This window comes from Salmo trutta, chromosome 35, assembly GCF_901001165.1.
Source record: "Salmo trutta chromosome 35, fSalTru1.1, whole genome shotgun sequence".
NCBI lineage: Eukaryota > Metazoa > Chordata > Actinopteri > Salmoniformes > Salmonidae > Salmo > Salmo trutta.
Genome location: NC_042991.1, coordinates 35,033,491 through 35,105,579, shown reverse-complemented (window position 1 = coordinate 35,105,579; position 72,089 = coordinate 35,033,491). Strand labels below are relative to the sequence as shown.

The window sequence follows — 72,089 nt, the reverse complement described above, 5'->3', positions numbered from 1 at the left end:
TGGCTTTGGCATGTACTGAACCACAGTAATGACAGGGTAAGTCGTTTGGCAGTCTATTTTTGTTAGTGTTCCCTGTAAACTTCCCTGTAAAGTCCCTGATTGTGACTGTCTCTTACGGTAGGTATAACGTCTCTGGTTCCTCAACCAATTTTTCCAGATTTCTGCATTTGTGCTGGTTCACTTGTAACGACACATGTCTATGGCTTTGTTCAGGTTCTCTGAGCGTGCACGTTCAAGCAGCTTTGTCTTTTGATGCCCGTCACGGACTAGTTCCTCTCGTAATTCACGCGTCTGCTAACTTGCTCGGATGTTACACATTGACTTTGTTGACAAGTATTAAACATGTACCTTTTTTTAGTAGAGCACATACTGGAATGGCTGAGTGTTTCTGTAGCGCCTCTATAATTTTTACCAGGTCCGTTCTCTCTGCTTCAGGCATATACAGATTCCACTGTAAGATGTGACATTCCTCTCCCATCACGGTTAGCAGAGTTATTATACGGACTTCTGCTTCCAGACCTGTCGCTATCTCATAGTTTCCCCGTTGTGCTGTAAACATTGTCCAGTTGTATTTATCGCCCTTCATGACCAGACACTGTGTGCACAATTATTAGGCAAGTTGTATGTTTGAGGATTCATTTTATTATTGAACAACTACAGCGCTCTCGGTCAATCCAAAATGTTAATAAACCTCAAACCTGAATATTTAAGAAAGTAAAAGTGAGGTTTTGGCTTTCTTCTGAGAATATCTATGTGTGCACAATTATTGGGCAACTATTAGTGTGCAGAATTATTATGCAACTAAATGAAAAAACGAAAAGTTCCCCATCTCACTTGTTTATTTTCATCTGTTAAAGTGAGAATAATAAACAAACAACTCAAAATGTATAAATAAACATTCCTGACATTTCAACAACAACAAAAAATCAGTGACCAATATAGCCACCCTTCTTTTCAATAACAGTCATAAGCCTTCCATCCATGGAGTCTGTCAGTTTCTTGATCTGTTGACCATCAACGTTTTTGTGCAGCAGCAACCACAGCCTCCCAGACACTGGTCGGAGAGGTGTACTGTTTTCCTTCACCGTAAAGCATCTGTTTAACAAGGGACCACAAGTTCTCAATAGGGTTTAGGTCAGGTGAGGAAGGGGGCCATGTCATTATTCTTTCATCTTTAAGGACTTTACTGGCTAGCCACGCAGTGGAGTACTTCGATGCATGCGATGGAGCATTGTCCTGCATAAAAAAAAATCATGGTCTTCTTGAAAGATGCAGACTTTTTCCTGTACCACTGCTTGAAGAAAGTGTGTTCTAAAACCTGGCAGTAGGTTTAGGTGTTGAATTTGAGTCCATCTTCAACCCGAAAAGGTCCAACTAGCTCATCTTTAATAATACCACCCCATACCAGTACCCCACCTCCACCTTGCTGGCGTCTGAGTCGAAGTGGAGCTTCGTGCCCGTTACTGATCCAGCCACGGGCCCATCCATCTGGTCCGTCAAGAGTCACTCATCTCATCAGTCCATAAAACCTTTGAAAAATCTGTCTTCAGATATTTCTTGGCCCAGTCTTAACGTTTCAACTTATGTGTCTTGTTCAGTGGTGGTCGGGTTTCAGCCTTCCTTACCTTGGCCATGTCTCTGAGCACTGAACACCTTGTACTTCTGGGCACTCCAGGTAGGTTGCAGTTCTGGAATATGAGAGCGCTGGAGGATAATGGCTTCCTGGTAGCTTCACGTTAGATTCTTCTAAAATCTTTGGCAGTTAATTTGCGTCTTTTTTTCTCAACACGGTTCTTGCGACCCTGTTGACTATTTGCAACAAAACGTTTGATGGTTCTGTGATCACGCCCCAATATCTTAGCAATTTCAAGAGTGCTGCATTCCTCTGAAATACTTTTTAACATTTTTGACTTTTCAGAGTTAGTTAAATCTATTTTTTGGCCCATTTTGCCTGAGGAAAAGAAGCTACCTAATAATTATACACACCTTGATATAGGGTGTTGATCTCCTTAGGCCACACCCTCCCTCATTACACAAATACACATCACCTGATATGCTTAGATCCAATAAGCATGCCAGTTTATACAGCTTGGAGTTGGGAAATATGCATAATAATGATGATGATATGGTCAAAATACTGACTTGCCTAATAATTGTGCACACAGTGTAGGCTCTGGTATAGGAATTACAAGGTAAACCATTGTTGTGGGCTTTTATTTATTTGTATTATTTATTTTGTAGCTGGTTAGCAAGTTGGCACGTTGCTTCCTCCTGTGCATTTCTCTGTGTCGTTTTTGATATTTTGATTCGTCAAGGATAATTTATTTTTGGTTTAGACTTCTGACATGTTTTGTATGCTGATTTTACCTTGGTCTTGTACTGAATAATGTTGATTTAGAAGGTCTTTACTTCACTATCAGTGTAGCATATGTACAGCTCCATTCAGTGCATAGTAATGCCTAACTTGGCTCACTAGTACTATAGAGTATCACACTAAGATACACAACAGCAGCACCATCTATTGGCTTGACGACATCTCGTAACAATGTCAAAGGACATTTTTTTTTTTTAAATGTTTACCAGTTAAATTAGAAATGAGTATTAATTATTTAATTATTGAATATTAATTATTTAATTATTGAATATTAATTATTTAATTATTGAATATTAATTATTTAATTATTGAATATTAATTATTTAATTATTGAATATTAATTATTATTCAACCCCTTTTTTGTTATGGCTTAAATAAGTTCAGGCAGGCGGACCAACCGACAAACAGAGGCAGGCAGGCAGGCGGACCAACCGACAAACAGAGGCAGGCAGGCAGGCGGACCAACCGACAAACAGAGGCAGGCAGGCAGGCGGACCAACCGACAAACAGAGGCAGGCAGGCAGGCGGACCAACCGACAAACAGAGGCAGGCAGGCAGGCGGACCAACCGACAAACAGAGGCAGGCAGGCAGGCGGACCAACCGACAAACAGAGGCAGGCAGGCAGGCGGACCAACCGACAAACAGAGGCAGGCAGGCAGGCGGACCAACCGACAAACAGAGGCAGGCAGGCAGGCGGACCAACCGACAAACAGAGGCAGGCAGGCAGGCGGACCAACCGACAAACAGAGGCAGGCAGGCAGGCGGACCAACCGACAAACAGAGGCAGGCAGGCAGGCGGACCAACCGACAAACAGAGGCAGGCAGGCAGGCGGACCAACCGACAAACAGAGGCAGGCAGGCAGGCGGACCAACCGACAAACAGAGGCAGGCAGGCAGGCGGACCAACCGACAAACAGAGGCAGGCAGGCAGGCGGACCAACCGACAAACAGAGGCAGGCAGGCAGGCGGACCAACCGACAAACAGAGGCAGGCAGGCAGGCGGACCAACCGACAAACAGAGGCAGGCAGGCAGGCGGACCAACCGACAAACAGAGGCAGGCAGGCGGACCAACCGACAAACAGAGGCAGGCAGGCGGACCAACCGACAAACAGACAGACAGAGAGGCAGGAAGGCAGGCAGGCGGACCAACCGACACACAGACAGAGAGGCAGGCAGGCAGGCGGACCAACCGACACACAGACAGAGAGGCAGGAAGGCAGGCGGACCAACCGACAAACAGAGGCAGGCAGGCGGACCAACCGACAAACAGAGGCAGGCAGGCGGACCAACCGACAAACAGAGGCAGGCAGGCGGACCCAACCGACAAACAGAGGCAGGCAGGCGGACCAACCGACAAACAGAGGCAGGCAGGCGGACCAACCGACAAACAGACAGACAGAGAGGCAGGAAGGCAGGCAGGCGGACCAACCGACACACAGAGGCAGGCAGGCGGACCAACCGACAAACAGAGGCAGGCAGGCGGACCAACCGACAAACAGAGGCAGGCAGGCGGACCAACTGACACACAGACAGAGAGGCAGGAAGGCAGGCAGACCAACCGACAAACAGAGGCAGGCAGGCGGACCAACTGACACACAGACAGAGAGGCAGGAAGGCAGGCAGGCAGACCAACCGACAAACAGAGGCAGGCAGGCGGACCAACCGACAAACAGAGGCAGGCAGGCGGACCAACCGACAAACAGAGGCAGGCAGGCGGACCAACCGACAAACAGAGGCAGGCAGGCGGACCAACCGACAAACAGAGGCAGGCAGGCGGACCAACCGACAAACAGAGGCAGGCAGGCGGACCAACCGACAAACAGACAGACAGAGAGGCAGGAAGGCAGGCAGGCGGACCAACCGACACACAGAGGCAGGCAGGCGGAACAACCGACAAACAGAGGCAGGCAGGCGGACCAACCGACAAACAGAGGCAGGCAGGCGGACCAACTGACACACAGACAGAGAGGCAGGAAGGCAGGCAGACCAACCGACAAACAGAGGCAGGCAGGCGGACCAACTGACACACAGACAGAGAGGCAGGAAGGCAGGCAGGCAGACCAACCGACAAACAGAGGCAGGCAGGCGGACCAACTGACACACAGACAGAGAGGCAGGAAGGCAGGCAGACCAACCGACAGACGGAGAGGCAGGCAGGCAGACAGACTGACTGGCCTAATTTGGCACATTTTCTAATACCCCGGTCTGAAAAGTACTAGCCTCTGGCTACCTTCATCTCATATAACTGGTTTTGGAATTTTTGTCAATTTTTTTTTTGTTGACCAAAAGGGGACTCTACATTGAGCCTGCAGAAGTGGATGTTTGAGCAGCAGGCGTTGCAGGAGTACATCCTCCTCTGCTGTCAGAACCCTGCTGGTGGGCTGCTGGACAAGCCTGGCAAGTATGTACCCCCCACACACACACACACACTACGTACACACTACATATGCATACAGTGCCTTGCAAAGGTATTCATCCCCCTTGGCGTTTCTCCTATTTTGTTGCATTACAACCTGTAATTTAAATGGATTTTTATTTGGATTTCATGTAATGGACATACAAAAAATAGTCCAAATTGGTGAAGTGGAAAAAAGAACTTGTTTAAAAAAATTCTACAAAAACATTAAACTGAAAAGTGATGCGTGTATGTGTATTCACCCCCTTTGCTATGAAGCCCCTAAAATAAGATCTGGTGCATCCAATTACCTTCAGAAGTCACATAATTAGTTAGATTGCACACAGGTAAACTTTAAGTGTCACATGATCTCAGTGTGTATATATACACCTGCTCTGAAATGCCCCAGAGTCTGCAACACCACTAAGCAAGGGGAACCACCAAGCAAGCTGCACCATGAAGACCAAGGAGCTCTCCAAACAGCTCAGGGACATAGTTGTGGAGAAGTACAGATCAGGGTTGGGTTATAAAAAGATATCAGAAACTTTGAACATCCCACAGAGCACCATTAAATCCATTATTAAAAAATGGAAAGAATATGGCACCAAAACAAATCTGCCAAGAGAGGGCCGCCCACCAAAACTCACAGACCAGGCAAGGAGGGCATTAATCAGAGAGGCAACAAAGATACCAAAGATAACTCTGAAGGAGCTGCAAAGCTCCACAGCGGAGAAGGGAGTATCTGTCCATAGGATCACTTTAAGCCGTACACTCCACAGAGCTGGGCTTTATGGAAGAGCCATTGATTAAAGAAAAAATAAGCAAACACGTTTGGCGTTCGCCAAACGGCATCCCCAAACATATGGAAGAAGGTACTCTGGTCAGATGAGACTAAAATTGAGCTTTTTGTCCATCAAGGAAAGCGCTATGTCTGGCGCAAACCCAACACCTCTCATCACCCCGAGAACACCATCCCCACAGTGACGCATGGTGGTGGCAGCATCATGCTGTTGGGATGTTTTTCATCAGCAGGGACTGGTCAGAATTGAAGGAATGATGGATGGCGCTAAATACAGGGAAATTCTTGAGGGAAACCTGTTTCTGTCTTCCAGAGATTTGAGACTGGAATGGAGGTTCACCTTCCAGCAGGACAATGAACCTAAGCATACTGCTAAAGCAGTACTCGAGTGGTTTAAGGGGAAACATTTAAATGTCTTGGAATGGCTTAGTCAAAGCCCAGACCTCAATCCAATTGAGAATCTGTGGTATGACTTAAAGATTGCTGTACACCAGCGGAACCCATCCAACTTGAAGGAGCAGGAGCAGTTTTGCCTTGAAGAATAGGCAAAAGTCCCAGTGGCTAGATGTGCCAAGCTTATAGAGACATACCCCAAGATACTTGCAGTTGTAATTGCTGCAAAAGGTGGCTCTAAAAAAGTATTGACTTTGGGGGGGTGAATAGTTATGCACGCTCAAGATTAGTTTTTTTTGTATTTTGCATCTTCAAAGTGGGAGGCATGTTGTGTAAATCCAATGATACAAATTAGAGGTCGACCGATTTTATGATTTTTCAACGCCGATACCAATTATTGGAGGACCAAAAAAAGCCGATACTGATTAATCGGCTTTTTTTTTTTATTGTTATTTTATATATATATATATATATATACACATACACACACACACACACACACACACACACACACACACAATTAAAACAGTACTGAATGAACACTTATTTTAATATTATACATTAATAAAATCAATTTAGTGTCAAATCAATAATGAAACATGTTCAATTTGGTTTAAATAATGCAAAAACAGTGTTGGAGAAGAAAGTAAAAGTGTGTTATGTGACATTTAAAAAAGCTAACGTTTAAGTTCCTTGCTCAGAACATGAGAACATATGAAAGCTGGTGGTTCCTTTTAACATGAGTCTTCAGTATTCCCAGGTAAGAAGTTTTAGGTTGTAGTTATTATAGGAATTATGACGCGTTGGCTATTTCTCCCTATACCATTTGTATTTCATATACCTTTGACTATTGGATGTTCTTATAGGCGCTATAGTATTGCCAGCCTAATCTCGGGAGTTGATAAGCTTGATAAACAGCGCTGTGCTTCAAGCATTGTGAAGAGCTGCTGGCAAACGCAGGAAAGTGCTGTTTGATTGAATGCTTACGAGCCTGTTGCTGCCTACCACCACTCAGTCAGACTGCTCTATCAAATATCAAATCGTAGACTTAATTATAATATAATAAACACACAAATGCGAGCCTTAGTTTCCGGATTTGACCATATTAATGACCTATCATTTCGAAAAACAAAACGTTTATTCTTTCAGTGAAATACGTAACTGTTCCGTATTTTATCTAATGGGTGGCATCCCTAAGTCTAAATATTGCTGTTACATTGCACAACCTTCAATGTTATGTCATAATTATGTACAATTCTGGCAAAATAATTTTTGTCTTTGTTAGGAAGAAATGGTCTTCACACAGTTCACAACGAGCCAGGCGGCCCAAACTGCTGCATATACCCCGACTCTGTTGCACAGAACACAAGAGAAATGACACAATTTCCCAAGTTAAAATAAATTTATGTTAGCAGGCAATATTAACTAAATATGCAGGTTTAAAAATATATACTTGTGTATTGATTTTAAAGGCATTGATGTTTATGGTTAGGTACATATTGTTGCAACGACAGTGCTTTATTTGCAAATGTGCTTGTTAAATCATCCCGTTTGGCGAAGTAGGCTGTGATTCGATGATAAATTAACAGGCACCGCATTGATTATATGCAAAGCAGGACAAGCTAGTTAACCTAGTAATACCATCAACCATGTGTAGTTAACTAGTGATTATGTTAAGATTGATTGTTTTTTATAAGATAAGTTTAATGCTAGCTAGCAACTTACCTAGGCTCCTTGCTGCACTTGCGTAACAGGTGGTCAGCCTGCCATGCAGCCTCCTCGTGGAATGCAATGTAATCGGCCATAATCTGCGTCCAAAAATGCTGATTACCGATTGTTATGAAAACTTGAAATCGGCCCTAGTTAATCGGCCATGCCGATTTAATCGGTCGACCTCTAATACAAACCCCCCAAAAATCCATGTTAATTCCAAGTTGTAAGGCAACAAAATAGGTAAAATGCCAAGTGGGGTGAATACACACACACACACACACACATATATATATATATATATATATATATATATATATATATATATATATATATATATATATATATATATATATATATATATATATATATATATATATATTACTCACACACACTTCATACATACACTACATACAAGTACCTGCCAAAATAAAGCAAACCCTTGAGTAAATAAGTAATACAAAGTACACTGAGTGAACACCTTTCTAAAATGGAGTTATCCCTCCATTTGGTCTAAGAACCGCCTCAATATGTTGGAGGTGTTGAAGGCGTTCCACAGGGATGCTGGCCCATGTTGACCCCAATGCTTCCCACAGTTGTCAAGTTGGCTGGATGTCCTTTGGGTGGTGGACCATTCTTGATACACACGGGAAACTGTTGAGCATGAAAAACCCAGCAGTGTTTTCAAAGGCACTTGAGTATGTCTAGCCCATTCACCCTCTGAATGGGACACATACACAATTCATGACTCGGTTGTCTCAAGGCTTAAAAATCCTTCTTTAACCTGTCTTATACACTGATTTTGAAGTGGATTTAACAAGTGACATCAATAAGGGATCATATATTTCACCTGGATTCACCTGGTCAGTCTGTCATGGAAAGAGCAGGTGTTCTTAATGTTTTGTATACTCTGTGGAGGCACCTGCTTTCAATAAACACAGGTCTGTTAATGAATAAATCAACGTCCCGTCATGTATAGAAATTCCCCGTTCCCATTGTTTTAGCTACCATGACTTAGGGATGGGGGTTTGAAATAATAATTTCACTATTCAAATAGTATCGTACATTTTTGTCAGATATCCTTATAGTGGAAATATGTGTATTTCTTATTGATTTATTTTTCTGTGTGTTTTTAACCTGAGCACTGCTGCGTGAGTTATAGATGCTGGCCCTCTATTGATCTGTTGCTGCAGAGGTTATATGGGACGGTGGGTGTAACGAGCTGATATTGGGAGAAACGCCAAGGCAACACCGACCACAGCCAAGACTAGCTAACGTTCGCTTGTAGCAGTCACCCATGGTTTGTTGTTAGGAAATATCTTACATGATCCCCCCCCCCCCCCCCCCCAAAACCATGAAAGATATTTCCTAACAACAAACCATGGGTGACCAAAGAATTGAAAGTGGTGCTTAATAACATGAAGAAACAAGTGTTTGCCTCCGATTATCTACTCTCTAAAGAAGATGGCTACAGAGAGATGTGAACAAAATAGGTAAGATTCCGGAACAAGGATAAGCTGCAACAGATGTCACTGGGAGACGCTTTTGGTTTGCCTTGGATGGGCGTTAAGAATATGGCAAATGCCCCCTTCAAAGCGAGGCAACCTATCAATCCCTGCCTGGACAACAAGAGGGTGTGCCTCTCTACAGCCAATGAACTAAATTAGTTCTTCACCCCGCTCCCCCCCCGGTCTGTCTTGAGGAGGATGTCATGGCAACCGAGAACGCGCTCGTCATCAATGAGGTAGTCGTACGAGTGTTTTTGGTACACGAAAGAGTCCGTGGCCTGATAACATAAGTGGTCGTGTCTTGAAACACTGTTCCACTCAGCAGCTGAGTGGTGTCTTCTCTCTCTCCCAGTGGCCCCTGGATACATTGTTTCCATAGAGATGGAATTTCCAATCTATTGTTGTACCTGTCCCAAAAACCTTTCATCCATCTGCATCAAATGATTACAGACATGTCTCTCTTTAATCTCTTGAAAAGATCAAGATCACCACCAGACACCTTCTTGACCCCCCCCTCCATTTAACATACTGGTCAGAGAGGGGGACAGATGATGCCATCCTCTCACTCTTACATCTGGTGTGCGTGAAATTTGGAGGCCATTTAAAACCCATGTGTGTGTCATGATCACAGATTTCTCCTCGGCATTTAACACAATCAATCCATTGGTCCTCGCGGATAGACTGAGAGGAGACTTGATGCTGTGCTTATCACACAGATCACCAACTTCCTAGCTGATAGGTCCCAGCAGGTACGAGTTGGCAACACACACTCTCCGAGGTGGGCACCGCTTCAGTAGGAACCCCACAGGGCAGTGTTCTTTCACCAGTACTATACGTACTGTATACAGACAGCTGCCGGAGTCGGTTCCCAGGGCGCCACCTGATCAAATATACTGCTTTGGTTAGTCTTCTCGAAGGGGATGAGACAGAGCGTGGACCAGCTCTGAGGGATTTGACTGTCATTCCATCTAAACTTTAAATACATGTAAAACAAAGGACACGGTGATTGACTTTGGAAGGAGCACTACCATGCACACACCACCACTGATAAAAGGTGAGCCCATTTGAAATAGTGGAGTACAAACACATTGGGCTAGTCATTGACAACAACCTGTCCTGGGATCAGTGTACTGACTCTATTTTTAAGAAAGGCCAACAGACTGTATTTCCTAAGGAAACTGCACTTTAAAAAAAAAAAAATATTGATCTAACCATCATGGTTGTCCTTTTTTTATAAATAATTTTTTGAGATCATTCTGTCTTACTGCTTGACCTGCTGCTTTGGGAATATCAAGGTTGCACTGAAAAAAAAGGTTAAACAAGATAGTCAGGATTTGTAGAAAAATCATGGGGCAAGAACTGTAATCTCTCTACCTGGGCAGAGCCCTCCATAAGGTGAAAACAATAGCGGTTGACTCTTCACTCCACCCTGAATTCCAGCTCCTTCCCTCTTGCCGCAGGTACAGACTCCATAAGGTTAAAAAAAATAGGGCCAAGTACTCCTTTTTATTTCTAATGCAATTCTGCAACTTAACAATATGTTGACTAATTGCACATAGCTACTGCACATACCCTGCCATTTTGCTTGTAAATATCCTTTGCTGTTTTTAGATGTGATATGTTTTATGACTGCTGCAAGATGAATTTCCTCTCTGAGGAAATTAAAATCTTCAGAATCTGAATGTTATTTATCATCCCATATAACAGTGCCTGTCTTGACTGGAGTAGCCTAGAGAAGCTAGCTAGCTAAGCTAACCAGCTATAACTAGCTAGGTTAATTCAGAGATGGCTAAGCTAACCAGCTATAACTAGCTAGGTTAATTCAGAGATGGCTAAGCTAAACAGCTATAACTAGCTAGGTTAATTCAGAGATAGCTAAGCTAACCAGCTATAACTAGCTAGGTTAATTCAGAGGTAGTTTAATTCAGAGCTAGCTAGCTAACTAGCTAGGTTAATTGAGGCCACATGCTGCGGTTGCTCCCCAACCCCATTCAGATAAAACAGCCTACCTGTTGATTGCTCCTTGTAGCTTATTTATTCCATCTTGCATTGAATTGGTGAACTCTCACTCCACTTGCTACATATTGAGCTTCTTTGCCGCTTTGATTGGCCAAGATAAACAACAAGCTAAACCTGTGTTTTTATGGGCCGATCCGTGCACGTCATAACTACATTGAAAAGTTTGTTTTATTAAATGTACTATTTTTAAATGTCATTGTACATCCTTTTATGTAACAATGTTGCATGGATATTTTTATTTCATTTTGAAATCTTTTTCAGTGTTAATCTGGTTTTAAAAAATGTATGTTTGCTAAAATGTATGCCCGTTCAAATATTCAAATAACCATGCACATCCCTACCATGGCTAGAAGAAATCTGTTACTGAAAGAGATGTCTCAAAGAAGCATAATGGGTAGAATCTATGCCAAGGTGCATTGAAGCTGTTCTGGAGGCTCGTGGTGTCCTATTAAGACTCTTGGTGTTGGTGTTTCCTTTATTTTGGCAGTTACCTGTATGTATTACATACAGAGAGACACTTTTTTTTTTTTTTTGACACCAATTGATTGCAGAAACAAAACCTGTGAAAACCTCCTTTCACACATTCCTCTTCCTTTCCTCCTCAAGATCCAGAGACTTTTACCACACCTGTTACTGTCTGAGTGGTCTGTCTGTAGCGCAGCACTTTGGCAACATGGATCTGCACCACGAGCTGATCGTCGGCCGGGAGGAGAACAGACTGGTGAGCCTCCTAGGAGTTTTTCGAGAATGTTTAATCCAGATAAATTATCATGCTCCCCTTTCTGATTTAACACTTTCTTGTTAAATTGGCATGAACATCATATAGTGTATCCCTGACGTGGACTGTTTCCTGTTCCCATACACGTCCTTAGGAGCCCTATCATGTGAAAGCTCCATTGTTTACATTTTAGCTGGTGGCCCACTTTTGGATGGAATTCACATTTTACAGAGCATGGCTTTAAAAAGTAGTGGTTTTTTTTTTTTTTTTCTCTCCAGGCCCCCAGCCACCCCGTCTACAACATCTGTCCAGAGAAGGTAGCCCAGGCCATCCAACACTTCCACCAGCTGCCTGTGCCTGCACAGAAAGAGGGGTCCTCGGTCTGCAACGCTACCACTGACCACTCCTAGTGCTCACAGTGTAGGCATGCCTAGGAGCGTATTTGAGGGGGTCAATTTGAGCATGAAGGCGAGGCTCAGAATCGCTTATCGTGATCACATGAATAGTTATTTGGGATGCAAGGTTTGTCTATATCGGTGATTTCTTTTGCAGTACGACTGCAATGATTAACTCTGGGATAAGGTAGTAGTGGCACATAACCCCTGATACAGGATCAGATATTTTTGTCATCCCCCTTAGGATTCAGGGTAAATCTGTTCCTAGATCTGTGGTTAGGAGCAACTTATAGTGCCTTCAGAATGTATTCACACCACTTTTTCCAAATCTTTGTTGTTACAAAGTGGGATTAAAATGGATTAAATTGTCATTTTTGGCCAACGATCTACACAGAATTCTACCTTTTTTATTATTTTTTTTATATATAAATATCCCCCTCACACATTATGCTTTAAAAACGTAATGGTTGTTAATCATTACTAGAATGTAATTTTCAAGTCTTGTCATAGAATTTCAATTAGATATAAGTAAAAACCGTAACTAGACCACTCAAATATTCAACGTCGTCTTGGTAAGCAACATCAGTGTATATTTAGCCTTGTGTTTTAGGTTATTGTTCTGCTGAAAGGGGAATTCATCTCCCAGTGTTTGGTAGAAAGCAGACTGAACCAGGTTTTCCTCTAGGATTTTGCCTGTGCTTAGCTCCATTCTGTTTATTTTTTTTATCCTGAAAAACTCCCCAGTCCTTAACAATGACAAGCATACCCATAACATGATGCAGCCACTACTATTCTTGAAAATATGGAACGTGGTATTGGATTTGCCCCAAACATAATGCTTTGTATTCAGGACAAAACATTAATTTATTAGCCAAATTTTTTGCAGTATTACTTTAGTACCTTGTTGCAAACAGGATGCATGGAGGCTTCCTTTTCAATGAGGTTAGTATTGTGGAGTAAGTACAATGTTGAGCCATCCTCACCATTGGCCTCATGGTGAAATCCCAGAGCAGTTTCCTTCCTTTCCGGCAACTGAGTTAGGAAGGACGCCTGTATCTTTTTAGTGACTGGGTGTATTGATATACCATACAAAGTGTAATAAATAACTTCACCATGCTCCAAGGGATATTTAGCTTTTTATTTTTTACCCATCTACCAATAGGTGCCCTTCGTTGTGAGACATTGAAAAACCTCCCTGGTCTTTGTGCTTGAATCTGTGCTTGAAATTCACTACTTGATTGAAGGGCCTTACCTGTATGTGTGGGGTACAGAGATGGGGTAGTCATTCAACAATCATGTTAACCACTATTATTGAACACAGAGAGTCCATGTGACTTGTTTAACACTTTTACTCTTGAACTTAAGTTGGTCATAACAAAGGGGGTGAATAGTTATTGACTCAAGACATTTCAGCATTTACAAAAAATAATAATTTAGAAAATGTTCTGTAAACAAAATTCCACTTTGATATTATGGGTATCAATGACACAATCTAAATATAATTCATTTTAAATTCTGTCTAACACAAAATGTGGAAAATTTAAAGGGGTGTGAACGTTCTGAAGGGACTGTATATGTGGAGCAGTGTGCTTGCTGAGAAGTGGACTACAAGTATTCATCCAGCAAACTGGTTGATTGCTGGTCCCCAACTGACAAAGAAGGGATTGGGAGAAGAGAAAATTAGGGCTGCCCAAATAAAGGCCTGAGTATAAATTGTTGGAATCTTGGATGGTTGTGAGTTATTTACTTTATACAGAAATGAATATATACTGTGACTGTTGTGGTCGTCTGACCAAGGTGAATTAACCAAATAAATGTTCATACCACCAGTGCAGAACTTTGTGGATGACTGACCTAAGCTCAGTGTAAAGCGGTTGAAGCCAAGTCAATCTGAAGTTATTGTTACTGGCTCCAGCCAGAGCCATGTATTCAAAGAGTTGGAACATTGACAGTTCTGCATTATGATGCATTAACATGACACTACAACATTCTATAGCAGCCATGTTAGAACCCCATTAACACTACAACATTCTATAGCAGCCATGTTCGAACCCCATTAACACTACAACATTCTATAACAGCCATGTTCGAACCTCAACATGACACTACAACATTATATAACAGCCATGTTAGAACCCCATTAACATGACACTACAACATTCTATAGCAGCCATGTTAGAACCCCATTAACATGACACTACAACATTCTATAGCAGCCATGTTAGAACCCCATTAACATGACACTACAACATTCTATAACAGCCATGTTAGAACCCCATTAACATGACACTACAACATTCTATAACAGCCATGTTAGAACCCCATTAACATGACACTACAACATTCTATAGCAGCCATGTTATCTCCCCATTAACACTATAACAGCCATGTTAGAACCCCATTAACATGACACTACATTCTATAATAGCCATGTTAGAACCCCATTAACATGACTCTATAGCAGCCATGTTAGAACCCCATTAACATGACACTACAACATTCTATAGCAGCCATGTTAGAACCCCATTAACATGACACTACAACATTCTATAGCAGCCATGTTAGAACCCCATTAACACTACAACATTCTATAGCAGCCATGTTAGAACCCCATTAACACTACAACATTCTATAACAGCCATGTTAGAACCCCATTAACATGACACTACAACATTCTATAGCAGCCATGTTAGAACCCCATTAACATGACACTACAACATTCTATAACAGCCATGTTAGAACCCCATTAACATGACACTACAATATTCTATAGCAGCCATGTTAGAACCCCATTAACATGACACTACAACATTCTATAGCAGCCATGTTAGAACCCCATTAACATGACACTACAACATTCTATAGCAGCCATGTTAGAACCCCATTAACACAACAACATTCTATAGCAGCCATGTTAGAACCCCATTAACACTACAACATTCTATAGCAGCCATGTTAGAACTCCATTAACACTACAACATTCTATAACAGCCATGTTAGAACTCATTAACATGACACTACAACATTCTATAGCAGCCATGTTAGAACCCCATTAACATGACACTACAACATTCTATAGCAGCCATGTTAGAACCCCATTAACACTACAACATTCTATAACAGCCATGTTAGAACCCCATTAACATGACACTACAACATTCTATAGCAGCCATGTTAGAACCCCATTAACATGACACTACAACATTCTATAACAGCCATGTTAGAACCCCATTAACATGACACTACAACATTCTATAGCAGCCATGTTAGAACCCCATTAACATGACACTACAACATTCTATAACAGCCATGTTAGAACCCCATTAACATGACACTACAACATTCTATAGCAGCCATGTTAGAAACCCATTAACACTACAACATTCTATAACAGCCATGTTAGAACCCCATTAACATGACACTACATTCTATTGCAGCCATGTTAGAACCTCATTAACACTACAACATTCTATAGCAGCCATGTTAGAACCCCATTAACACTACATTCTATAGCAGCCATGTTAGAACCCCATTAACACAACAACATTCTATAGCAGCCATGTTAGAACCCCATTAACACTACAACATTCTATAGCAGTCATGTTAGAACCTCATTAACATGACACTACAACATTCTATAGCAGCCATGTTAGAACCCCATTAACATGACACTACAACATTCTATAGCAGCCATGTTAGAACCCCATTAACACTACAACATTCTATAGCAGCCATGTTAGAACCCCATTAACACTACAACATTCTATAACAGCCATGTTAGAACCCCATTAACATGACACTACAACATTCTATAGCAGCCATGTTAGAACCCCATTAACATGACACTACAACATTCTATAGCAGCCATGTTAGAACCCCATTAACATGACACTACAACATTCTATAACAGCCATGTTAGAACCCCATTAACATGACACTACAACATTCTATAGCAGCCATGTTAGAACCCCATTAACATGACACTACAACATTCTATAGCAGCCATGTTAGAACCCCATTAACATGACACTACAACATTCTATAACAGCCATGTTAGAACCCCATTAACATGACACTACAACATTCTATAACAGCCATGTTAGAACCCCATTAACATGACACTACAACATTCTATAGCAGCCATGTTAGAACCCCATTAACATGACACTACAACATTCTATAACAGCCATGTTAGAACCCCATTAACATGACACTACAACATTCTATAGCAGCCATGTTATCTCCCCATTAACACTACAACATTCTATAACAGCCATGTTAGAACCCCATTAACATGACACTACATTCTATAACAGCCATGTTAGAACCCCATTAACACTACAACATTCTATAGCAGCCGTGTTAGAACTCATTAACACTACAACATTCTATAGCAGCCATGTTAGAACCCCATTAACACTACAACATTCTATAATAGCCATGTTAGAACCCCATTAACATGACACTACAACATTCTATAGCAGCCATGTTAGAACCCCATTAACATGACACTACAACATTCTATAGCAGCCATGTTAGAACCCCATTAACATGACACTACAACATTCTATAGCAGCCATGTTAGAACCCCATTAACACTACAACATTCTATAACAGCCATGTTAGAACCCCATTAACATGACACTACAACATTCTATAGCAGCCATGTTAGAACCCCATTAACATGACACTACAACATTCTATATCAGCCATGTTAGAACCCCATTAACATGACACTACAACATTCTATAACAGCCATGTTAGAACCCCATTAACATGACACTACAACATTCTATAACAGCCATGTTAGAACCCCATTAACATGACACTACAATATTCTATAGCAGCCATGTTAGAACCCCATTAACATGACACTACAACATTCTATAGCAGCCATGTTAGAACCCCATTAACATGACACTACAACATTCTATAGCAGCCATGTTAGAACCCCATTAACACAACAACATTCTACAGCAGCCATGTTAGAACCCCATTAACCCTACAACATTCTATAGCAGCCATGTTAGAACTCCATTAACACTACAACATTCTATAACAGCCATGTTAGAACTCATTAACATGACACTACAACATTCTATAGCAGCCATGTTAGAACCCCATTAACATGACACTACAACATTCTATAGCAGCCATGTTAGAACCCCATTAACACTACAACATTCTATAACAGCCATGTTAGAACCCCATTAACATGACACTACAACATTCTATAGCAGCCATGTTAGAACCCCATTAACATGACACTACAACATTCTATAACAGCCATGTTAGAACCCCATTAACATGACACTACAACATTCTATAGCAGCCATGTTAGAACCCCATTAACATGACACTACAACATTCTATAGCAGCCATGTTAGAAACCCATTAACACTACAACATTCTATAACAGCCATGTTAGAACCCCATTAACATGACACTACATTCTATTGCAGCCATGTTAGAACCTCATTAACACTACAACATTCTATAGCAGCCATGTTAGAACCCCATTAACACTACATTCTATAGCAGCCATGTTAGAACCCCATTAACACAACAACATTCTATAGCAGCCATGTTAGAACCCCATTAACACTACAACATTCTATAGCAGTCATGTTAGAACCTCATTAACATGACACTACAACATTCTATAGCAGCCATGTTAGAACCCCATTAACATGACACTACAACATTCTATAGCAGCCATGTTAGAACCCCATTAACACTACAACATTCTATAGCAGCCATGTTAGAACCCCATTAACACTACAACATTCTATAACAGCCATGTTAGAACCCCATTAACATGACACTACAACATTCTATAGCAGCCATGTTAGAACCCCATTAACATGACACTACAACATTCTATAGCAGCCATGTTAGAACCCCATTAACATGACACTACAACATTCTATAGCAGCCATGTTAGAACCCCATTAACATGACACTACAACATTCTATAGCAGCCATGTTAGAACCCCATTAACATGACACTACAACATTCTATAGCAGCCATGTTAGAACCCCATTAACATGACACTACAACATTCTATAACAGCCATGTTAGAACCCCATTAACATGACACTACAATATTCTATAACAGCCATGTTAGAACCCCATTAACATGACACTACAACATTCTATAGCAGCCATGTTAGAACCCCATTAACATGACACTACAACATTCTATAACAGCCATGTTAGAACCCCATTAACATGACACTACAACATTCTATAGCAGCCATGTTATCTCCCCATTAACACTACAACATTCTATAACAGCCATGTTAGAACCCCATTAACATGACACTACATTCTATAACAGCCATGTTAGAACCCCATTAACACTACAACATTCTATAGCAGCCGTGTTAGAACTCATTAACACTACAACATTCTATAGCAGCCATGTTAGAACCCCATTAACACTACAACATTCTATAATAGCCATGTTAGAACCCCATTAACATGACACTACAACATTCTATAGCAGCCATGTTAGAACCCCATTAACATGACACTACAACATTCTATAGCAGCCATGTTAGAACCCCATTAACACTACAACATTCTATAGCAGCCATGTTAGAACCCCATTAACACTACAACATTCTATAACAGCCATGTTAGAACCCCATTAACATGACACTACAACATTCTATAGCAGCCATGTTAGAACCCCATTAACATGACACTACAACATTCTATATCAGCCATGTTAGAACCCCATTAACATGACACTACAACATTCTATAACAGCCATGTTAGAACCCCATTAACATGACACTACAACATTCTATAACAGCCATGTTAGAACCCCATTAACATGACACTACAATATTCTATAGCAGCCATGTTAGAACCCCATTAACATGACACTACAACATTCTATAGCAGCCATGTTAGAACCCCATTAACATGACACTACAACATTCTATAGCAGCCATGTTAGAACCCCATTAACACAACAACATTCTACAGCAGCCATGTTAGAACCCCATTAACACTACAACATTCTATAGCAGCCATGTTAGAACTCCATTAACACTACAACATTCTATAACAGCCATGTTAGAACTCATTAACATGACACTACAACATTCTATAGCAGCCATGTTAGAACCCCATTAACATGACACTACAACATTCTATAGCAGCCATGTTAGAACCCCATTAACACTACAACATTCTATAACAGCCATGTTAGAACCCCATTAACATGACACTACAACATTCCATAGCAGCCATGTTAGAACCCCATTAACATGACACTACAACATTCTATAACAGCCATGTTAGAACCCCATTAACATGACACTACAACATTCTATAGCAGCCATGTTAGAACCCCATTAACATGACACTACAACATTCTATAACAGCCATGTTAGAACCCCATTAACATGACACTACAACATTCTATAGCAGCCATGTTAGAAACCCATTAACACTACAACATTCTATAACAGCCATGTTAGAACCCCATTAACATGACACTACATTCTATTGCAGCCATGTTAGAACCTCATTAACACTACAACATTCTATAGCAGCCATGTTAGAACCCCATTAACACTACATTCTATAGCAGCCATGTTAGAACCCCATTAACACAACAACATTCTATAGCAGCCATGTTAGAACCCCATTAACACTACAACATTCTATAGCAGTCATGTTAGAACCTCATTAACATGACACTACAACATTCTATAGCAGCCATGTTAGAACCCCATTAACATGACACTACAACATTCTATAGCAGCCATGTTAGAACCCCATTAACACTACAACATTCTATAGCAGCCATGTTAGAACCCCATTAACACTACAACATTCTATAACAGCCATGTTAGAACCCCATTAACATGACACTACAACATTCTATAGCAGCCATGTTAGAACCCCATTAACATGACACTACAACATTCTATAGCAGCCATGTTAGAACCCCATTAACATGACACTACAACATTCTATAGCAGCCATGTTAGAACCCCATTAACATGACACTACAACATTCTATAGCAGCCATGTTAGAACCCCATTAACATGACACTACAACATTCTATAGCAGCCATGTTAGAACCCCATTAACATGACACTACAACATTCTATAACAGCCATGTTAGAACCCCATTAACATGACACTACAACATTCTATAACAGCCATGTTAGAACCCCATTAACATGACACTACAACATTCTATAGCAGCCATGTTAGAACCCCATTAACATGACACTACAACATTCTATAACAGCCATGTTAGAACCCCATTAACATGACACTACAACATTCTATAGCAGCCATGTTATCTCCCCATTAACACTACAACATTCTATAACAGCCATGTTAGAACCCCATTAACATGACACTACATTCTATAACAGCCATGTTAGAACCCCATTAACACTACAACATTCTATAGCAGCCGTGTTAGAACTCATTAACACTACAACATTCTATAGCAGCCATGTTAGAACCCCATTAACACTACAACATTCTATAATAGCCATGTTAGAACCCCATTAACATGACACTACAACATTCTATAGCAGCCATGTTAGAACCCCATTAACATGACACTACAACATTCTATAGCAGCCATGTTAGAACCCCATTAACATGACACTACAACATTCTATAGCAGCCATGTTAGAACCCCATTAACACTACAACATTCTATAACAGCCATGTTAGAACCCCATTAACATGACACTACAACATTCTATAGCAGCCATGTTAGAACCCCATTAACATGACACTACAACATTCTATAGCAGCCATGTTAGAACCCCATTAACATGACACTACAACATTCTATAACAGCCATGTTAGAACCCCATTAACATGACACTACAACATTCTATAACAGCCATGTTAGAACCCCATTAACATGACACTACAATATTCTATAGCAGCCATGTTAGAACCCCATTAACATGACACTACAACATTCTATAGCAGCCATGTTAGAACCCCATTAACATGACACTACAACATTCTATAACAGCCATGTTAGAACCCCATTAACACAACAACATTCTACAGCAGCCATGTTAGAACCCCATTAACACTACAACATTCTATAGCAGCCATGTTAGAACCCCATTAACACTACAACATTCTATAACAGCCATGTTAGAACTCATTAACATGACACTACAACATTCTATAGCAGCCATGTTAGAACCCCATTAACATGACACTACAACATTCTATAGCAGCCATGTTAGAACCCCATTAACACTACAACATTCTATAACAGCCATGTTAGAACCCCATTAACATGACACTACAACATTCTATAGCAGCCATGTTAGAACCCCATTAACATGACACTACAACATTCTATAACAGCCATGTTAGAACCCCATTAACATGACACTACAACATTCTATAGCAGCCATGTTAGAACCCCATTAACATGACACTACAACATTCTATAGCAGCCATGTTAGAAACCCATTAACACTACAACATTCTATAACAGCCATGTTAGAACCCCATTAACATGACACTACATTCTATTGCAGCCATGTTAGAACCTCATTAACACTACAACATTCTATAGCAGCCATGTTAGAACCCCATTAACACTACATTCTATAGCAGCCATGTTAGAACCCCATTAACACAACAACATTCTATAGCAGCCATGTTAGAACCCCATTAACACTACAACATTCTATAGCAGTCATGTTAGAACCTCATTAACATGACACTACAACATTCTATAGCAGCCATGTTAGAACCCCATTAACATGACACTACAACATTCTATAGCAGCCATGTTAGAACCCCATTAACACTACAACATTCTATAGCAGCCATGTTAGAACCCCATTAACACTACAACATTCTATAACAGCCATGTTAGAACCCCATTAACATGACACTACAACATTCTATAACAGCCATGTTAGAACCCCATTAACATGACACTACAACATTCTATAGCAGCCATGTTAGAACCCCATTAACATGACACTACAACATTCTATAGCAGCCATGTTAGAACCCCATTAACATGACACTACAACATTCTATAACAGCCATGTTAGAACCCCATTAACATGACACTACAACATTCTATAGCAGCCATGTTAGAACCCCATTAACATGACACTACAACATTCTATAGCAGCCATGTTAGAACCCCATTAACATGACACTACAACATTCTATAACAGCCATGTTAGAACCCCATTAACATGACACTACAACATTCTATAACAGCCATGTTAGAACCCCATTAACATGACACTACAACATTCTATAGCAGCCATGTTAGAACCCCATTAACATGACACTACAACATTCTATAACAGCCATGTTAGAACCCCATTAACATGACACTACAACATTCTATAGCAGCCATGTTATCTCCCCATTAACACTACAACATTCTATAACAGCCATGTTAGAACCCCATTAACATGACACTACATTCTATAACAGCCATGTTAGAACCCCATTAACACTACAACATTCTATAGCAGCCGTGTTAGAACTCATTAACACTACAACATTCTATAGCAGCCATGTTAGAACCCCATTAACACTACAACATTCTATAATAGCCATGTTAGAACCCCATTAACATGACACTACAACATTCTATAGCAGCCATGTTAGAACCCCATTAACATGACACTACAACATTCTATAGCAGCCATGTTAGAACCCCATTAACATGACACTACAACATTCTATAGCAGCCATGTTAGAACCCCATTAACACTACAACATTCTATAACAGCCATGTTAGAACCCCATTAACATGACACTACAACATTCTATAGCAGCCATGTTAGAACCCCATTAACATGACACTACAACATTCTATAACAGCCATGTTAGAACCCCATTAACATGACACTACAACATTCTATAACAGCCATGTTAGAACCCCATTAACATGACACTACAACATTCTATAACAGCCATGTTAGAACCCCATTAACATGACACTACAATATTCTATAGCAGCCATGTTAGAACCCCATTAACATGACACTACAACATTCTATAGCAGCCATGTTAGAACCCCATTAACATGACACTACAACATTCTATAGCAGCCATGTTAGAACCCCATTAACACGACAACATTCTACAGCAGCCATGTTAGAACCCCATTAACACTACAACATTCTATAGCAGCCATGTTAGAACTCCATTAACACTACAACATTCTATAACAGCCATGTTAGAACTCATTAACATGACACTACAACATTCTATAGCAGCCATGTTAGAACCCCATTAACATGACACTACAACATTCTATAGCAGCCATGTTAGAACCCCATTAACACTACAACATTCTATAACAGCCATGTTAGAACCCCATTAACATGACACTACAACATTCTATAGCAGCCATGTTAGAACCCCATTAACATGACACTACAACATTCTATAACAGCCATGTTAGAACCCCATTAACATGACACTACAACATTCTATAGCAGCCATGTTAGAACCCCATTAACATGACACTACAACATTCTATAACAGCCATGTTAGAACCCCATTAACATGACACTACAACATTCTATAGCAGCCATGTTAGAAACCCATTAACACTACAACATTCTATAACAGCCATGTTAGAACCCCATTAACATGACACTACATTCTATTGCAGCCATGTTAGAACCTCATTAACACTACAACATTCTATAGCAGCCATGTTAGAACCCCATTAACACTACATTCTATAGCAGCCATGTTAGAACCCCATTAACACAACAACATTCTATAGCAGCCATGTTAGAACCCCATTAACACTACAACATTCTATAGCAGTCATGTTAGAACCTCATTAACATGACACTACAACATTCTATAGCAGCCATGTTAGAACCCCATTAACATGACACTACAACATTCTATAGCAGCCATGTTAGAACCCCATTAACATGACACTACAACATTCTATAGCAGCCATGTTAGAACCCCATTAACACTACAACATTCTATAGCAGCCATGTTAGAACCCCATTAACACTACAACATTCTATAGCAGCCATGTTAGAACTCATTAACACTACAACATTCTATAGCAGCCATGTTAGAACCCCATTAACACTACAACATTCTATAGCAGCCATGTTAGAACTCCATTAACACTACAACATTCTATAGCAGCCATGTTAGAACTCATTAACACTACAACATTCTATAGCAGCCATGTTAGAACTCATTAACACTACATGTGGAATATTTGAACAATGATATGTAACTGAATGTCTGGAATTAGAACAATATAAAAGTTGGCTGAACTGTAAATGTATGGCTCTGGCTCCACCCATTTCATTTCTGAGAAGTCAGAAGGGAAAGCAGTTCTTTGAATTCTTCAACCCTCTTGGCCAGTTTGTCATCAAACAGCTCACAGAACAGAACTGCCCTCTATCAAAACATGAAATTGAAATACAGGTATGTACTCTGTGTGTCCCAAATGGCCACATGTTCCCTACATAGTGCACTACTTTTGACCAGAGTCCTATGGCCCATAGTCAAAAGGAGTGTATTATGTAGGGTATAGGGTGTCACACCCTATGTGTACCTGCGAGGGCAAACCAGTTGTATGACATGACAGGAGTTATATATGCCTCCCGTCAGTCATTATGAGACGTACCTGGGGTGTGTTCAGTTAGCTTTGTTTGCTACGTTTCGTGGCACCTTTCTCCAAAATGGTGCACACTGTTCTTCAACAAGCTTTGAGGTACATTTGCTCCTATTTGGTGGGTGTGGCCATTTGAAATTGCAAAACCCGGGCAGCACACACACCATAAGGAAATTGCCCTCTGGGCCGACAAGAGTTTAACAGTTCCGTTTCCATTGAATTCGTTGCACACCGTTTTGTCGTACTGAACGCAGCCCTGGATACCTGCTGCCGTTACAAACCAGAAAAACATGAAGTCATCTAGGTGGATGGATGGACTATCAGCACTCGGCAAACACAGGAACACGCAGTTCTGTCATTCATCTCATAACCCTGTAGGATAGGTTGTTATAGAGGGTTTAAACTATGTTCAAATACTGAACTGCATGTCATCCACCAAGTCTGGAACCAACAGGACCCTGAACAGCTTCTACCCATAAGACTGCTGAAGAGTTAACCAAATAGCTACCTGGACTAAATCTACATTGACCCTTTTTGCACTAATTATTTTGACTCCTCAGTAACCACCAGCGTACTCGTTGATCTATCCTGTTGCCAAGTCACTTCATTCCTACGTACATGTACATATCTACCTCAATTACCTGTTACCCCTGCACATCAACTCAGTACCGATGCCAAGTTATCTTTACTGTCCCCTCTGCGTTGTTGGGAAGGGCCCGCAAGTATTTCACTGTTAGTCTACACCGGTGACAAAATCTAATCCAGAAAATGTATAATTTCTCTTCAGATTATAAAATGTTTGGCTACGTTGTCCACTTAACGGGAAAAACCTGCAACAAAATACAGAATCACACTTTTTAAAGGATAAAATAGTTTTATTTATAGTCTCATAGTAAAGGTAGGCCTCAACTTGCAAGACAATTGTTGGCAGTATGTACAACATACTTGTAATTTCCATGGAATGGAATCAGACAAACAAAGATTATTTAGTTGACACTAATCATACCCTAAAATGGGGGGGGGGGGAATAATTGAAAAGATACATACACACATTTCCTAGACACGCAAAAGGCTTTTTTTTCTCCTCTTTTTTTTTGAACTTGGTAATTCTGTGTAATTCACAACACGTTGACAGGGACGTCATTTTCTCCTCACACAGAGAAAAAAAAATGGGAACTACATTTTGACATTCATTATCTATTTCATACCTTGAAGGACAACTACAAGTGACACATTTGTGAGAATACAAAATGCATAACATTTGAGAACTTGAAAACATACAATCAATAACGTTTTTATTTATTTAAAAACATGGAGATTACTGACTCAGCCACCTAAACTCATTCACTAGTTCAAGCTAAAAGATGGAAGGAATTTAGTCCTTTCTTCCAAAACATCAATGATTTTCTACAAAGGGAATTATATGCGTTTCAATTTAACCAACGTGTGTCAAAATGGAAAACTAATTCTGTGGGCCTGAGGTGGGTTTTTGTTTCACTTATACATCAATATTTAGCTTCAAAGTGTCTTCACATTCTTTTCTGTGGAAAAAAAAAGTTGGGTTTAAAAAAAAATGGTTTAAAAAAGGTAAGCTTCTCCGACAGACAGACGACTTCTTGACGCGTGTAAATTCTAAAACAGGTTCTTATCAAGACAAAAAAAAGAAGGAAAAAAAAGTATATTTCAGCAGTGCTTGGAGGAGTACGCCTCTTCTCTCAGTAGTTTCCCGCTGGGAGGAGAGAGTACGTAGTAGAGGGTACAAAATCATTGAGTCCTCTACGTGGCGAAAATTCCTAATTTTGGGTTTTGGATAGTTGACGTTGCTGAGAGATACTGATGCTGAGAAGTCAAAGAGAGGAAAGGGGAGAGAGAGCGAGAAAGGGAAAATGTTTTTTTTTTCTTGCACTTTATGTTCTAAATCAGTGTTCTTCCTCTCAGCTGTCTTCCCTCCCTCTCCAGAGGATGGTGTGATGAAGGGACTTCAGGATAGACAGATCATGAGGGAAGGATTGGAGTCTTCACTATCCAGTGAGAGCACATCCAGAGAAAGAAAGGAGGGAGGCCAATGTAGTGGGAATTACAGGAGCAGTACTGACTACTGGACCAGTACCCGTGCCTTCAGTACCCCTCCACACCAGGCGTGGCACTGTGGGCTAGTCCAGCGTCCTAGCTGGCCTCCACGCGGAGCTTCTTCCTGGGGGCGGGGGGTTCCTCTGGCTCGGACTCGGAGCTGGAGTCAGAGCCGCCGTCGAAGGCGGACACAGCACTGCCTTTAGGGTTGGTGTACAGGCTGCTGTCTGAAGAACTGTAGCTGGCCTGAAGCTGCGTCGAACCCTTCACCTTCTCCAGGGCACGCACTACAGGGAAAAGGGAATGGGGAGAAGGAGAGGACAGAGAAAGGAAAGAAATAGACAAAGGGAAGAAAGAGGATGGAGGAGAGGGAGCAAGGGAGAGAGAGGGGGAATAAAGAAAAGGGTTGAGGAGATGAAGAGGCAAATGTAGAAAGTCAATGTCAAAACTTGACCCTTAAGCAGACAGGCACGCGCTACAGAAACATGGTCCGTAGGTACAGTAGGTTCTCCATCATACTACAGGTAGAGATAGTCCGTAGGTACGGTAGATTCCCCATCATACTACAGGTAGAGATGGTCCGTAGGTACGGTAGATTCCCCATCATACTACAGACAGATGGTCCGTAGGTACGGTAGATTCTCCATCATACTACAGGTAGAGATGGTCCGTAGGTACGGTAGATTCTCCATCATACTACAGGTAGATGGTCCGTAGGTACGGTAGATTCTCCATCATACTACAGGTAGAGATGGTCCGTAGGTACGGTAGATTCTCCATCATACTACAGGCAGATGGTCCGTAGGTACGGTAGATTCTCCATCATACTACAGGTAGAGATGGTCCGTAGGTACAGTAGATTCTCCATCATACTACAGGCAGATGGTCCGTAGGTACGGTAGATTCTCCATCATACTACAGGTAGAGATGGTCCGTAGGTACGGTAGATTCTCCATCATACTACAGGTAGATGGTCCGTAGGTACGGTAGATTCTCCAGCATACTACAGGTAGAGATGGTCCGTAGGTACGGTAGATTCTCCATCATACTACAGGCAGATGGTCCGTAGGTACGGTAGATTCTCCATCATACCACAGGTAGAGATAGTCCGTAGGTACGGTAGATTCTCCATCATACTACAGGCAGAGATGGTCCGTAGGTACGGTAGATTCTCCATCATACTACAGGTAGATGGTCCGTAGGTACGGTAGATTCCCCATCATACTACAGGCAGATGGTCCGTAGGTACGGTAGATTCTCCATCATACTACAGGTAGAGATGGTCCGTAGGTACAGTAGATTCTCCATCATACTACAGGCAGATGGTCCGTAGGTACGGTAGATTCTCCATCATACTACAGGTAGAGATGGTCCGTAGGTACGGTAGATTCTCCATCATACTACAGGTAGATGGTCCGTAGGTACGGTAGATTCTCCATCATACTACAGGCAGATGGTCCGTAGGTACGGTAGATTCTCCATCATACTACAGGTAGAGATGGTCCGTAGGTACGGTAGATTCTCCATCATACTACAGGCAGATGGTCCGTAGGTACGGTAGATTCTCCATCATACCACAGGTAGAGATGGTCCGTAGGTACGGTAGATTCTCCATCATACTACAGGCAGAGATGGTCCGTAGGTACGGTAGATTCCCCATCATACTACAGACAGGTGGTCCGTAGGTACGGTAGATTCTCCATCATACTACAGGTAGAGATGGTCCGTAGGTACAGTAGATTCTCCATCATACTACAGGTAGAGATGGTCCGTAGGTACGGTAGATTCTCCATCATACCACAGGTAGAGATGGTCCGTAGGTACGGTAGATTCTCCATCATACTACAGGCAGATGGTCCGTAGGTACAGTAGATTCTCCATCATACTACAGACAGATGGTCCGTAGGTACGGTAGATTCCCCATCATACTACAGGTAGATGGTCCGTAGGTACAGTAGATTCTCCATCATACTACAGGTAGAGATGGTCCGTAGGTACGGTAGATTCTCCATCATACTACAGGTAGAGATGGTCCGTAGGTACGGTAGATTCTCCATCATACTACAGACAGATGGTCCGTAGGTACAGTAGATTCTCCAGAAAATAAAGGAAAGCCGCACACTAAGAGCTCAGATGCAAAAAAATTTTTGTGATTATTGTGATTTTGCCATTGTAATTGTTTGTTAGATACTTTTTAGACTACAAATGCTATGATCATATGTTATCCATTTGTTTGTCTTTTTGTATGTTCCTTGTATACCATTTTTTTAATATTTCAGTTAACCAATGATATTAGGCCATACTTGGCCATGATTACAAACACCTGTGTGTCTCTTGACACACCGGTCGGCACCGCTCTCTCTCTCTCTCCACCGGTCGGCACCGCTCTCTCTCTCTCTCTCTCCCCACCGGTCGGCACCGCTCTCTCTCTCTCTCTCTCCACCGGTCGGCACCGCTCTCTCTCTCTCTCTCTCTCCACCGGTCGGCACCGCTCTCTCTCTCTCTCCACCGGTCGGCACCGCTCTCTCTCTCTCTCCACCGGTCGGCACCGCTCTCTCTCTCTCTCCACCGGTCGGCACCGCTCTCTCTCTCTCTCCACCGGTCGGCACCGCTCTCTCTCTCTCTCCACCGGTCGGCACCGCTCTCTCTCTCTCTCTCTCTCTCTCTCTCTCCACCAGTCGGCACCGCTCTCTCTCTCTCTCTCTCTCCACCGGTCGGCACCGCTCTCTCTCTCTCTCTCTCCACCGGTCGGCACCGCTCTCTCTCTCTCTCTCTCTCTCTCCACCGGTCGGCACCGCTCTCTCTCTCTCTCTCCACCGGTCGGCACCCGCTCTCTCTCTCTCTCTCCACCGGTCGGCACCGCTCTCTCTCTCTCTCCACCGGTCGGCACCGCTCTCTCTCTCTCTCTCTCTCTCTCTCTCCACCAGTCGGCACCGCTCTCTCTCTCTCTCTCTCTCTCTCTCCACCGGTCGGCACCGCTCTCTCTCTCTCTCTCTCTCCACCGGTCGGCACCGCTCTCTCTCTCTCTCTCTCTCTCTCTCTCTCTCTCTCCACCGGTCGGCACCGCTCTCTCTCTCTCTACCAGTCGGCACCGCTCTCTCTCGCTCTCTCTCTCTCCACCGGTCGGCACCGCTCTCTCTCTCTCTCTCCACCGGTCGGCACCGCTCTCTCTCTCTCTCTCTCTCTCCACCAGTCGGCCCACCGCTCTCTCTCTCTCTCTCCCACCGGTCGGCACCGCTCTCTCTCTCTCTCTCTCTCTCCACCAGTCGGCACCGCTCTCTCTCTCTCTCTCCACCAGTCGGCACCGCTCTCTCTCTCTCTCTCCACCAGTCGGCACCGCTCTCTCTCTCTCCACCAGTCGGCACCGCTCTCTCTCTCTCTCTCCACCGGTCGGCACCGCTCTCTCTCTCTCTCTCCACCAGTCGGCACCGCGCTCTCTCTCTCTCTCTCCACCGGTCGGCACCGCTCTCTCTCTCTCTCCACCGGTCGGCACCGCTCTCTCTCTCTCTCCCACCGGTCGGCACCGCTCTCTCTCTCTCCACCGGTCGGCACCGCTCTCTCTCTCTCCACCGGTCGGCACCACTCTCTCTCGCTCTCGCTCTCTCTCTCTCTCTCTCCACCAGTCGGCACCGCTCTCTCTCTCTCCACCAGTCGGCACCGCTCTCTCTCGCTCTCGCTCTCTCTCTCTCTCCACCAGTCGGCACCGCTCTCTCTCTCTCTCTCTCTCCACCAGTCGGCACCGCTCTCTCTCTCTCTCTCTCTCTCCACCAGTCGGCACCGCTCTCTCTCTCTCTCTCTCTCTCTCCACCAGTCGGCACCGCTCTCTCTCTCCACCAGTCGGCACCGCTCTCTCTCTCTCCACCAGTCGGCACCGCTCTCTCTCTCTCTCTCCACCAGTCGGCACCGCTCTCTCTCTCTCTCTCTCCACCAGTCGGCACCGCTCTCTCTCTCTCTCCACCAGTCGGCACCTCTCTCTCTCTCTCCACCAGTCGGCACCGCTCTCTCTCTCTCTCTCTCTCTCTCTCTCTCTCTCTCTCTCCACCAGTCGGCACCGCTCTCTCTCTCTCTCCACCAGTCGGCACCGCTCTCTCTCTCTCTCTCCACCAGTCGGCACCGCTCTCTCTCTCTCTCTCCACCAGTCGGCACCGCTCTCTCTCTCTCTCTCTCCACCAGTCGGCACCGCTCTCTCTCTCTCTCTCTCCACCAGTCGGCACCGCTCTCTCTCTCTCTCCACCAGTCGGCACCGCTCTCTCTCTCTCGCTCTCTCCACCAGTCGGCACCTCGAAGCACAGCTCTCAGAACAAGTTTTATTCACTACACACTAAACAGAAGAGAACTGACAAACTGGGAGGGAATTTGTTCTATAAGAACAATGTTTTTGTTTTCATATTTTTATTTTTTTTAAACAAAAACTGTAATTGCAGTTGGAGAGTGAAACCGGTCAAGCTCCATCTTCCTCAGCTTCAGAAACCGAGAGACGACTGAGGACTCCAGCTGGTACTTAAACCAATTCCATAATGATTCAGTCCTCGTGCTTTGGAAAGATTCCCAATTAGCCGTTGCTATAGCAACCGCGTCCACATTTCTCAGTTTGCAAATATCAATTCATATTAGACCCTCTCTGATAGGAACCTCATGGGATTTCATCATCTGGCTAGTTTCAAAGAGCAGAAAGGCTGGATGAAACTCCAACCGCTCTCACTGTGTTCGCTGCACGGCATTTACACTATGGCTGGTTTGGATAGAAAATGGCTGCCTTGCTGGCACTGTAGGTAAAATGGCGTCAGCTACTCTCATTGTGATAAGGCTCTTTAGTGATAATGACGCCGCCCTTACTCTCTCTTCTCACTCTTTCTCCTGCTGTACACTCTCTCCTTCTCCTCCTCCTTCTCTCTCTCCTCCTGCTGTACACTCTCTCTCCTTCTCCTCCTCCTCCTCTCTCCTCCTGCTGTACACTCTCTCTCCTTCTCCTCCTCCTCCTCTCTCCTCCTGCTGTACACTCTCTCTCCTTCTCCTCCTCCTCCTCTCTCCTCCTGCTGTACACTCTCTCCTTCTCCTCCTCCTCCTCCTCCTCCTCCTCTCTCTCCTTCCGTAGCGGTGGGTGGCCAGCAGACAGATGAGGTTTGAGGGAGGGTTCCAGGGTCGCTGTAACAAACTGGTGGACGGCTGCTACTCCTTCTGGCAGGCTGGGCTGCTGCCACTGCTACACAGAGCCCTCTTCAAAGGAGGTAGGTATAGTAACCACATTTTAGAGTTTAGCTAGTTACAGTATGAACTCACTAGAGTAAGTCGCTCTGGATAAGAGTGTCCGGCTAAATGACTAAAACGTAAATGTAGTTAAGTCTGGGTGATATGACCTAAAAATCATATCTACGTGTTTTTATAACTTATGGGCGATTCACAATATATATATAGATTTATAATTTTTTTTCTAAATAAGCTTTGTACAATTTTAAAGGTAAAATACACTGCATTTTAAACAGTAAGCAATAATCTAATGAATTCAGGACTTTTGACGTCTTCCACAACCATAAAGAACCATTAATAATTACATTATTTTATCAAAATAATAGTTAGTTTTATATAATAATAATAATAATAATAATAATAATAATAGTTTTTAATAATAGTTTTTTTTTGGTGCAATAATCATTGGTCTGGATTTCAAGTCTATGAAAGTGCACTTTTTTGTTACAGAATGTAACTAGAACCATGCATAACGCACGTTCACTAATAATGAGCGACTTCTTGAAGTAGGCATTAGGCTGTAGAAAACAATCTCTCAAGCCCACATGCTAGTGAGTAGCCTGCTCATCTTTTATATTTCACTTTGAATCTATTTGCTGACTAACAAGGTTGAACTGTTGAGTTATGAACGCGTCCTGCTGTCCGTCTCCGACTGTTTCAACATGTTAGCCTGTCCGCCTCGTTGAAATGTCAACAACATGTCAGCCTGTCCACTTCATTCAGATGTCAACAACATGTTAGCCTGTCCACCTCGTTCAGATGTCAACAACATGTGAGCCTGTCCACTTCGTTGAGATGTCAACAACATGTTAGCCTGTCCACCTCGTTGAGATGTCAACAACATGTTAGCCTGTCCACCTCGTTGAGATGTCAACAACATGTCAGCCTGTCCACCTCGTTGAGATGTCAACAACATGTCAGCCTGTCCACCTCGTTGAGATGTCAACAACATGTCAGCCTGTCCACCTCGTTGAGATGTCAACAACATGTCAGCCTGTCCACCTCGTTGAGATGTCAACAACATGTTAGCCTGTCCACCTCGTTGAGATGTCAACAACATGTTAGCCTGTCCACCTCGTTGAGATGTCAACAACATGTTAGCCTGTCCACCTCGTTGAGATGTCAACAACATGTTAGCCTGTCCACCTCGTTGAGATGTCAACAACATGTTAGCCTGTCCACTTCGTTCAGATGTCAACAACATGTTAGCCTGTCCACCTCGTTGAGATGTCAACAACATGTTAGCCTGTCCACTTCGTTCAGATGTGAACAACATGTGAGCCTGTCCACTTCGTTCAGATGTCAACAACATGTGAGCCTGTCCACTTCGTTCAGATGTCGGCCTACTTTGTTTCTCAGAATGAGAACGATTTGCCAATTCCTTATTTGTGTTTTAATTCTTATTGTACATATATAAAACACAGACTAGACAGCTAGTATAACAGTCTTTGGTTAAAATGCTGCTAGTGGTATGTGGTAACCCCAAAGCTGCCCTCGACAAACAGCATTCATTTTCCACAATCAATGTTCATTGATCCTCTGGTTTTAGTAGTGTCTGGTCTGTGCACAGTGTGTGGAGTTGAGACCTAGAAAAGGTAACTTCTCCTCCATTACAGTAAAATAATGTCTCAATGTGTTTTGGTGTCCAGATTCTGTTGGACCAAATCTCAAATCCAAATAACGAGTTGAAACCGCTTGTTAGAGAGGAAGATGTGATCTCTCAACTTTGTTGGCGTGAGGGGCGGGGGCTTGGCGTGAGGGGCGGGGGCTTGGCGTGAGGGGCGGGGGCTTGGCGTGAGGGGCGGGGGCTTGGCGTGTGCAAACCATGGGGGGGAGAGGCAAAATGAGAAGTTTCACACTCGCTAAAATTTGTCCAAAATAAGGCCAATGCGTTTCTATGGGTTTATTATGGACCTGTCGCCTGTCTTCCCGTCTTTAGGACAACGACTCCCGTTGTCAAGGCGGAGACGTGCAGCTCGTCATTATATTGTATACAGATCTCTGGTGAGAATGGGAAGGTGCACAGAGGAGCGAAAGAGACGAGTCCAAAAATACAACCGGAGAACAAGCGGACATAAACACTCATACAAACGAAAAATAACAAAACCTTGATTCTTGCTATACAGGCATTTGGAATATCGTGCAAAAATTGACATTTTTAATTAATTGAATGAATTCTATTCATCTCCCGGCCCTATATGTATTGTCACAAAGACGGGTACAGTGACTTCAGAAAGAATTCAAACCACCTAGACTTATTTATTTTTTATTTTTAACGTTTTGATTTGTTACAGTCTGAATTTAAAATGGATTAAATTGCCATTTTGTGTCACTGGCCTACACACACAAGACCCCATATTTGTTTTGTAGGCCGATTTATTCAATACAAGAGCAAGGTAATGTTGATAAGGTCTTCATTGGGTTGCATGTACCCCCTGCACATTGACTCCGTACCGGTACCCCCTGTACATGGCCTCGTTATTGTATTTATTGAATATTTGAAACATACAATCTACTTGCAGTGAAGTTAACGAGACCAGTCATCCAACGGCCTCGTTATTTTATTGTTGCTCTTTTTAGTTTTTTTAGTTTTTAACCTAATTTAGTAAATATTTTCTTAACTCTTGAACTGCATTGTTGGTTAAGGGCTTGTATTCAGCATTTCACGGTAAGGTCTACACCTGTTGTATTCGGCGCATGTGACAAATCCAATTTAGATTTTTGCATACAGCTCCATTCAGTGCATAGTAATGCCTAACTTGGCTCACTAGTACTATAGAGTATCACACTAAGATACACATAACAACAACACCATCTGTTGGCTTGACGACATCTGGTAACATCTTCCTTTACACAGCTGATGAAGCGAACTCCTCGACTCATAAACAGGAGAACTGCGATTTAAAACCAGTAAAAACATTACAATGGTGGTAATAAAAAACCTGTAACTGTGTTCTTATGCCGGCACCTTCAATAAGAATCACCGTTAAAAGTCCATAAGCAAACTACTCGATTCTGCTTCCGTCTTCTTCGTTTTGTTTTTCATATTTTTTACAAAAACAATTTAAGAGTTGACCTTATTTAGATTAAACAAGTTCCTGGAGTTTCTCACAGGCAACCTGATATTTTCTCTGGTTCTGGTGTCTCAGAGCCAGATTTTCAGGCAGCGGGGCTGCTTCCATAACAGCAGCCTGTTGTCCACCCACCCGCTGGGGTGCCGGGTTCGTTCCAGTGGTCCCCAGTCGTCCTCGGGCCTCTATGCCTAAGTGGCCAGAGTGGATTTTTGGGCAGAAAGTCAGTGGTTAACATGTTAGGCATGAAGACCCTGTTTCCTTTTGAATATCAGTCCATTTTCTGTGGCGAGATCCTCTTGGTGCGTCCAGAGATCTTTCAGTGTTACTCACAACCAGTTTGGTTCCAGGCCAGCCATTTTGTTGATTTTTGCATGCAAAGCCTGAAACAGTGGGTCCTGGGAACAGTGTACTTTGACTCCATTGGTTTTAGTGGAGAATGTTGACATCGCTGTTGTGATCCACCTGTTCCTGGTCAGTCGTGGCTCGACCCACAGCGTAGACTGTGGCTGGTGTTAGCATTTGGTCTGTTCCTGAGGTTTGAGCTGTTCTGGACAGCAGGTCAGCTACGTGTAGTTCTTTGGCGTGGTTGTGTTGCACGTGGGGATCTTTTGTAGCCTTAGCAACATTCTCTGTAGTCGCTTGGGTGTTGTGAGTAGGGATTTTTTTTTTTTAAAGATAGTCTCGAGTGGTTTGTGGTCGCTTTGTATTGTGACGAACTCTCTGCCATGCAGATACTGGTCAAACTTGTTACATTCAAAAACAATGGCGAGACATTCTTTCTCAATCTGTTCATATCTTTGTTCTGTCTGAGTCGATGTTCTGGAGGCAAGTTCAACAGGTTGTTGTTTCTGTTTTTACCTCCCAAACCTGTATCACTGGCATCACACTGCGGTGTGACTTCATCATTCAGGTGGTAGTATTTGAGCACTGGGTGTTGTGACTGTTTTGATGGCATGACTCAGCAGTTGAGACTGTGGTAGCGTGTCTGTTCCGTGTCTGTTCCGTGTCTGTTCCGTGTCTGTTCCGTGTCTGTTCCGTGTCTGTTCCGTGTCCGTCCCGTGTCCTTGTCAATCAGTCTTCCGAGCGGCTCCCACACATCAGATGGGCGGGGAATGAATTTTGGAAGATTGTTCACCAACCCTACCAGCCGGGGTAGTGACTTGACGCTGAGCAGCTGTGATTTTCTCTGGGTCAGGTGACAACATGACCTGTGTAATGTCACACTAGGTAGCTTTAACCAGAGTTTATTTTTTTTTATTCAGCTTCAGGTTGACATCTCTTGCTCTCTGCAGGAGAGCTGTGAGGTTTCGGTCATGATCTGCCATCAACCTCTTCGCGTGTGTCACCACATCCATAGGATAGAATGTCATCCGTGTTCACATTCACTCCTTTTAGTCCCTGTAGTGCTTCACCACCGTCTGCGCTGGTTTTCTTCAGCTGCTGCCTGGATTCCAAATGGCGTCCTCAGCCATCTATACCTGCCTGCAGGTGTCCAGCAAGTTGTTAGAGAGCTGCTCACTTCATCAAGTTTGGCTTGCCAATATCCGTCTTTGTCATTGAGTACTGAGAATACCCTTTGTGTTGGATATCTCTGGTAGAATCTCTTCTATTGTGGGCATCTGGAAGTGTGATCTGAGTTAAGGCTTTGTTGAGTGCACTAGGGTCTGTGCATATTTGTAGTTTATCAGGTTTGTCAATGACAACCATGTTGTTAATCCAGGGTGTATGCTCTGTGGCTTTCGTGGTTCATATGTAGCAGGCTGAGTCTTTCGCACGTGTCAGCTGACAGGAGAGGAAGCTGGCATGGTTCCCATGTAGTAGGCTGAGTCTTTCACACGAGTCAGCTGACAGGAGAGGAAGCTGGCATGGTTCCCATGTAGTAGGCTGAGTCTTTCAGCTGGGATGTCTCCATGACCTGAAATTTGATATGAAACATTTTTCCATCCTGATCTGCTTTGAGATTTGCTTGCTTCTGTTGGATTTATCAGTGTGCCGTCATAAAGCTTTACTGTAGCTCTTCTGGGCAGGAGAACTGGAATGTTATCTTCCACGACTCGCTGTAGTTCCCCATAGTTTGACATTCACTGTTGGTCCTGTGTCTATTCAACGTTTTAATTGTACGACTGGGGTCGTATGTCACTGAGTGGAGCTAGTTTAAAGGTTAATGAACCATTTGTTTGCCTTGTCTTCCACAGCGTTAACCTGTGAGATGAATTACATCTGTTGTTTGGTCATCTGACTCATTGTGTTGAGGTATGTGTTTGTTTACGTATCCTGGCAAAATGGTTTTGTTTGCCACATGCTTTACAGGTGACACCGTATGCTGGGCATTTGGCTTTGGCATGTACTGAACCACAGTAATGACAGGGTAAGTCGTTTGGCAGTCTATTTTTGTTAGTGTTCCCTGTAAACTCTGTTTACGACCATAGGTTTGGCCTTTTGATTGTGACTGTCTCTTACGGTAGGTATAACGTCTCTGGTTCCTCAACCAATTTTTCCAGATTTCTGCATTTGTGCTGGTTCACTTGTAACGACACATGTCTATGGCTTTGTTCAGGTTCTCTGAGCGTGCACGTTCAAGCAGCTTTGTCTTTTGATGCCCGTCACAGACTAGTTCCTCTCGTAATTCACGCGTCTGCTAACTTGCTCGGATGTTACACATTGACTTTGTTGACAAGTATTAAACATGTACCTTTTTTTAGTAGAGCACATACTGGAATGGCTGAGTGTTTCTGTAGCGCCTCTATAATTTTTACCAGGTCCGTTCTCTCTGCTTCAGGCATATACAGATTCCACTGTAAGATGTGACATTCCTCTCCCATCACGGTTAGCAGAGTTATTATACGGACTTCTGCTTCCAGACCTGTCGCTATCTCATAGTTTCCCCGTTGTGCTGTAAACATTGTCCAGTTGTATTTATCGCCCTTCATGACCAGACACTGTGTGCACAATTATTAGGCAAGTTGTATGTTTGAGGATTCATTTTATTATTGAACAACTACAGCGCTCTCGGTCAATCCAAAATGTTAATAAACCTCAAACCTGAATATTTAAGAAAGTAAAAGTGAGGTTTTGGCTTTCTTCTGAGAATATCTATGTGTGCACAATTATTGGGCAACTATTAGTGTGCAGAATTATTATGCAACTAAATGAAAAAACGAAAAGTTCCCCATCTCACTTGTTTATTTTCATCTGTTAAAGTGAGAATAATAAACAAACAACTCAAAATGTATAAATAAACATTCCTGACATTTCAACAACAACAAAAAATCAGTGACCAATATAGCCACCCTTCTTTTCAATAACAGTCATAAGCCTTCCATCCATGGAGTCTGTCAGTTTCTTGATCTGTTGACCATCAACGTTTTTGTGCAGCAGCAACCACAGCCTCCCAGACACTGGTCGGAGAGGTGTACTGTTTTCCTTCACCGTAAAGCATCTGTTTAACAAGGGACCACAAGTTCTCAATAGGGTTTAGGTCAGGTGAGGAAGGGGGCCATGTCATTATTCTTTCATCTTTAAGGACTTTACTGGCTAGCCACGCAGTGGAGTACTTCGATGCATGCGATGGAGCATTGTCCTGCATAAAAAAAAATCATGGTCTTCTTGAAAGATGCAGACTTTTTCCTGTACCACTGCTTGAAGAAAGTGTGTTCTAAAACCTGGCAGTAGGTTTAGGTGTTGAATTTGAGTCCATCTTCAACCCGAAAAGGTCCAACTAGCTCATCTTTAATAATACCACCCCATACCAGTACCCCACCTCCACCTTGCTGGCGTCTGAGTCGAAGTGGAGCTTCGTGCCCGTTACTGATCCAGCCACGGGCCCATCCATCTGGTCCGTCAAGAGTCACTCATCTCATCAGTCCATAAAACCTTTGAAAAATCTGTCTTCAGATATTTCTTGGCCCAGTCTTAACGTTTCAACTTATGTGTCTTGTTCAGTGGTGGTCGGGTTTCAGCCTTCCTTACCTTGGCCATGTCTCTGAGCACTGAACACCTTGTACTTCTGGGCACTCCAGGTAGGTTGCAGTTCTGGAATATGAGAGCGCTGGAGGATAATGGCTTCCTGGTAGCTTCACGTTAGATTCTTCTAAAATCTTTGGCAGTTAATTTGCGTCTTTTTTTCTCAACACGGTTCTTGCGACCCTGTTGACTATTTGCAACAAAACGTTTGATGGTTCTGTGATCACGCCCCAATATCTTAGCAATTTCAAGAGTGCTGCATTCCTCTGAAATACTTTTTAAAATTTTTGACTTTTCAGAGTTAGTTAAATCTATTTTTTGGCCCATTTTGCCTGAGGAAAAGAAGCTACCTAATAATTATACACACCTTGATATAGGGTGTTGATCTCCTTAGGCCACACCCTCCCTCATTACACAAATACACATCACCTGATATGCTTAGATCCAATAAGCATGCCAGTTTATACAGCTTGGAGTTGGGAAATATGCATAATAATGATGATGATATGGTCAAAATACTGACTTGCCTAATAATTGTGCACACAGTGTAGGCTCTGGTATAGGAATTACAAGGTAAACCATTGTTGTGGGCTTTTATTTATTTGTATTATTTATTTTGTAGCTGGTTAGCAAGTTGGCACGTTGCTTCCTCCTGTGCATTTCTCTGTGTCGTTTTTGATATTTTGATTCGTCAAGGATAATTTATTTTTGGTTTAGACTTCTGACATGTTTTGTATGCTGATTTTACCTTGGTCTTGTACTGAATAATGTTGATTTAGAAGGTCTTTACTTCACTATCAGTGTAGCATATGTACAGCTCCATTCAGTGCATAGTAATGCCTAACTTGGCTCACTAGTACTATAGAGTATCACACTAAGATACACAACAGCAGCACCATCTATTGGCTTGACGACATCTCGTAACAATGTCAAAGGACATTTTTTTTTTTTTAAATGTTTACCAGTTAAATTAGAAATGAGTATTAATTATTTAATTATTGAATATTAATTATTTAATTATTGAATATTAATTATTTAATTATTGAATATTAATTATTTAATTATTGAATATTAATTATTTAATTATTGAATATTAATTATTATTCAACCCCTTTTTTGTTATGGCTTAAATAAGTTCAGGCAGGCGGACCAACCGACAAACAGAGGCAGGCAGGCAGGCGGACCAACCGACAAACAGAGGCAGGCAGGCAGGCGGACCAACCGACAAACAGAGGCAGGCAGGCAGGCGGACCAACCGACAAACAGAGGCAGGCAGGCAGGCGGACCAACCGACAAACAGAGGCAGGCAGGCAGGCGGACCAACCGACAAACAGAGGCAGGCAGGCAGGCGGACCAACCGACAAACAGAGGCAGGCAGGCAGGCGGACCAACCGACAAACAGAGGCAGGCAGGCAGGCGGACCAACCGACAAACAGAGGCAGGCAGGCAGGCGGACCAACCGACAAACAGAGGCAGGCAGGCAGGCGGACCAACCGACAAACAGAGGCAGGCAGGCAGGCGGACCAACCGACAAACAGAGGCAGGCAGGCAGGCGGACCAACCGACAAACAGAGGCAGGCAGGCAGGCGGACCAACCGACAAACAGAGGCAGGCAGGCAGGCGGACCAACCGACAAACAGAGGCAGGCAGGCAGGCGGACCAACCGACAAACAGAGGCAGGCAGGCAGGCGGACCAACCGACAAACAGAGGCAGGCAGGCGGACCAACCGACAAACAGAGGCAGGCAGGCGGACCAACCGACAAACAGACAGACAGAGAGGCAGGAAGGCAGGCAGGCGGACCAACCGACACACAGAGGCAGGCAGGCGGACCAACCGACACACAGACAGAGAGGCAGGCAGGCAGGCGGACCAACCGACACACAGACAGAGAGGCAGGAAGGCAGGCAGACCAACCGACAAACAGAGGCAGGCAGGCGGACCAACCGACAAACAGAGGCAGGCAGGCGGACCAACCGACAAACAGAGGCAGGCAGGCGGACCAACCGACAAACAGAGGCAGGCAGGCGGACCAACCGACAAACAGAGGCAGGCAGGCGGACCAACCGACAAACAGACAGACAGAGAGGCAGGAAGGCAGGCAGGCGGACCAACCGACACACAGAGGCAGGCAGGCGGACCAACCGACAAACAGAGGCAGGCAGGCGGACCAACCGACAAACAGAGGCAGGCAGGCGGACCAACTGACACACAGACAGAGAGGCAGGAAGGCAGGCAGACCAACCGACAAACAGAGGCAGGCAGGCGGACCAACCGACACACAGACAGAGAGGCAGGAAGGCAGACCAACTGACAAACAGACAGAGAGGCAGGAAGGCAGGCAGGCAGACCAACCGACAAACAGAGGCAGGCAGGCGGACCAACCGACAAACAGAGGCAGGCAGGCGGACCAACCGACAAACAGAGGCAGGCAGGCGGACCAACCGACAAACAGAGGCAGGCAGGCGGACCAACCGACAAACAAACAGAGGCAGGCAGGCGGACCAACCGACAAACAGACAGACAGAGAGGCAGGAAGGCAGGCAGGCGGACCAACCGACACACAGAGGCAGGCAGGCGGACCAACCGACAAACAGAGGCAGGCAGGCGGACCAACCGACAAACAGAGGCAGGCAGGCGGACCAACTGACACACAGACAGAGAGGCAGGAAGGCAGGCAGACCAACCGACAAACAGAGGCAGGCAGGCGGACCAACTGACACACAGACAGAGAGGCAGGAAGGCAGGCAGGCAGACCAACCGACAAACAGAGGCAGGCAGGCGGACCAACTGACACACAGACAGAGAGGCAGGAAGGCAGGCAGACCAACCGACAGACGGAGAGGCAGACAGACTGACTGGCCTAATTTGGCACATTTTCTAATACCCCGGTCTGAAAAGTACTAGCCTCTGGCTACCTTCATCTCATATAACTGGTTTTGGAATTTTTGTCAATTTTTTTTTTGTTGACCAAAAGGGGACTCTACATTGAGCCTGCAGAAGTGGATGTTTGAGCAGCAGGCGTTGCAGGAGTACATCCTCCTCTGCTGTCAGAACCCTGCTGGTGGGCTGCTGGACAAGCCTGGCAAGTATGTACCCCCCACACACACACACACACTACGTACACACTACATATGCATACAGTGCCTTGCAAAGGTATTCATCCCCCTTGGCGTTTCTCCTATTTTGTTGCATTACAACCTGTAATTTAAATGGATTTTTATTTGGATTTCATGTAATGGACATACAAAAAATAGTCCAAATTGGTGAAGTGGAAAAAAGAACTTGTTTAAAAAAATTCTACAAAAACATTAAACTGAAAAGTGATGCGTGTATGTGTATTCACCCCCTTTGCTATGAAGCCCCTAAAATAAGATCTGGTGCATCCAATTACCTTCAGAAGTCACATAATTAGTTAGATTGCACACAGGTAAACTTTAAGTGTCACATGATCTCAGTGTGTATATATACACCTGCTCTGAAATGCCCCAGAGTCTGCAACACCACTAAGCAAGGGGAACCACCAAGCAAGCTGCACCATGAAGACCAAGGAGCTCTCCAAACAGCTCAGGGACATAGTTGTGGAGAAGTACAGATCAGGGTTGGGTTATAAAAAGATATCAGAAACTTTGAACATCCCACAGAGCACCATTAAATCCATTATTAAAAAATGGAAAGAATATGGCACCAAAACAAATCTGCCAAGAGAGGGCCGCCCACCAAAACTCACAGACCAGGCAAGGAGGGCATTAATCAGAGAGGCAACAAAGATACCAAAGATAACTCTGAAGGAGCTGCAAAGCTCCACAGCGGAGAAGGGAGTATCTGTCCATAGGATCACTTTAAGCCGTACACTCCACAGAGCTGGGCTTTATGGAAGAGCCATTGATTAAAGAAAAAATAAGCAAACACGTTTGGCGTTCGCCAAACGGCATCCCCAAACATATGGAAGAAGGTACTCTGGTCAGATGAGACTAAAATTGAGCTTTTTGTCCATCAAGGAAAGCGCTATGTCTGGCGCAAACCCAACACCTCTCATCACCCCGAGAACACCATCCCCACAGTGACGCATGGTGGTGGCAGCATCATGCTGTTGGGATGTTTTTCATCAGCAGGGACTGGTCAGAATTGAAGGAATGATGGATGGCGCTAAATACAGGGAAATTCTTGAGGGAAACCTGTTTCTGTCTTCCAGAGATTTGAGACTGGAATGGAGGTTCACCTTCCAGCAGGACAATGAACCTAAGCATACTGCTAAAGCAGTACTCGAGTGGTTTAAGGGGAAACATTTAAATGTCTTGGAATGGCTTAGTCAAAGCCCAGACCTCAATCCAATTGAGAATCTGTGGTATGACTTAAAGATTGCTGTACACCAGCGGAACCCATCCAACTTGAAGGAGCTGGAGCAGTTTTGCCTTGAGGAATGGGCATCCCAGTGGCTAGATGTGCCAAGCTTATAGAGACATACCCCAAGATTCTTGCAGTTGTAATTGCTGCAAAAGGTGGCTCTAACAAAGTATTGACTTTGGGGGGGTGAATAGTTATGCACGCTCAAGATTAGTTTTTTTTGTATTTTGCATCTTCAAAGTGGGAGGCATGTTGTGTAAATCCAATGATACAAATTAGAGGTCGACCGATTTTATGATTTTTCAACGCCGATACCAATTATTGGAGGACCAAAAAAAGCCGATACTGATTAATCGGCTTTTTTTTTTTATTGTTATTTTATATATATATATATATATATATACACACACACACACACACACACACACACACACAATTAAAACAGTACTGAATGAACACTTATTTTAATATTATACATTAATAAAATCAATTTAGTGTCAAATCAATAATGAAACATGTTCAATTTGGTTTAAATAATGCAAAAACAGTGTTGGAGAAGAAAGTAAAAGTGTGTTATGTGACATTTAAAAAAGCTAACGTTTAAGTTCCTTGCTCAGAACATGAGAACATATGAAAGCTGGTGGTTCCTTTTAACATGAGTCTTCAGTATTCCCAGGTAAGAAGTTTTAGGTTGTAGTTATTGTAGGAATTATGACGCGTTGGCTATTTCTCCCTATACCATTTGTATTTCATATACCTTTGACTATTGGATGTTCTTATAGGCGCTATAGTATTGCCAGCCTAATCTCGGGAGTTGATAAGCTTGATAAACAGCGCTGTGCTTCAAGCATTGTGAAGAGCTGCTGGCAAACGCAGGAAAGTGCTGTTTGATTGAATGCTTACGAGCCTGTTGCTGCCTACCACCACTCAGTCAGACTGCTCTATCAAATATCAAATCATAGACTTAATTATAATATAATAAACACACAAATGCGAGCCTTAGTTTCCGGATTTGACCATATTAATGACCTATCATTTCGAAAAACAAAACGTTTATTCTTTCAGTGAAATACGTAACTGTTCCGTATTTTATCTAATGGGTGGCATCCCTAAGTCTAAATATTGCTGTTACATTGCACAACCTTCAATGTTATGTCATAATTATGTACAATTCTGGCAAAATAATTACGGTCTTTGTTAGGAAGAAATGGTCTTCACACAGTTCACAACGAGCCAGGCGGCCCAAACTGCTGCATATACCCCGACTCTGTTGCACAGAACACAAGAGAAATGACACAATTTCCCAAGTTAAAATAAATTTATGTTAGCAGGCAATATTAACTAAATATGCAGGTTTAAAAATATATACTTGTGTATTGATTTTAAAGAAAGGCATTGATGTTTATGGTTAGGTACATATTGTTGCAACGACAGTGCTTTATTTGCAAATGTGCTTGTTAAATCATCTCCGTTTGGCGAAGTAGGCTGTGATTCGATGATAAATTAACAGGCACCGCATTGATTATATGCAAAGCAGGACAAGCTAGTTAACCTAGTAATACCATCAACCATGTGTAGTTAACTAGTGATTATGTTAAGATTGATTGTTTTTTATAAGATAAGTTTAATGCTAGCTCGCAACTTACCTAGGCTCCTTGCTGCACTTGCGTAACAGGTGGTCAGCCTGCCATGCAGCCTCCTCGTGGAATGCAATGTAATTGGCCATAATCTGCGTCCAAAAATGCTGATTACCGATTGTTATAAAAATTGAAATCGGCCCTAGTTAATCGGCCATGCCGATTTAATCGGTCGACCTCTAATACAAACCCCCCAAAAATCCATGTTAATTCCAAGTTGTAAGGCAACAAAATAGGTAAAATGCCAAGTGGGGTGAATACACTATATATATATATATATATATATATATATATATATATATATATATATATATAATTACTCACACACACTTCATACATACACTACATACAAGTACCTGCCAAAATAAAGCAAACACTTGAGTAAATAAGTAATACAAAGTACACTGAGTGAACACCTTTCTAAAATGGAGTTATCCCTCCATTTGGTCTAAGAACCGCCTCAATATGTTGGAGGTGTTGAAAGCGTTCCACAGGGATGCTGGCCCATGTTGACCCCAATGCTTCCCACAGTTGTCAAGTTGGCTGGATGTCCTTCGGGTGGTGGACCATTCTTGATACACACGGGAAACTGTTGAGCATGAAAAACCCAGCAGCGTTTTCAAAGGCACTTGAGTATGTCTAGCCCATTCACCCTCTGAATGGGACACATACACAATTCATGACTCGGTTGTCTCAAGGCTTAAAAATCCTTCTTTAACCTGTCTTATACACAGATTTTGAAGTGGATTTAACAAGTGACATCAATAAGGGATCATATCTTTCACCTGGATTCACCTGGTCAGTCTGTCATGGAAAGAGCAGGTGTTCTTAATGTTTTGTATACTCTGTGGAGGCACCTGCTTTCAATAAACACAGGTCTGTTAATGAATAAATCAACGTCCCGTCATGTATAGAAATTCCCCGTTCCCATTGTTTTAGCTACCATGACTTAGGGATGGGGGTTTGAAATAATAATTTCACTATTCAAATAGTATCGTACATTTTTGTCAGATATCCTTATAGTGGAAATGTGTGTATTTCTTATTGATTTATTTTTCTGTGTGTTTTTAACCTGAGCACTGCTGCGTGAGTTATAGATGCTGGCCCTCTATTGATCTGTTGCTGCAGAGGTTATATGGGACGGTGGGTGTAACGAGCTGATATTGGGAGAAACGCCAAGGCAACACCGACCACAGCCAAGACTAGCTAACGTTCGCTTGTAGCAGTCACCCATGGTTTGTTGTTAGGAAATATCTTACATGATCCCCCCCCCCCCAAAAAAACCATGAAAGATATTTCCTAACAACAAACCATGGGTGACCAAAGAATTGAAAGTGGTGCTTAACATGAAGAAACAAGTGTTTGCCTCCGATTATCTACTCTCTAAAGAAGATGGCTACAGAGAGATGTGAACAAAATAGGTAAGATTCCGGAACAAGGATAAGCTGCAACAGATGTCACTGGGAGACGCTTTTGGTTTGCCTTGGATGGGCGTTAAGAATAAGGCAAATGCCCCCTTCAAAGCGAGGCAACCTATCAATCCCTGCCTGGACAACAAGAGGGTGTGCCTCTCTACAGCCAATGAACTAAATTAGTTCTTCACCCCGCTCCCCCCCCCGGTCTGTCTGGAGGAGGATGTCATGGCAACCGAGAACGCGCTCGTCATCAATGAGGTAGTCGTACGAGTGTTTTTGGTACACGAAAGAGTCCGTGGCCTGATGACATAAGTGGTCGTGTCTTGAAACACTGTTCCACTCAGCTGAGTGGTGTCTTCTCTCTCTCCCAGTGGCCCCTGGATACATTGTTTCCATAGAGATGGAATTTCCAATCTATTGTTGTACCTGTCCCAAAAACCTTTCATCCATCTGCATCAAATGATTACAGACATGTCTCTCTTTAATCTCTTGAAAAGATCAACATCACCACCAGACACCTTCTTGACCCCCCCCTCCATTTAACATACTGGTCAGAGAGGGGGACAGATGATGCCATCCTCTCGCTCTTACATCTGGTGTGCGTGAAATTTGGAGGCCATTTAAAACCCATGTGTGTGTCATGATCACAGATTTCTCCTCGGCATTTAACACAATCAATCCATTGGTCCTCGCGGATAGACTGAGAGGAGACTTGATGCTGTGCTTATCACACAGATCACCAACTTCCTAGCTGATAGGTCCCAGCAGGTACGAGTTGGCAACACACACTCTGAGGTGGGCACCGCTTCAGTAGGAACCCCACAGGGCAGTGTTCTTTCACCAGTACTATACGTACTGTAAACAGACAGCTGCCGGAGTCGGTTCCCAGGGCGCCACCTGATCAAATATACTGCTTTGGTTAGTCTTCTCGAAGGGGATGAGACAGAGCATGGACCAGCTCTGAGTGATTTGACTGTCATTCCATCTAAACTTTAAATACATGTAAAACAAAGGACACGGTGATTGACTTTGGAAGGAGCACTACCATGCACACACCACCACTGATAAAAGGTGAGCCCATTTGAAATAGTGGAGTACAAACACATTGGGCTAGTCATTGACAACAACCTGTCCTGGGATCAGTGTACTGACACTATTTTTAAGAAAGGCCAACAGACTGTATTTCCTAAGGAAACTGCACTTTAAAAAACCATCATGGTTGTCCTTTTTTTATAAATAATTTTTTGAGATCATTCTGTCTTACTGCTTGACCTGCTGCTTTGGGAATATCAAGGTTGCACTGAAAAAAAAGGTTAAACAAGATAGTCAGGATTTGTAGAAAAATCATGGGGCAAGAACTGTAATCTCTCTACCTGGGCAGAGCCCTCCATAATGTGAAAACAATAGCGGTTGACTCTTCACTCCACCCTGAATTCCAGCTCCTTCCCTCTTGCCGCAGGTACAGACTCCATAAGGTTAAAAAAAATAGGGCCAAGTACTCCTTTTTATTTCTAATGCAATTCTGCAACTTAACAATATGTTGACTAATTGCACATAGCTACTGCACATACCCTGCTACTGCACATACCCTGCCATTTTGCTTGTAAATATCCTTTGCTGTTTTTAGATGTGATATGTTTTATGACTGCTGCAAGATGAATTTCCTCTCTGAGGAAATTAAAATCTTCAGAATCTGAATGTTATTTATCATCCCATATAACAGTGCCTGTCTTGACTGGAGTAGCCTAGAGAAGCTAGCTAGCTAAGCTAACCAGCTATAACTAGCTAGGTTAATTCAGAGATGGCTAAGCTAACCAGCTATAACTAGCTAGGTTAATTCAGAGATGGCTAAGCTAACTAGCTATAACTAGCTAGGTTAATTCAGAGGTAGTTTAATTCAGAGCTAGCTAGCTAACTAGCTAGGTTAATTGAGGCCACATGCTGCGGTTGCTCCCCAACCCCATTCAGATAAAACAGCCTACCTGTTGATTGCTCCTTGTAGCTTATTTATTCCATCTTGCATTGAATTGGTGAACTCTCACTCCACTTGCTACATATTGAGCTTCTTTGCCGCTTTGATTGGCCAAGATAAACAACAAGCTAAACCTGTGTTTTTATGGGCCGATCCGTGCACGTCATAACTACATTGAAAAGTTTGTTTTATTAAATGTACTATTTTTAAATGTCATTGTACATCCTTTTATGTAACAATGTTGCATGGATATTTTTATTTCATTTTGAAATCTTTTTCAGTGTTAATCTGGTTTTAAAAAATGTATGTTTGCTAAAATGTATGCCCGTTCAAATATTCAAATAACCATGCACATCCCTACCATGGCTAGAAGAAATCTGTTACTGAAAGAGATGTCTCAAAGAAGCATAATGGGTAGAATCTATGCCAAGGTGCATTGAAGCTGTTCTGGAGGCTCGTGGTGTCCTATTAAGACTCTTGGTGTTGGTGTTTCCTTTATTTTGGCAGTTACCTGTATGTATTACATACAGAGAGACACTTTTTTTTTTTTGACACCAATTGATTGCAGAAACAAAACCTGTGAAAACCTCCTTTCACACATTCCTCTTCCTTTCCTCCTCAAGATCCAGAGACTTTTACCACACCTGTTACTGTCTGAGTGGTCTGTCTGTAGCGCAGCACTTTGGCAACATGGATCTGCACCACGAGCTGATCGTCGGCCGGGAGGAGAACAGACTGGTGAGCCTCCTAGGAGTTTTTCGAGAATGTTTAATCCAGATAAATTATCATGCTCCCCTTTCTGATTTAACACTTTCTTGTTAAATTGGCATGAACATCATATAGTGTATCCCTGACGTGGACTGTTTCCTGTTCCCATACACGTCCTTAGGAGCCCTATCATGTGAAAGCTCCATTGTTTACATTTTAGCTGGTGGCCCACTTTTTTGGATGGAATTCACATTTTACAGAGCATGGCTTTAAAAAGTAGTGTTTTTTTTTTTCTCTCCAGGCCCCCAGCCACCCCGTCTACAACATCTGTCCAGAGAAGGTAGCCCAGGCCATCCAACACTTCCACCAGCTGCCTGTGCCTGCACAGAAAGAGGGGTCCTCGGTCTGCAACGCTACCACTGACCACTCCTAGTGCTCACAGTGTAGGCATGCCTAGGAGCGTATTTGAGGGGGTCAATTTGAGCATGAAGGCGAGGCTCAGAATCGCTTATCGTGATCACATGAATAGTTATTTGGGATGCAAGGTTTGTCTATATCGGTGATTTCTTTTGCAGTACGACTGCAATGATTAACTCTGGGATAAGGTAGTAGTGGCACATAACCCCTGATACAGGATCAGATATTTTTGTCATCCCCCTTAGGATTCAGGGTAAATCTGTTCCTAGATCTGTGGTTAGGAGCAACTTATAGTGCCTTCAGAATGTATTCACACCACTTTTTCCAAATTTTTGTTGTTACAAAGTGGGATTAAAATGGATTAAATTGTCATTTTTGGTCAACGATCTACACAGAATTCTACCTTTTTTTATTATTATTTTTTTTATATATAAATATCCCCCTCACACATTATGCTTTAAAAACGTAATGGTTGTTAATCATTACTAGAATGTAATTTTCAAGTCTTGTCATAGAATTTCAATTAGATATAAGTAAAAACCGTAACTAGACCACTCAAATATTCAACGTCGTCTTGGTAAGCAACATCAGTGTATATTTAGCCTTGTGTTTTAGGTTATTGTTCTGCTGAAAGGGGAATTCATCTCCCAGTGTTTGGTAGAAAGCAGACTGAACCAGGTTTTCCTCTAGGATTTTGCCTGTGCTTAGCTCCATTCTGTTTATTTTTTTTATCCTGAAAAACTCCCCAGTCCTTAACAATGACAAGCATACCCATAACATGATGCAGCCACTACTATTCTTGAAAATATGGAACGTGGTATTGGATTTGCCCCAAACATAATGCTTTGTATTCAGGACAAAACATTAATTTATTAGCCAAATTTTTTGCAGTATTACTTTAGTACCTTGTTGCAAACAGGATGCATGGAGGCTTCCTTTTCAATGAGGTTAGTATTGTGGAGTAAGTACAATGTTGAGCCATCCTCACCATTGGCCTCATGGTGAAATCCCAGAGCAGTTTCCTTCCTTTCCGGCAACTGAGTTAGGAAGGACGCCTGTATCTTTTTAGTGACTGGGTGTATTGATATACCATACAAAGTGTAATAAATAACTTCACCATGTTCCAAGGGATATTTAGCTTTTTATTTTTTACCCATCTACCAATAGGTGCCCTTCGTTGTGAGACATTGAAAAACCTCCCTGGTCTTTGTGGTTGAATCTGTGCTTGAAATTCACTACTTGATTGAAGGGCCTTACCTGTATGTGTGGGGTACAGAGATGGGGTAGTCATTCAACAATCATGTTAACCACTATTATTGAACACAGAGAGTCCATGTGACTTGTTTAACACTTTTACTCTTGAACTTAAGTTGGTCATAACAAAGGGGGTGAATAGTTATTGACTCAAGACATTTCAGCATTTACAAAAAATAATAATTTAGAAAATGTTCTGTAAACAAAATTCCACTTTGATATTATGGGTATCAATGACACAATCTAAATATAATTCATTTTAAATTCTGTCTAACACAAAATGTGGAAAATTTAAAGGGGTGTGAACGTTCTGAAGGGACTGTATATGTGGAGCAGTGTGCTTGCTGAGAAGTGGACTACAAGTATTCATCCAGCAAACTGGTTGATTGCTGGTCCCCAACTGACAAAGAAGGGATTGGGAGAAGAGAAAATTAGGGCTGCCCAAATAAAGGCCTGAGTATAAATTGTTGGAATCTTGGATGGTTGTGAGTTATTTACTTTATACAGAAATGAATATATACTGTGACTGTTGTGGTCGTCTGACCAAGGTGAATTAACCAAATAAATGTTCATACCACCAGTGCAGAACTTTGTGGATGACTGACCTAAGCTCAGTGTAAAGCGGTTGAAGCCAAGTCAATCTGAAGTTATTGTTACTGGCTCCAGCCAGAGCCATGTATTCAAAGAGTTGGAACATTGACAGTTCTGCATTATGATGCATTAACATGACACTACAACATTCTATAGCAGCCGTGTTAGAACCCCATTAACACTACAACATTCTATAGCAGCCATGTTCGAACCCCATTAACACTACAACATTCTATAACAGCCATGTTCGAACCTCAACATGACACTACAACATTATATAACAGCCATGTTAGAACCCCATTAACATGACACTACAACATTCTATAGCAGCCATGTTAGAACCCCATTAACATGACACTACAACATTCTATAGCAGCCATGTTAGAACCCCATTAACATGACACTACAACATTCTATAACAGCCATGTTAGAACCCCATTAACATGACACTACAACATTCTATAACAGCCATGTTAGAACCCCATTAACATGACACTACAACATTCTATAGCAGCCATGTTATCTCCCCATTAACACTATAACAGCCATGTTAGAACCCCATTAACATGACACTACATTCTATAATAGCCATGTTAGAACCCCATTAACATGACTCTATAGCAGCCATGTTAGAACCCCATTAACATGACACTACAACATTCTATAGCAGCCATGTTAGAACCCCATTAACATGACACTACAACATTCTATAGCAGCCATGTTAGAACCCCATTAACACTACAACATTCTATAGCAGCCATGTTAGAACCCCATTAACACTACAACATTCTATAACAGCCATGTTAGAACCCCATTAACATGACACTACAACATTCTATAGCAGCCATGTTAGAACCCCATTAACATGACACTACAACATTCTATAACAGCCATGTTAGAACCCCATTAACATGACACTACAATATTCTATAGCAGCCATGTTAGAACCCCATTAACATGACACTACAACATTCTATAGCAGCCATGTTAGAACCCCATTAACATGACACTACAACATTCTATAGCAGCCATGTTAGAACCCCATTAACACAACAACATTCTATAGCAGCCATGTTAGAACCCCATTAACACTACAACATTCTATAGCAGCCATGTTAGAACTCCATTAACACTACAACATTCTATAACAGCCATGTTAGAACTCATTAACATGACACTACAACATTCTATAGCAGCCATGTTAGAACCCCATTAACATGACACTACAACATTCTATAGCAGCCATGTTAGAACCCCATTAACACTACAACATTCTATAACAGCCATGTTAGAACCCCATTAACATGACACTACAACATTCTATAGCAGCCATGTTAGAACCCCATTAACATGACACTACAACATTCTATAACAGCCATGTTAGAACCCCATTAACATGACACTACAACATTCTATAGCAGCCATGTTAGAACCCCATTAACATGACACTACAACATTCTATAACAGCCATGTTAGAACCCCATTAACATGACACTACAACATTCTATAGCAGCCATGTTAGAAACCCATTAACACTACAACATTCTATAACAGCCATGTTAGAACCCCATTAACATGACACTACATTCTATTGCAGCCATGTTAGAACCTCATTAACACTACAACATTCTATAGCAGCCATGTTAGAACCCCATTAACACTACATTCTATAGCAGCCATGTTAGAACCCCATTAACACAACAACATTCTATAGCAGCCATGTTAGAACCCCATTAACACTACAACATTCTATAGCAGTCATGTTAGAACCTCATTAACATGACACTACAACATTCTATAGCAGCCATGTTAGAACCCCATTAACATGACACTACAACATTCTATAGCAGCCATGTTAGAACCCCATTAACACTACAACATTCTATAGCAGCCATGTTAGAACCCCATTAACACTACAACATTCTATAGCAGCCATGTTAGAACCCCATTAACATGACACTACAACATTCTATAGCAGCCATGTTAGAACCCCATTAACATGACACTACAACATTCTATAGCAGCCATGTTAGAACCCCATTAACATGACACTACAACATTCTATAGCAGCCATGTTAGAACCCCATTAACATGACACTACAACATTCTATAGCAGCCATGTTAGAACCCCATTAACATGACACTACAACATTCTATAGCAGCCATGTTAGAACCCCATTAACATGACACTACAACATTCTATAACAGCCATGTTAGAACCCCATTAACATGACACTACAACATTCTATAACAGCCATGTTAGAACCCCATTAACATGACACTACAACATTCTATAGCAGCCATGTTAGAACCCCATTAACATGACACTACAACATTCTATAACAGCCATGTTAGAACCCCATTAACATGACACTACAACATTCTATAGCAGCCATGTTATCTCCCCATTAACACTACAACATTCTATAACAGCCATGTTAGAACCCCATTAACATGACACTACATTCTATAACAGCCATGTTAGAACCCCATTAACACTACAACATTCTATAGCAGCCGTGTTAGAACTCATTAACACTACAACATTCTATAGCAGCCATGTTAGAACCCCATTAACACTACAACATTCTATAATAGCCATGTTAGAACCCCATTAACATGACACTACAACATTCTATAGCAGCCATGTTAGAACCCCATTAACATGACACTACAACATTCTATAGCAGCCATGTTAGAACCCCATTAACATGACACTACAACATTCTATAGCAGCCATGTTAGAACCCCATTAACACTACAACATTCTATAGCAGCCATGTTAGAACCCCATTAACATGACACTACAACATTCTATAGCAGCCATGTTAGAACCCCATTAACATGACACTACAACATTCTATATCAGCCATGTTAGAACCCCATTAACATGACACTACAACATTCTATAACAGCCATGTTAGAACCCCATTAACATGACACTACAACATTCTATAACAGCCATGTTAGAACCCCATTAACATGACACTACAATATTCTATAGCAGCCATGTTAGAACCCCATTAACATGACACTACAACATTCTATAGCAGCCATGTTAGAACCCCATTAACATGACACTACAACATTCTATAGCAGCCATGTTAGAACCCCATTAACACAACAACATTCTACAGCAGCCATGTTAGAACCCCATTAACACTACAACATTCTATAGCAGCCATGTTAGAACTCCATTAACACTACAACATTCTATAACAGCCATGTTAGAACTCATTAACATGACACTACAACATTCTATAGCAGCCATGTTAGAACCCCATTAACATGACACTACAACATTCTATAGCAGCCATGTTAGAACCCCATTAACACTACAACATTCTATAACAGCCATGTTAGAACCCCATTAACATGACACTACAACATTCTATAGCAGCCATGTTAGAACCCCATTAACATGACACTACAACATTCTATAACAGCCATGTTAGAACCCCATTAACATGACACTACAACATTCTATAGCAGCCATGTTAGAACCCCATTAACATGACACTACAACATTCTATAGCAGCCATGTTAGAACCCCATTAACACTACAACATTCTATAACAGCCATGTTAGAACCCCATTAACATGACACTACATTCTATTGCAGCCATGTTAGAACCTCATTAACACTACAACATTCTATAGCAGCCATGTTAGAACCCCATTAACACTACATTCTATAGCAGCCATGTTAGAACCCCATTAACACAACAACATTCTATAGCAGCCATGTTAGAACCCCATTAACACTACAACATTCTATAGCAGTCATGTTAGAACCTCATTAACATGACACTACAACATTCTATAGCAGCCATGTTAGAACCCCACCAACATGACACTACAACATTCTATAGCAGCCATGTTAGAACCCCATTAACACTACAACATTCTATAGCAGCCATGTTAGAACCCCATTAACACTACAACATTCTATAACAGCCATGTTAGAACCCCATTAACATGACACTACAACATTCTATAGCAGCCATGTTAGAACCCCATTAACATGACACTACAACATTCTATAGCAGCCATGTTAGAACCCCATTAACATGACACTACAACATTCTATAACAGCCATGTTAGAACCCCATTAACATGACACTACAACATTCTATAGCAGCCATGTTAGAACCCCATTAACATGACACTACAACATTCTATAGCAGCCATGTTAGAACCCCATTAACATGACACTACAACATTCTATAACAGCCATGTTAGAACCCCATTAACATGACACTACAACATTCTATAACAGCCATGTTAGAACCCCATTAACATGACACTACAACATTCTATAGCAGCCATGTTAGAACCCCATTAACATGACACTACAACATTCTATAACAGCCATGTTAGAACCCCATTAACATGACACTACAACATTCTATAGCAGCCATGTTATCTCCCCATTAACACTACAACATTCTATAACAGCCATGTTAGAACCCCATTAACATGACACTACATTCTATAACAGCCATGTTAGAACCCCATTAACACTACAACATTCTATAGCAGCCGTGTTAGAACTCATTAACACTACAACATTCTATAGCAGCCATGTTAGAACCCCATTAACACTACAACATTCTATAATAGCCATGTTAGAACCCCATTAACATGACACTACAACATTCTATAGCAGCCATGTTAGAACCCCATTAACATGACACTACAACATTCTATAGCAGCCATGTTAGAACCCCATTAACACTACAACATTCTATAGCAGACATGTTAGAACCCCATTAACACTACAACATTCTATAACAGCCATGTTAGAACCCCATTAACATGACACTACAACATTCTATAGCAGCCATGTTAGAACCCCATTAACATGACACTACAACATTCTATATCAGCCATGTTAGAACCCCATTAACATGACACTACAACATTCTATAACAGCCATGTTAGAACCCCATTAACATGACACTACAACATTCTATAACAGCCATGTTAGAACCCCATTAACATGACACTACAATATTCTATAGCAGCCATGTTAGAACCCCATTAACATGACACTACAACATTCTATAGCAGCCATGTTAGAACCCCATTAACATGACACTACAACATTCTATAGCAGCCATGTTAGAACCCCATTAACACAACAACATTCTACAGCAGCCATGTTAGAACCCCATTAACACTACAACATTCTATAGCAGCCATGTTAGAACTCCATTAACACTACAACATTCTATAACAGCCATGTTAGAACTCATTAACATGACACTACAACATTCTATAGCAGCCATGTTAGAACCCCATTAACATGACACTACAACATTCTATAGCAGCCATGTTAGAACCCCATTAACACTACAACATTCTATAACAGCCATGTTAGAACCCCATTAACATGACACTACAACATTCTATAGCAGCCATGTTAGAACCCCATTAACATGACACTACAACATTCTATAACAGCCATGTTAGAACCCCATTAACATGACACTACAACATTCTATAGCAGCCATGTTAGAACCCCATTAACATGACACTACAACATTCTATAACAGCCATGTTAGAACCCCATTAACATGACACTACAACATTCTATAGCAGCCATGTTAGAAACCCATTAACACTACAACATTCTATAACAGCCATGTTAGAACCCCATTAACATGACACTACATTCTATTGCAGCCATGTTAGAACCTCATTAACACTACAACATTCTATAGCAGCCATGTTAGAACCCCATTAACACTACATTCTATAGCAGCCATGTTAGAACCCCATTAACACAACAACATTCTATAGCAGCCATGTTAGAACCCCATTAACACTACAACATTCTATAGCAGTCATGTTAGAACCCCATTAACATGACACTACAACATTCTATAGCAGCCATGTTAGAACCCCATTAACATGACACTACAACATTCTATAGCAGCCATGTTAGAACCCCATTAACACTACAACATTCTATAGCAGCCATGTTAGAACCCCATTAACACTACAACATTCTATAACAGCCATGTTAGAACCCCATTAACATGACACTACAACATTCTATAGCAGCCATGTTAGAACCCCATTAACATGACACTACAACATTCTATAGCAGCCATGTTAGAACCCCATTAACATGACACTACAACATTCTATAACAGCCATGTTAGAACCCCATTAACATGACACTACAACATTCTATAGCAGCCATGTTAGAACCCCATTAACATGACACTACAACATTATATAGCAGCCATGTTAGAACCCCATTAACATGACACTACAACATTCTATAACAGCCATGTTAGAACCCCATTAACATGACACTACAACATTCTATAACAGCCATGTTAGAACCCCATTAACATGACACTACAACATTCTATAGCAGCCATGTTAGAACCCCATTAACATGACACTACAACATTCTATAACAGCCATGTTAGAACCCCATTAACATGACACTACAACATTCTATAGCAGCCATGTTATCTCCCCATTAACACTACAACATTCTATAACAGCCATGTTAGAACCCCATTAACATGACACTACATTCTATAACAGCCATGTTAGAACCCCATTAACACTACAACATTCTATAGCAGCCGTGTTAGAACTCATTAACACTACAACATTCTATAGCAGCCATGTTAGAACCCCATTAACACTACAACATTCTATAATAGCCATGTTAGAACCCCATTAACATGACACTACAACATTCTATAGCAGCCATGTTAGAACCCCATTAACATGACACTACAACATTCTATAGCAGCCATGTTAGAACCCCATTAACATGACACTACAACATTCTATAGCAGCCATGTTAGAACCCCATTAACACTACAACATTCTATAACAGCCATGTTAGAACCCCATTAACATGACACTACAACATTCTATAGCAGCCATGTTAGAACCCCATTAACATGACACTACAACATTCTATATCAGCCATGTTAGAACCCCATTAACATGACACTACAACATTCTATAACAGCCATGTTAGAACCCCATTAACATGACACTACAACATTCTATAACAGCCATGTTAGAACCCCATTAACATGACACTACAATATTCTATAGCAGCCATGTTAGAACCCCATTAACATGACACTACAACATTCTATAGCAGCCATGTTAGAACCCCATTAACATGACACTACAACATTCTATAGCAGCCATGTTAGAACCCCATTAACACAACAACATTCTACAGCAGCCATGTTAGAACCCCATTAACACTACAACATTCTATAGCAGCCATGTTAGAACCCCATTAACACTACAACATTCTATAACAGCCATGTTAGAACCCCATTAACATGACACTACAACATTCTATAGCAGCCATGTTAGAACCCCATTAACATGACACTACAACATTCTATAGCAGCCATGTTAGAACCCCATTAACATGACACTACAACATTCTATAACAGCCATGTTAGAACCCCATTAACATGACACTACAACATTCTATAGCAGCCATGTTAGAACCCCATTAACATGACACTACAACATTCTATAGCAGCCATGTTAGAACCCCATTAACATGACACTACAACATTCTATAACAGCCATGTTAGAACCCCATTAACATGACACTACAACATTCTATAACAGCCATGTTAGAACCCCATTAACATGACACTACAACATTCTATAGCAGCCATGTTAGAACCCCATTAACATGACACTACAACATTCTATAACAGCCATGTTAGAACCCCATTAACATGACACTACAACATTCTATAGCAGCCATGTTATCTCCCCATTAACACTACAACATTCTATAACAGCCATGTTAGAACCCCATTAACATGACACTACATTCTATAACAGCCATGTTAGAACCCCATTAACACTACAACATTCTATAGCAGCCGTGTTAGAACTCATTAACACTACAACATTCTATAGCAGCCATGTTAGAACCCCATTAACACTACAACATTCTATAATAGCCATGTTAGAACCCCATTAACATGACACTACAACATTCTATAGCAGCCATGTTAGAACCCCATTAACATGACACTACAACATTCTATAGCAGCCATGTTAGAACCCCATTAACACTACAACATTCTATAGCAGCCATGTTAGAACCCCATTAACACTACAACATTCTATAACAGCCATGTTAGAACCCCATTAACATGACACTACAACATTCTATAGCAGCCATGTTAGAACCCCATTAACATGACACTACAACATTCTATATCAGCCATGTTAGAACCCCATTAACATGACACTACAACATTCTATAACAGCCATGTTAGAACCCCATTAACATGACACTACAACATTCTATAACAGCCATGTTAGAACCCCATTAACATGACACTACAACATTCTATAGCAGCCATGTTAGAACCCCATTAACATGACACTACAACATTCTATAGCAGCCATGTTAGAACCCCATTAACATGACACTACAACATTCTATAGCAGCCATGTTAGAACCCCATTAACACAACAACATTCTACAGCAGCCATGTTAGAACCCCATTAACACTACAACATTCTATAGCAGCCATGTTAGAACTCCATTAACACTACAACATTCTATAACAGCCATGTTAGAACTCATTAACATGACACTACAACATTCTATAGCAGCCATGTTAGAACCCCATTAACATGACACTACAACATTCTATAGCAGCCATGTTAGAACCCCATTAACACTACAACATTCTATAACAGCCATGTTAGAACCCCATTAACATGACACTACAACATTCTATAGCAGCCATGTTAGAACCCCATTAACATGACACTACAACATTCTATAACAGCCATGTTAGAACCCCATTAACATGACACTACAACATTCTATAGCAGCCATGTTAGAACCCCATTAACATGACACTACAACATTCTATAACAGCCATGTTAGAACCCCATTAACATGACACTACAACATTCTATAGCAGCCATGTTAGAAACCCATTAACACTACAACATTCTATAACAGCCATGTTAGAACCCCATTAACATGACACTACATTCTATTGCAGCCATGTTAGAACCTCATTAACACTACAACATTCTATAGCAGCCATGTTAGAACCCCATTAACACTACATTCTATAGCAGCCATGTTAGAACCCCATTAACACAACAACATTCTATAGCAGCCATGTTAGAACCCCATTAACACTACAACATTCTATAGCAGTCATGTTAGAACCTCATTAACATGACACTACAACATTCTATAGCAGCCATGTTAGAACCCCATTAACATGACACTACAACATTCTATAGCAGCCATGTTAGAACCCCATTAACACTACAACATTCTATAGCAGCCATGTTAGAACCCCATTAACACTACAACATTCTATAACAGCCATGTTAGAACCCCATTAACATGACACTACAACATTCTATAGCAGCCATGTTAGAACCCCATTAACATGACACTACAACATTCTATAGCAGCCATGTTAGAACCCCATTAACATGACACTACAACATTCTATAACAGCCATGTTAGAACCCCATTAACATGACACTACAACATTCTATAGCAGCCATGTTAGAACCCCATTAACATGACACTACAACATTCTATAGCAGCCATGTTAGAACCCCATTAACATGACACTACAACATTCTATAACAGCCATGTTAGAACCCCATTAACATGACACTACAACATTCTATAACAGCCATGTTAGAACCCCATTAACATGACACTACAACATTCTATAGCAGCCATGTTAGAACCCCATTAACATGACACTACAACATTCTATAACAGCCATGTTAGAACCCCATTAACATGACACTACAACATTCTATAGCAGCCATGTTATCTCCCCATTAACACTACAACATTCTATAACAGCCATGTTAGAACCCCATTAACATGACACTACATTCTATAACAGCCATGTTAGAACCCCATTAACACTACAACATTCTATAGCAGCCGTGTTAGAACTCATTAACACTACAACATTCTATAGCAGCCATGTTAGAACCCCATTAACACTACAACATTCTATAACAGCCATGTTAGAACCCCATTAACATGACACTACAACATTCTATAGCAGCCATGTTAGAACCCCATTAACATGACACTACAACATTCTATAGCAGCCATGTTAGAACCCCATTAACATGACACTACAACATTCTATAGCAGCCATGTTAGAACCCCATTAACACTACAACATTCTATAACAGCCATGTTAGAACCCCATTAACATGACACTACAACATTCTATAGCAGCCATGTTAGAACCCCATTAACATGACACTACAACATTCCATATCAGCCATGTTAGAACCCCATTAACATGACACTACAACATTCTATAACAGCCATGTTAGAACCCCATTAACATGACACTACAACATTCTATAACAGCCATGTTAGAACCCCATTAACATGACACTACAATATTCTATAGCAGCCATGTTAGAACCCCATTAACATGACACTACAACATTCTATAGCAGCCATGTTAGAACCCCATTAACATGACACTACAACATTCTATAGCAGCCATGTTAGAACCCCATTAACACAACAACATTCTACAGCAGCCATGTTAGAACCCCATTAACACTACAACATTCTATAGCAGCCATGTTAGAACCCCATTAACACTACAACATTCTATAACAGCCATGTTAGAACTCATTAACATGACACTACAACATTCTATAGCAGCCATGTTAGAACCCCATTAACATGACACTACAACATTCTATAGCAGCCATGTTAGAACCCCATTAACACTACAACATTCTATAACAGCCATGTTAGAACCCCATTAACATGACACTACAACATTCTATAGCAGCCATGTTAGAACCCCATTAACATGACACTACAACATTCTATAACAGCCATGTTAGAACCCCATTAACATGACACTACAACATTCTATAGCAGCCATGTTAGAACCCCATTAACATGACACTACAACATTCTATAGCAGCCATGTTAGAAACCCATTAACACTACAACATTCTATAACAGCCATGTTAGAACCCCATTAACATGACACTACATTCTATTGCAGCCATGTTAGAACCTCATTAACACTACAACATTCTATAGCAGCCATGTTAGAACCCCATTAACACTACATTCTATAGCAGCCATGTTAGAACCCCATTAACACAACAACATTCTATAGCAGCCATGTTAGAACCCCATTAACACTACAACATTCTATAGCAGTCATGTTAGAACCTCATTAACATGACACTACAACATTCTATAGCAGCCATGTTAGAACCCCATTAACATGACACTACAACATTCTATAGCAGCCATGTTAGAACCCCATTAACACTACAACATTCTATAGCAGCCATGTTAGAACCCCATTAACACTACAACATTCTATAACAGCCATGTTAGAACCCCATTAACATGACACTACAACATTCTATAGCAGCCATGTTAGAACCCCATTAACATGACACTACAACATTCTATAGCAGCCATGTTAGAACCCCATTAACATGACACTACAACATTCTATAACAGCCATGTTAGAACCCCATTAACATGACACTACAACATTCTATAGCAGCCATGTTAGAACCCCATTAACATGACACTACAACATTCTATAGCAGCCATGTTAGAACCCCATTAACATGACACTACAACATTCTATAACAGCCATGTTAGAACCCCATTAACATGACACTACAACATTCTATAACAGCCATGTTAGAACCCCATTAACATGACACTACAACATTCTATAGCAGCCATGTTAGAACCCCATTAACATGACACTACAACATTCTATAACAGCCATGTTAGAACCCCATTAACATGACACTACAACATTCTATAGCAGCCATGTTATCTCCCCATTAACACTACAACATTCTATAACAGCCATGTTAGAACCCCATTAACATGACACTACATTCTATAACAGCCATGTTAGAACCCCATTAACACTACAACATTCTATAGCAGCCGTGTTAGAACTCATTAACACTACAACATTCTATAGCAGCCATGTTAGAACCCCATTAACACTACAACATTCTATAATAGCCATGTTAGAACCCCATTAACATGACACTACAACATTCTATAGCAGCCATGTTAGAACCCCATTAACATGACACTACAACATTCTATAGCAGCCATGTTAGAACCCCATTAACATGACACTACAACATTCTATAGCAGCCATGTTAGAACCCCATTAACACTACAACATTCTATAACAGCCATGTTAGAACCCCATTAACATGACACTACAACATTCTATAGCAGCCATGTTAGAACCCCATTAACATGACACTACAACATTCTATATCAGCCATGTTAGAACCCCATTAACATGACACTACAACATTCTATAACAGCCATGTTAGAACCCCATTAACATGACACTACAACATTCTATAACAGCCATGTTAGAACCCCATTAACATGACACTACAATATTCTATAACAGCCATGTTAGAACCCCATTAACATGACACTACAACATTCTATAGCAGCCATGTTAGAACCCCATTAACATGACACTACAACATTCTATAGCAGCCATGTTAGAACCCCATTAACACAACAACATTCTACAGCAGCCATGTTAGAACCCCATTAACACTACAACATTCTATAGCAGCCATGTTAGAACTCCATTAACACTACAACATTCTATAACAGCCATGTTAGAACTCATTAACATGACACTACAACATTCTATAGCAGCCATGTTAGAACCCCATTAACATGACACTACAACATTCTATAGCAGCCATGTTAGAACCCCATTAACACTACAACATTCTATAACAGCCATGTTAGAACCCCATTAACATGACACTACAACATTCTATAGCAGCCATGTTAGAACCCCATTAACATGACACTACAACATTCTATAACAGCCATGTTAGAACCCCATTAACATGACACTACAACATTCTATAGCAGCCATGTTAGAACCCCATTAACATGACACTACAACATTCTATAACAGCCATGTTAGAACCCCATTAACATGACACTACAACATTCTATAGCAGCCATGTTAGAAACCCATTAACACTACAACATTCTATAACAGCCATGTTAGAACCCCATTAACATGACACTACATTCTATTGCAGCCATGTTAGAACCTCATTAACACTACAACATTCTATAGCAGCCATGTTAGAACCCCATTAACACTACATTCTATAGCAGCCATGTTAGAACCCCATTAACACAACAACATTCTATAGCAGCCATGTTAGAACCCCATTAACACTACAACATTCTATAGCAGTCATGTTAGAACCTCATTAACATGACACTACAACATTCTATAGCAGCCATGTTAGAACCCCATTAACATGACACTACAACATTCTATAGCAGCCATGTTAGAACCCCATTAACACTACAACATTCTATAGCAGCCATGTTAGAACCCCATTAACACTACAACATTCTATAACAGCCATGTTAGAACCCCATTAACATGACACTACAACATTCTATAGCAGCCATGTTAGAACCCCATTAACATGACACTACAACATTCTATAGCAGCCATGTTAGAACCCCATTAACATGACACTACAACATTCTATAACAGCCATGTTAGAACCCCATTAACATGACACTACAACATTCTATAGCAGCCATGTTAGAACCCCATTAACATGACACTACAACATTATATAGCAGCCATGTTAAAACCCCATTAACATGACACTACAACATTCTATAACAGCCATGTTAGAACCCCATTAACATGACACTACAACATTCTATAACAGCCATGTTAGAACCCCATTAACATGACACTACAACATTCTATAGCAGCCATGTTAGAACCCCATTAACATGACACTACAACATTCTATAACAGCCATGTTAGAACCCCATTAACATGACACTACAACATTCTATAGCAGCCATGTTATCTCCCCATTAACACTACAACATTCTATAACAGCCATGTTAGAACCCCATTAACATGACACTACATTCTATAACAGCCATGTTAGAACCCCATTAACACTACAACATTCTATAGCAGCCGTGTTAGAACTCATTAACACTACAACATTCTATAGCAGCCATGTTAGAACCCCATTAACACTACAACATTCTATAATAGCCATGTTAGAACCCCATTAACATGACACTACAACATTCTATAGCAGCCATGTTAGAACCCCATTAACATGACACTACAACATTCTATAGCAGCCATGTTAGAACCCCATTAACATGACACTACAACATTCTATAGCAGCCATGTTAGAACCCCATTAACACTACAACATTCTATAGCAGCCATGTTAGAACCCCATTAACATGACACTACAACATTCTATAGCAGCCATGTTAGAACCCCATTAACATGACACTACAACATTCTATATCAGCCATGTTAGAACCCCATTAACATGACACTACAACATTCTATAACAGCCATGTTAGAACCCCATTAACATGACACTACAACATTCTATAACAGCCATGTTAGAACCCCATTAACATGACACTACAATATTCTATAGCAGCCATGTTAGAACCCCATTAACATGACACTACAACATTCTATAGCAGCCATGTTAGAACCCCATTAACATGACACTACAACATTCTATAGCAGCCATGTTAGAACCCCATTAACACAACAACATTCTACAGCAGCCATGTTAGAACCCCATTAACACTACAACATTCTATAGCAGCCATGTTAGAACTCCATTAACACTACAACATTCTATAACAGCCATGTTAGAACTCATTAACATGACACTACAACATTCTATAGCAGCCATGTTAGAACCCCATTAACATGACACTACAACATTCTATAGCAGCCATGTTAGAACCCCATTAACACTACAACATTCTATAACAGCCATGTTAGAACCCCATTAACATGACACTACAACATTCTATAGCAGCCATGTTAGAACCCCATTAACATGACACTACAACATTCTATAGCAGCCATGTTAGAACCCCATTAACATGACACTACAACATTCTATAGCAGCCATGTTAGAACCCCATTAACATGACACTACAACATTCTATAGCAGCCATGTTAGAAACCCATTAACACTACAACATTCTATAACAGCCATGTTAGAACCCCATTAACATGACACTACATTCTATTGCAGCCATGTTAGAACCTCATTAACACTACAACATTCTATAGCAGCCATGTTAGAACCCCATTAACACTACATTCTATAGCAGCCATGTTAGAACCCCATTAACACAACAACATTCTATAGCAGCCATGTTAGAACCCCATTAACACTACAACATTCTATAGCAGTCATGTTAGAACCTCATTAACATGACACTACAACATTCTATAGCAGCCATGTTAGAACCCCATTAACATGACACTACAACATTCTATAGCAGCCATGTTAGAACCCCATTAACACTACAACATTCTATAGCAGCCATGTTAGAACCCCATTAACACTACAACATTCTATAACAGCCATGTTAGAACCCCATTAACATGACACTACAACATTCTATAGCAGCCATGTTAGAACCCCATTAACATGACACTACAACATTCTATAGCAGCCATGTTAGAACCCCATTAACATGACACTACAACATTCTATAACAGCCATGTTAGAACCCCATTAACATGACACTACAACATTCTATAGCAGCCATGTTAGAACCCCATTAACATGACACTACAACATTCTATAGCAGCCATGTTAGAACCCCATTAACATGACACTACAACATTCTATAATAGCCATGTTAGAACCCCATTAACATGACACTACAACATTCTATAACAGCCATGTTAGAACCCCATTAACATGACACTACAACATTCTATAGCAGCCATGTTAGAACCCCATTAACATGACACTACAACATTCTATAACAGCCATGTTAGAACCCCATTAACATGACACTACAACATTCTATAGCAGCCATGTTATCTCCCCATTAACACTACAACATTCTATAACAGCCATGTTAGAACCCCATTAACATGACACTACATTCTATAACAGCCATGTTAGAACCCCATTAACACTACAACATTCTATAGCAGCCGTGTTAGAACTCATTAACACTACAACATTCTATAGCAGCCATGTTAGAACCCCATTAACACTACAACATTCTATAATAGCCATGTTAGAACCCCATTAACATGACACTACAACATTCTATAGCAGCCATGTTAGAACCCCATTAACATGACACTACAACATTCTATAGCAGCCATGTTAGAACCCCATTAACACTACAACATTCTATAGCAGCCATGTTAGAACCCCATTAACACTACAACATTCTATAACAGCCATGTTAGAACCCCATTAACATGACACTACAACATTCTATAGCAGCCATGTTAGAACCCCATTAACATGACACTACAACATTCTATATCAGCCATGTTAGAACCCCATTAACATGACACTACAACATTCTATAACAGCCATGTTAGAACCCCATTAACATGACACTACAACATTCTATAACAGCCATGTTAGAACCCCATTAACATGACACTACAACATTCTATAGCAGCCATGTTAGAACCCCATTAACATGACACTACAACATTCTATAGCAGCCATGTTAGAACCCCATTAACATGACACTACAACATTCTATAGCAGCCATGTTAGAACCCCATTAACACAACAACATTCTACAGCAGCCATGTTAGAACCCCATTAACACTACAACATTCTATAGCAGCCATGTTAGAACTCCATTAACACTACAACATTCTATAACAGCCATGTTAGAACTCATTAACATGACACTACAACATTCTATAGCAGCCATGTTAGAACCCCATTAACATGACACTACAACATTCTATAGCAGCCATGTTAGAACCCCATTAACACTACAACATTCTATAACAGCCATGTTAGAACCCCATTAACATGACACTACAACATTCTATAGCAGCCATGTTAGAACCCCATTAACATGACACTACAACATTCTATAACAGCCATGTTAGAACCCCATTAACATGACACTACAACATTCTATAACAGCCATGTTAGAACCCCATTAACATGACACTACAACATTCTATAACAGCCATGTTAGAACCCCATTAACATGACACTACAACATTCTATAGCAGCCATGTTAGAAACCCATTAACACTACAACATTCTATAACAGCCATGTTAGAACCCCATTAACATGACACTACATTCTATTGCAGCCATGTTAGAACCTCATTAACACTACAACATTCTATAGCAGCCATGTTAGAACCCCATTAACACTACATTCTATAGCAGCCATGTTAGAACCCCATTAACACAACAACATTCTATAGCAGCCATGTTAGAACCCCATTAACACTACAACATTCTATAGCAGTCATGTTAGAACCCCATTAACATGACACTACAACATTCTATAGCAGCCATGTTAGAACCCCATTAACATGACACTACAACATTCTATAGCAGCCATGTTAGAACCCCATTAACACTACAACATTCTATAGCAGCCATGTTAGAACCCCATTAACACTACAACATTCTATAACAGCCATGTTAGAACCCCATTAACATGACACTACAACATTCTATAGCAGCCATGTTAGAACCCCATTAACATGACACTACAACATTCTATAGCAGCCATGTTAGAACCCCATTAACATGACACTACAACATTCTATAACAGCCATGTTAGAACCCCATTAACATGACACTACAACATTCTATAGCAGCCATGTTAGAACCCCATTAACATGACACTACAACATTCTATAGCAGCCATGTTAGAACCCCATTAACATGACACTACAACATTCTATAACAGCCATGTTAGAACCCCATTAACATGACACTACAACATTCTATAACAGCCATGTTAGAACCCCATTAACATGACACTACAACATTCTATAGCAGCCATGTTAGAACCCCATTAACATGACACTACAACATTCTATAACAGCCATGTTAGAACCCCATTAACATGACACTACAACATTCTATAGCAGCCATGTTATCTCCCCATTAACACTACAACATTCTATAACAGCCATGTTAGAACCCCATTAACATGACACTACATTCTATAACAGCCATGTTAGAACCCCATTAACACTACAACATTCTATAGCAGCCGTGTTAGAACTCATTAACACTACAACATTCTATAGCAGCCATGTTAGAACCCCATTAACACTACAACATTCTATAATAGCCATGTTAGAACCCCATTAACATGACACTACAACATTCTATAGCAGCCATGTTAGAACCCCATTAACATGACACTACAACATTCTATAGCAGCCATGTTAGAACCCCATTAACATGACACTACAACATTCTATAGCAGCCATGTTAGAACCCCATTAACACTACAACATTCTATAACAGCCATGTTAGAACCCCATTAACATGACACTACAACATTCTATAGCAGCCATGTTAGAACCCCATTAACATGACACTACAACATTCTATATCAGCCATGTTAGAACCCCATTAACATGACACTACAACATTCTATAACAGCCATGTTAGAACCCCATTAACATGACACTACAACATTCTATAACAGCCATGTTAGAACCCCATTAACATGACACTACAATATTCTATAGCAGCCATGTTAGAACCCCATTAACATGACACTACAACATTCTATAGCAGCCATGTTAGAACCCCATTAACATGACACTACAACATTCTATAGCAGCCATGTTAGAACCCCATTAACACAACAACATTCTACAGCAGCCATGTTAGAACCCCATTAACACTACAACATTCTATAGCAGCCATGTTAGAACCCCATTAACACTACAACATTCTATAACAGCCATGTTAGAACCCCATTAACATGACACTACAACATTCTATAGCAGCCATGTTAGAACCCCATTAACATGACACTACAACATTCTATAGCAGCCATGTTAGAACCCCATTAACATGACACTACAACATTCTATAACAGCCATGTTAGAACCCCATTAACATGACACTACAACATTCTATAGCAGCCATGTTAGAACCCCATTAACATGACACTACAACATTCTATAGCAGCCATGTTAGAACCCCATTAACATGACACTACAACATTCTATAACAGCCATGTTAGAACCCCATTAACATGACACTACAACATTCTATAACAGCCATGTTAGAACCCCATTAACATGACACTACAACATTCTATAGCAGCCATGTTAGAACCCCATTAACATGACACTACAACATTCTATAACAGCCATGTTAGAACCCCATTAACATGACACTACAACATTCTATAGCAGCCATGTTATCTCCCCATTAACACTACAACATTCTATAACAGCCATGTTAGAACCCCATTAACATGACACTACATTCTATAACAGCCATGTTAGAACCCCATTAACACTACAACATTCTATAGCAGCCGTGTTAGAACTCATTAACACTACAACATTCTATAGCAGCCATGTTAGAACCCCATTAACACTACAACATTCTATAATAGCCATGTTAGAACCCCATTAACATGACACTACAACATTCTATAGCAGCCATGTTAGAACCCCATTAACATGACACTACAACATTCTATAGCAGCCATGTTAGAACCCCATTAACACTACAACATTCTATAGCAGCCATGTTAGAACCCCATTAACACTACAACATTCTATAACAGCCATGTTAGAACCCCATTAACATGACACTACAACATTCTATAGCAGCCATGTTAGAACCCCATTAACATGACACTACAACATTCTATATCAGCCATGTTAGAACCCCATTAACATGACACTACAACATTCTATAACAGCCATGTTAGAACCCCATTAACATGACACTACAACATTCTATAACAGCCATGTTAGAACCCCATTAACATGACACTACAACATTCTATAGCAGCCATGTTAGAACCCCATTAACATGACACTACAACATTCTATAGCAGCCATGTTAGAACCCCATTAACATGACACTACAACATTCTATAGCAGCCATGTTAGAACCCCATTAACACAACAACATTCTACAGCAGCCATGTTAGAACCCCATTAACACTACAACATTCTATAGCAGCCATGTTAGAACTCCATTAACACTACAACATTCTATAACAGCCATGTTAGAACTCATTAACATGACACTACAACATTCTATAGCAGCCATGTTAGAACCCCATTAACATGACACTACAACATTCTATAGCAGCCATGTTAGAACCCCATTAACACTACAACATTCTATAACAGCCATGTTAGAACCCCATTAACATGACACTACAACATTCTATAGCAGCCATGTTAGAACCCCATTAACATGACACTACAACATTCTATAACAGCCATGTTAGAACCCCATTAACATGACACTACAACATTCTATAGCAGCCATGTTAGAACCCCATTAA

At 41.4% G+C, this 72,089-nt stretch overlaps 2 protein-coding genes across 3 annotated transcripts in view; both read left to right on the top strand.

Moving 5' to 3' along the window:
- LOC115175135 (protein farnesyltransferase subunit beta) overlaps nt 1-12,709 on the top strand; it is a 35,880-nt gene extending 23,171 nt beyond the window's left edge. For both annotated transcript variants that reach the window (XM_029734351.1, XM_029734350.1), the window contains 3 exons: nt 4,664-4,777; nt 11,807-11,921; nt 12,197-12,709. In XM_029734351.1, coding sequence (XP_029590211.1) covers nt 4,664-4,777; nt 11,807-11,921; nt 12,197-12,328 — 361 coding nt within the window. In that variant the 3' untranslated portion in view covers nt 12,329-12,709. The remainder of the gene's footprint in view (nt 1-4,663; nt 4,778-11,806; nt 11,922-12,196) is intronic.
- A 19,422-nt stretch (nt 12,710-32,131) lies between these two features.
- On the top strand, nt 32,132-50,336 carry LOC115175136 (protein farnesyltransferase subunit beta-like). Its single transcript, XM_029734352.1, has 4 exons — nt 32,132-32,262; nt 42,295-42,406; nt 49,312-49,426; nt 49,698-50,336. Exons 1-4 carry the CDS (start codon nt 32,151-32,153, stop codon nt 49,827-49,829), a joined length of 471 nt encoding a protein of 156 aa, XP_029590212.1. The 5' UTR covers nt 32,132-32,150; the 3' UTR covers nt 49,830-50,336.
- The last annotated feature ends 21,753 nt before the right edge of the window (nt 50,337-72,089 follow it).

Coding starts and splice junctions, on each gene's coding strand:
- LOC115175136 (XM_029734352.1), top strand. CDS start 32,151: ATGAGGTTTGAGGGAGGGTTCCAGGGTCGCTGTAACAAACTGGTGGAC. Junction 32,263..42,294: donor CAGAGCCCTCTTCAAAGGAG/GTAGGTATAGTA, acceptor GTTGACCAAAAG/GGGACTCTACATTGAGCCTG. Junction 49,427..49,697: donor GCCGGGAGGAGAACAGACTG/GTGAGCCTCCTA, acceptor TTTTCTCTCCAG/GCCCCCAGCCACCCCGTCTA.